This window comes from Balaenoptera physalus (assembly GCF_965194825.1).
Source record: "Balaenoptera physalus genome assembly, chromosome: 1".
NCBI classification, from domain to species: domain Eukaryota; kingdom Metazoa; phylum Chordata; class Mammalia; order Artiodactyla; family Balaenopteridae; genus Balaenoptera; species Balaenoptera physalus.
The window spans coordinates 32,068,411-32,129,358 of NC_138882.1; the positions used below are offsets into that span (position 1 = coordinate 32,068,411).

The window sequence follows — 60,948 nt, forward strand, 5'->3', positions numbered from 1 at the left end:
AACTTCTCTAAGTGGGAAACACAAGAGAAGAACAGGACCTACAAAAACAAACCCAAAACAATTAAGAAAATGGTCATAGGAACATACATATCCATAATTACCTTAAACGTGAATGGATTAAATGCTCCAACCAAAAGACAGAGGCTTGCTGAATGGATACAAAAACAAGACTCATATATATGCTGTCTACAAGAGACCCACTTTAGACCTAGGGACACATACAGACTGAAAGTGAGGGGATGGAAAAAGATAGTCCATGCAAATGGAAATCAAAAGAAAGCTGGAGTAGCTATACTCATATCAGATAAAATAGAGTTTAATATAAAGAATGTTACAAGAGACAAGGAAGGAAATTACATAATGATCAAGGGATCAATCCAAGAAGAAGATATAACAATTATAAATATATATGCACCCAACATAGGAGCACCTCAATACATATGGCAACTGCTAACAGCTATAAAAGAGGAAATCGACAGTAACACAATAATAGTGGGGGACTTTAACACCTCACTTACACCAATGGACAGATCATCCAAAACGAAAATAAATAAGGAAACAGAAGCTTTAAATGACACAACAGACCAGATAGATTTAATCGATATTTATAGGACATTCCATCCAAAAACAGCAGATTACACGTTCTTCTCAAGTGTGCACGGAACATCCTCCAGGATAGATCACATCTTGGGTCACAAATCAAGCCTCAGTAAATTTAAGAAAATTGAAATCATATCAAGCATCTTTTCTGACCACAACGCTATGAGATTAAAATGAATTACAGGGAAAAAAACGTGAAAAACACAAACACATGGAGGCTAAACAATACGTTACTAAATAACCAAGAGATCACTGAAGAAATCAAAGAGGAAATCAGAAAATACCTAGAGACAAATGACAATGAAAACACGACGACCCAAAACCTATGGGATGCAGCAAAAGCAGTTCTAAGAGGGAAGTTTATAGCTATACAAGCCTACCTCAAGAAACAAGAAAAATCTCAAGTAAACAATCTAACATTACACCTAAAGAAACTAGAGAAAGAGGAACAAACAAAACCCAAAGTTAGCCGAAGGAAAGAAATCATAAATATCAGAGCAGAAATAAGTGAAATAGAAACAAAGAAAACAATAGCAGAGATCAATAAAACTAAAAGCTGGTTCTTTGAGAAGATAAAGAAAATTGATAAGCCATTAGCCAGACTCATCAAGAAAAAGAGGGAGAGGACTCAAATCAATAAAATCAGAAATGAAAAAGGAGAAGTTACAACAGACACCTCAGAAATACAAAGCATCCTAAGAGACTACTACAAGCAACTTTTTGCCAATAAAATGGACAACCTGGAAGAAATGGACAAATTCTTAGAAAGGTATAACCTTCCAAGACTGAACCAGGAAGAAACAGAAAATATGAACAGACCAATCACAAGGAATGAAATTGAAACTGTGATTAAAAATCTTCCAGCAAACAAAAGTGCAGGACCAGATGGCTTCACAGGTGAATTCTATCAAACATTTAGAGAAGAGCTAACACCTATCCTTCTCGAACTCTCCCAAAAAATTGCAGAGGAAGGAACACTCCCAAACTCGTTCTTTGAGGCCACCATCCAGCCTAGCCTAAAAGCAAGTTGGTCCCCTTTCTTTTAAGATCTTATCCTTACTTTGGTCTTACAGCTTCCAAACTGAGTAGGGGAGAGACAAGCGTTCTGGCACAGGATGGGACCCAGCCAAGGAAACAATATTGAATTTGAAAATTTAAAAAATAATTTATTATGGGCAAATAGTGCAGGGAGAAAAAAAGAAGAAGGTGGGTCAAATTTTAGGAAAAGTAATGAAATCTTGGGAGAAGATAATAGTTGAAGTCAAAAGCAAACGAAAATATAGCATGAGTTTAAATAATTGATAGTAACGACAGAAGTAGGGGCGTCATACCTAGAGAGAAGAAAATACAGTCCTACCATACTCTTGTCCCCAGGACTGAGCAAAACTTAAATAGTTAATATAACTTCTTGGTTTTCAACCCTTGTTGTCAACCTGTAGATAAAACACAGGACCCTTTGTTGTGATTGCATAAGAAAATGTAAATGTGATCAGCACAGACAAATGAAACAAACATGGTATTGACAGAAGGTGAGCTGTACAAGGGGAGAGGAAAGACAGAGAGCTGTGGGGACACAAATAGTCTCAGGCAGAAAGAAAATGATGAGATTAGGGGGAAAGTTGATACCATAAGAAAGTTGAGAGTATAGCTATATACTAGAGCTAATATTTCTTGAGAGCTTCTGGGTGTTGGATACTAAAGGCTGCAAATGCCTTATTATTATTTGCATCGTCATGAGCAACTCCGTGCGATGGGTATCATCCATTTCCTCGGTTTACAGGTGAGGAAACAGAGGCCCAGGAAGGTTATATGAATTACTCAGGATTGCAGAGCTAATTAACTGAGGAAGAAAGCTTCCAAGCCATGTGGTCCATGTCCAGATCCAGTGCTTTTAGCTACTATGCTACCACTTCTCCCATCAATAAAGCTAGCAAAACTCCATGAAGTTACAAAAGAGAAGCAGCATGAGTAATGACATGAATATGATGTGTTGGAAAAGAAGAGTGATGAGTAGTAGTGGGGGTAGGGGTTTATCTTCCTCCTTCATGTTAGGGTGTTAAAATGGATCTAAAATAGATATAGCAGGATAAACATAATGTTTAGAATTATGGGGGTGACACTGAAGTAGCGAAAACCTGTCTCTGGAGAGGGGAACTGGGGTTAGACGGGTTGAATTTCAGTATTATTTGAGTTGCTATCATGTTCATGTATTATTTTCATTAAAAATACTTTAATTTATTTAGAAATAGCTTCAACTGTGTAAATGCATCAAAACATGAAATTCAAAATTATCTTTAAATCTCTCATACATTTGTTAAATGCTTGCCTTCTCAGGATCGTTCTTATCAGCTTTGAAGGCCATTTTTTAAAAATAACAAGCCAAGAAGTATGAGTTTTTAAAATTACAAATTGTCCCTGATAATATTGCCAGGCACCCCAGAGAGAAGGTGTGGAACTATTAGAAGCAACCTGGATATCAACCCTGCTTCTGGGAGGCAGTTCTGACTACAAGGGCAGGAGAGTCTCTGAAGCCAGGTAGCAGGAGTTTGTTTTTTATTTTAACATTTTATTGGAGTATAGTTGCTTTACAATGGTGTGTTAGTTTCTCCTTCATAACAAAGTGAATCAGCTACACATATACATATATCCCCATATCCCCTCCCTCTTGTGTCTCCCTCCCACCCTCCCTATCCCACCCCTCTAGGTGGTCAGAAAGCCCTAAGCTGATCTCCCTGTGCTATGCGGCTGCTTCCCACTAGCTATCTCTTTTACATTTGGGAGTGTATATATGTCCATGCCACTCTCTCACTTTGTCCCAGCTTCCCCTTCCCCCTCCCCGTGCCCTCAAGTCCATTCTCTACGTCTGCGTCTTTATTCCTGTCCTGCCTCAGCAATCTCACTACTGGGCATATACCCTGAGAAAACCATAATTCAAAAAGTGTCATGTACCACAGTGTTCATTGCAGCTCTATTTATAATAGCCAGGACATGGAAGCAATCTAAGTGTCCAGCGACAGATGAATGGATAAAGAAGATGTGGCACATATACACAATGGAATATTACTCAACCATAAAAAGAAATGAAATTGAGTTATTTGTAGTGAGGTGGATGGACCTAGAGTCTGTCATACAGAGTGAAGTAAGTGAGAAGGAGAAAAACAAATACCATATGCTAACACGTATATATGGAATCTAAAAAAGAACAGAACAGAAAAGGTTCGGGAGCAGGAGTTTTGATCCTCTGGAACCGTAACAAACAACTTAGAGTAAATGAATCAGGCGCCTGGGTGCCTGGAGGAATCTGGAAGCCTCTCTGTGATGGTGTTCTTTGTTTTTACAGGTCTAATCTCATAAATGTTGCACTAGGCTCAGTGCTGTGCATTTTTAGGCTGTTATATTTTTCCACCTGTGTACTTCATAAAAGTAAGCACTTTTATGCTCCCTTTAAAAAGGGGATCTCCCATTTGAATTGCCAAGTGAAAGCTTTAGAAGGAATTCATTAAGCATACATATATGTGCAGTATCTCCATCTGTCACTGAAGTGAGTATGAATGTATGTATATCTATCTATCTATCTATCTATCTATCTATCTATCTATCTATCTATCTATCATCTATCAATCATTATCTCCCTGTTTACCTATCTGTATCAGTCTGCTTAGGCTGCTATAACAAAATATCATAGACTGAGTGTCTTGAACAACAGACGTTTCACACAGTTCTGGAGTCTGGGAAGTCCAAGATCAAGGCAAATCCAGTTCCTGGTGAGTCCTCCTTTTTTGGCTTGTAGAGGGCCACCTTCTTGCTGTCTCTTCATATGGTGGAGAGGGAAAGCTCTGGTGTATCTTCCTCTTCTTATAAGAGCTAATCACATCATGGCAGCTTCACCCTCATGACCTCTTCTAAACCTAATTACCTCGTGAAGGCTCCACCTCCTAATTTCATCATACATAAGAGGATAGGGTTTCAACATATGAATTTGGTTGGGGGGGGCACAGAAATTCAGTCCTTAACTCTATTTATCTATCTATCTATCTATCTATCTATCTATCTATCTTTCTATCTATCTATGTATCTATCTATCTCTCTATCTCTGTATCTATCTGTCTGTCTATGTATCTATCTATATCTATCTCTCTATCTATGTCTCTGTCTATCTCTCTATCTGTCTGTCTATCTATCTATCTATCTATCTATCTATCTATCTATCTCTACCTATCTATCTCTACCTATCTATCTCTCTGTCTATATCTCTATCTATCTATCTATCTCTCTGTGTATCTATCTGTGTGTCTATCTATCTATCTATCTCTCCATCTCTCTATCTCTCTATCTATCTCTATCTCTCTCTCTATCTCTCTATCTGTCTATGTATCTATCTATCTATGTATCTGTCTATCTATATCTACCTGTCTATCCATCTATCCTTATGTATAGAACAGTAACAGTGGCTTATAAGTCACTTCCCTACATTATTTTATCCTTCCAAAACTCTTGAGAGGTCAATAGGCCATAGGAAAAGCACTGAGTTCACTGAAACACTTGAAGGTTGAATTAACTGTGATCACTCAGTCAATAAATGGTGATGCAGGGAATTCTACACACATCTCCTCTGTCCTCCTTTCCTCCTTCCCTCCCTCCTACTTGCTGACTCTATTCCAGCCACATTATTTACTAATTCTTCCCTGAGGACACTGGCATCCTTCCTCTGGGCCTTGCAGAGGTTATTCCCATGATCTGGAATGCTTTTCCCTCAGATGTCTGACTCATCTGCCTCCCTCTAGACTGTTCAAATTCCACCTTCCCAGTAAGACTTATCCTGTCTACCGTTTACGTTGAAAGCCTTGCTCCTCTCTGCCCACAATCTCACCTCACCATATACTGCTTAATCTCCATAGCATTTATTCCTGGCGAACCTACCAGATAATGTACATGGGTTTCTGTTCTCCCTTCCAACTGGAAGATAGGCTGCACAGACTCAGGAATTTTGCCATTATGAAACCTAGTTGAGGCCCAGTAGAACTCTAGGGCCAGCCAGAACTGGGCACAATTGTCACTCTTGTGATTTGATATTTTAGTGGGTTAGCTCAGAGCCAAGCCAGTTATTAAAGAGGATCTTTTCTGCTATTTTAAGCAACATGGTACATTTGAGGTCAACTTAAATTTTCAATAATTACAGAGCAGGTATGAACTCTTCCTTTGTTTCTCTAGACACATGGACCTGGATGCCAAATCTGTCCTCTCTGGGTGTAAAGGGAATATATGAAGTTGACTGGCCTAAGTCTCAATTGAATAAAAAGATGCCCCAAAAGACATTTCAACATTTTTGAAAAGTACAATCATTAAGTGTGGTTCCTTATCACACATCAGGGATTCTCTAGCCTCCAGTGTGGTTGGAGTGGTGAGGGGACAGAGAGACATATAGAGAAGCCAGGGTGAGTCACCCCATCTCTCCCTCCTCTGGACCTTAGTTCCTCCTGATTGTCACTCGTTACACTGAAAACAGATTTCAGGAGTCAGCACATGCAGCCATAATGTGTGCCTAATTCCACATCCCAGTCACTGGGACACAAAATTTTGGTGTCTTAAGTCTGGCTCACACATCACCACTCACATATGTCAGTTCTTCCTCTACAGCTGAGTCAGTGAGTAAAGACACATAAACAGAAGCAGATTAATATGAACAAGGTTTTATTGACATATATATATGTACATAAAGCTGGGAAAGAGAAGGGCCCATTGAGGCAAATGCATAGGGGGAAGGGAAGCATCTGAAAACAGCAGTGGGCATCCTGCCAGTTCCAAGTCTAGGGAAAACTGGCCAGGAGCTTGGGTCCGCCAAGTTAACAGTCAAGCCAGGGATGGCACAGTGGATGATACAGCCAGCTCTCTTCCATTCTCCTAACTGGAACTTCTCAAGTCTGGTGTAGTTCTGAAGTGAGCTCATATGCTCCTCACCCTCCAACACACACACACACACACACACACACACACACACACACACTCTTGCACACCCCTGAGGTGTGGTCCTCCGGCTTGCTGTAGGAAGAGAGGAGGTTAAGTTTCACTTAAAGGGGCTGAGCCACTTTCCAGTGAGGCAAAGTCCATTCATGGTTACACACAGTTTGCAGAATAAGATCTGCTCTTCATTTGTTGAGTTTCTTCATAGAAGAAAGGAATTAGCTGGTGGCTCCTATGAAGCCCTGGGCAGGTTATGAGGCTGCCAGACTCCTATGAGCTCAGGCACAGCTGCCCTGACCAGGAGCCTCCAAACACAATGCTGGCCCGTCTAAGTCAGAGGGGTGTCCTGACTCGGGGACCCCAGTGTTCTTCCTGAGAGTGGAGCTTCCTCTCTAAATATGGATGGTGCTATCCCCCATGGCACCACCTGGGTTTTGACCGGGGGGGGGGGCCAGGTGCTTTGTATGAATGTGGCACCAGAAGTGTATCCAGTCACAGCAGGTGTGGTGCTGTCCCCCATGCCCCCCCCCCTGGTTCTCAGCACAGATGGGTTCCAAGTCTGATGGCAGGTATTGACACAGGGCCTCCCAGCACCAGTGAGATGTTGTGCCGTCCATCCGCACCACCTGTGTGTTGGCCAGGTGGGTCCCAGTTGTAAGCGGGGATACCAGGTCCTCCAGTCATGGGCATGATGTTGTTCCCTCCTAGACGACCACCACCTAGATTGTGGGCAGGTGGGCCCCTTGTGCTTGGAAATAAGGTAGAACTAGAAGTGTGTTGAAACCCACGGGTGGTAAGCACACTTGCAACTCCAACAGATGTGGTGTGCTCTGATGGAAGGTGGAAACTGACATGTCCCTTGACACAGATTTCTTCTCCTTGGTGATGGAACTTTTAAAAGTAGATTTCCTACGTCCAGATGGGCCCTGTGTGCAGTGACGGCAAGTGGAAACACTAGGGCCTCCCATCGTGGGGATGGTGTTGTCCCCTGCCATCACCGTACCACCTGTATTCAGTCCAGGTGGGCCCCAGGTATTTGGATTTAAGGTGGAATCAGATATGTTCCCAAATGCTGAGATGGTGCCTGCCCCTCCTACTGCAGCAGCCTTGCCGTGGTCAGGTAGATGGCAGGTTGTCTGGCCCGAAGTAGGAACAGAAGCGGTGCTGAGTGCCCCACTTAGTCCTGCCCCAAAGTTAAGTGGTCTGGATGCCTCTGAATGAGTGAGGCCTGGGGCTGACACACCGACTCCAAGGCTCCCACCGGCCGTAGGGGCTGCAGGTCCCCTGAACAGTGGGCCCGGTGTGGTATCGGCAAAGAGCGAGCTACTGTCCCCAGTACTGGGCATCCTGGTGGCAACTCCAAAGCCAGTAGCAACGGACACAGCCCTGGGGAGAATGCCTGGGTTGTCGCCAAAGGCCGGCTGCGTGTTGCTGGTGGTGGCGAATAGGGAAGCTGGCAAAGCTGACTGCATGATGCTGACTCGCGGTGGCTAGGCTGCAGGAGCGACTAGGACTTTCTCTTGTGCTGAGGCTGCTGGGTTTCCCAATAGAAAATTATCGTTAGGCCTCTGCCCATCGTTGGCCCCCAATGTGGCCTGAGACGGGAGACCTGGGTCTAAGGAAGCTTGAAGTGTTGGTCTATCTGTTGGCCGGCGTTGCAGGTAAATGAGTCGAGGCATGGGCTGAGGCATTGCTGCCACTGGGTGGTGTGTTCCCAGAACTAGGAACAGCCCTGTGAAATGCCTATTGCTTCTGCCTGGAGACAGGGGCAGACTGGAAAATGACAGCCTGCGAAGGAGGTGTGGTGTCCATAGGTACGGTGTCAGAGCTGCTGCCTGCTGAAGCACTGGTGACGGCTGAAGCCATAAATGGGTGGCTGGGGAAAACAGGAGCCGAATGGTACATGACAGCCTGGGAAGGAGGTGTGGTGTCCATAGGTACAGTGTCAGAGCTGCTGCCTGCTGAAGCACTGGTGACGGCCGAAGCCGTAAATGGGGGGCTGGAGAAAACAGGAGCCGAATGGTAAATGACAGCCTGGGAAGGAGGTGTGGTGTCCATAGGTACGGTGTCGGAGCTGCTGCCTGCTGAAGCACTGGTGGCCGAAGCCGTAAATGGGGGGCTGGGGAAAACAGGAGCCGAATGGTAAATGACAGCCTGGGAAGGAGGTGTGGTGTCCATAGGTACGGTGTCAGAGCTGCTGCCTGCTGAAGCACTGGTGATGGCCGAAGTCTTAAATGGGGGACTGGGGAAAACAGGAGCCGAATGGTACATGACAGCCTGGGAAGGAGGTGTGGTGTCCATAGGTACGGTGTCAGAGCTGCTGCCTGCTGAAGCACTGGTGACAGCCGAAGTCGTAAATGGGGGGCTGGGGAAAACAGGAGCCGAATGGTACATGACAGCCTGGGAAGGAGGTGTGGTGTCCATAGGTACAGTGTCAGAGCTGCTGCCTGCTGAAGCACTGGTGACGGCCGAAGCCGTAAATGGGGGTCTGGGGAAAACAGGAGCCGAATGCAAAATGACAGCCTGGGAAGGAGGTGTGGTGTCCATAGGTTTGGTGTCAGAGGTGCTGCCTGCTGAAGCACCAATGACGGCCGAAGCCATAAATGGGGGTCTGGGGAAAACAGGAGCCGAAGCTGTAAATGGGGGGCTGGGGAAAACAGGACCTGAAGCCATAAATGGGGGGCTGGGGAAAACAGGAGCTGAAGCTGGAAATGGGCGTCTGGAGAAAACAGGAGCACCAGGGAGAGAGGCCCTCTGCTGCCCATCAGAGGTCCCAAATATGGGCTGAGGGTTGGTTTGGGGGCCAAAGGGATGGTTAAAAATTGGGGTGGCGCAGGGGACCATCGGCACAGGTGGGGTGATGGACACTGGTACCCCTGCAGGGTGCCTCTGCTCCACCCTGAAACCTGGGGGAGACCTAACAATGACAGCTTGGGAAGGGGCAGTAGTGTCCGTGTAGACACTAGGCTGCAAGGTCAAACTTCCAGATGCCGTGACCATGCTGGTGGAAGGGATTGCCACAGAAGTCATGGGCTGCCCAGTTAACATAGGGGGATTGATGGTAGGGACTGGAAGAGGGGGAGGTAAGTATAAAGGAGGGGTAGAATCTACACAGACGGGTGTTGGGGGTTCTTTTTCATGGGACGGTGGCTGGACCTTCCTTATATTCTTGGGGATCTTTTTCCAGCGACACTGAATGTTCTTCTCCAAGGTGCCTGGGTTTTTGGCAGCAGCTAAGCACAGAAGCTTAGGAGGAGGGGGCAGCTCACCTCGATCCCATGTCAGTGCCTCGTTCCCCGACGGGGGCGACCTCAGCCTTGGCAGCGGCAGAAAAAGCGGCAGGGGAATCTTCCGCTTCCAGGGCCTACTGCTGGTAGATAGCAGGGAAGAGGAGCTTCTTGTTGGGATGCGTGAAGACTCTTCACGCTGCAGCTCCTTCCCAGACATCGGTGAGCCTGGTGATTTGGGCCGGTGGTCTTCACCCAGCGCTTTTTTTGTTGGCTTCTCCAGCAGCAGGGAGCAGCATGCGGTTGGGGCAGAGGACACCATGGCATGGGATGGGACCTTCACCTCCCTCTTCTCACCTCCTTCCCAGGCTGTCATTTTGCATTCTGCTCCTGTTTTCCCCAGCCCACCTCTCCTCAGTGGGAGGTGACTGGATGGTACCAGCTTCCTGACGTTGACTCCCTGCTCAGGGCAGATGGCAGGCGCTGGAGCAGCAGGGTGGTCCCGGTCAGATGTGGCAGCCTCCCAGGAAGGCAAAACCAGCGGGTGACAGCCCACCGGGGCCCCACGGCGGGGCGGGCGGCGGGGCCGGAGCCAGGTACGAAATTTGCATAGTAAATTGCCCATGTAGGACCGGTTGTGCGCCAAGCGATCCGAGAACAGAGTGAAACTGGGAGAGCTTCTCCTTAGCTTCACCTCCTCTCAAGGTCTAGCACGCACTGGACACTGGATGGCTCAGCCTGGCGCTTGTGACATGTCCATTGTACCCGTCACAGAGAAAGGGTGGGCGGGGCAAGGGGTGGGGCGGGGGGCGCATGCAAGCCCAGCCCGTGGAGAAACCCCGGCCCAAGGGCAAAGGGCGGGGCCCCAGAGCCCGACCCCTTCTGGACTTTCTAGTGGCTGGGACTTCTCGCTGTGGGTGACAGGTGTTTGGCACTGGATGGGCCACCATGCGGAGACTGTTGGGGACTGTGGAAGCCTTCTCCTGCAGAGCTCACCCTGCCTGGGCACCGGCTCTGCAGGCCCCTCAGCCCTGTGTATGTATCGGCCAGCCCTTCCCCCACAAGGGGCCCAGGGGCCAGAGCCTGTTCAGAGCTGAGTGCAGGAGGCACCCAGAGCTTGCCAGGCTGTGGCCAGCCTCCTCCAGGGACCTCCCCCGCTTCTCTGCGAGGCCTGATGACGGGAGCACCTTCTCCAGGGCTGCTCAGCTGCCAGCATCACCATGAGCCAGGTGGCGAAGGTTTCTGAGCAGGGGATGCAGAGCCCTGACCCGACTGGATGCTGCACCCCACGATGTCCCTTCCTGGCAGATAGGTTCTTTCTTCACTTCTTTTTCAAAATTTGGTAAAACAACGTTTAAACCTTCGACTGTTCTTCAGGGTATACAGATGGTAGTGGCTTAGCCGGGATTCGAAGCAAGCCTGTGTGATTCCAGAGCTCGTGCTCTGGACTGTGGCGCCTCCTTATCATATATGCTTCATGTCTTACTTTTTTTTTTTTTTCTTGTGGCCCTTATGGTACTTAGCCCTAAGTGCCATACGTGTGATGAACACATACACTGCCCTGTAGGAGGTCTTCTTTTGTTCAACGCATGAATTGCTCATCCACCACACTGGGTTCTAGTCTCAGAAGATACAGGTCAGGGAGCACCAGTTGTCAGCATAGCAGCACCCCACATTTCTAATTGAGGCTTGCAGCCCAGATTTTCCCTTTGGTCTAGTTTGAAGGATCCAGATATGTAAAGCTTATATTCTAGATAAATCATGGGCTATCCGGAAAGAAATTCACCAGTAAGTTATTCCAGTTTCTCTGGCCTTCCTGGAGTATATCCAGTAAGGCATCTCATTCATGTCTGGAAAGCAAATATATCATTTATTGCAACTTCATCGTGGAGCGACGTACTGGTTTAAAGTACGATCAACACAATTTGGTCATTGTGAGTATGCCAGCTGGGTCCACTGTTTACTACACATATGTAACTCTAGCGATTCTTAGGCCCAAGAGAGGAGACATACTCTTGGGTGTCTAGGGCAAGGGAAACATGTGTTGTTATTCAGGAGCTGGAAGCTTCAGCATGACAGGAAAGAATTGAAAAATCCTGGTCTACACGTCACTTTACCTTGTTTGAAACTTGTTTCTTTGGCTTGCTTCATTGGAGTGTTTTCTCTCTCCTGGGGCTGACATTGTGTGTTCTGTATCACGCATGTGACATGTAGAAGTTTCGGAACCCAGAGTCATATAGATGAGTAAAAATTTATTTATATATTTTAGTTTAAAATCTATTGAAAATAACACTGGGCATAATTCATATATTCCAAAATTAGTTTGACCCTCTGCCCATGAGATTCTTTTTATGATATGTGACAGCTAATTTGGACTTGCATCCCCAATAAACTTTGAGGTTTGAGGACACAAAAGGTTTTGCTCAGACCTAAATTCTGTCTGAAAAAAAGGGGTAAATATTATAAGCCCTTTCTAACCTCTCCAGGAGCAGAAATGATTTACAGCTGTGGCATTGAACCATAATTCCTTGATCTCATTTGAGAAGAGTTCAGTAAGAAACAATGTCCTGATTTTTGTTTGTTTTGTTTGTTCCCTGTTTTCTTGTCTTGCTTACCAACAATCCATTGTAATCCATGAGTTTGTATGGCAGCAGGCTGAGTGTTCCCTGGAGCTCATTAAATGAACTTTTGTTCCTAAAATGATTTTTGTCTCCTTGTTTTCAGCCCCTCTTCTTTCCTCTGCCCTTGACTATAACCAGAGCTCAGCAAAAGCTGACTGGCTTTGTGCAGACCCTACTTAGGGTAGTCTTTTCTTTTTTTTTTTTCACACACACACACTGTATTTTATTTTTACAAGAGATAAATATACTGACACCAAGCATTGTACATGGATGACCACAACAAAAGCAACAATGATTGCCATTACCAAACATGAAACACACTCATACTATGTCATAATATTTACATTCAGTCCAGTAATCCTCCACTGTAACAGCTCCTTTACTTTGCAGTGAAAATTGATTTGTATATTCTTTGCCTCTGAGTCCTTGTGGGATTTTTTTTTTTTTTTTAATTCAGACAGAAAGTCACAAAAATTATACTCATCCTCATCAGTTCACTCAGTCCCATGTAATTAATTTTTTTTTCATCTTGATCTTTTGTTAGCACTTTTATGAGTTCATCAGTTTTTCATTAGAGTTCTGAAAATGCTTATTCATTCAGTTCAGCAGTACAGTCAGTTACCAGAAACCTGTACTTGTCAGAGTCTTTTCCATGAATTTCTTGAAGATGAAACCCTTTTATAGGAACATATTTGCAAAAGCATCAGAGTACACCCAGAACTGTCTGTAAATGACAAAAGACTTAAAAATGACCACGGTTAAAGATTTGATGAAAGTTCATAATAATGCAGTTGACAAGAAAATTAGTTATTTCTGAGATATACATTTTAAAGTAATAACTAGGATTATGACTTATAACATTATACCAGAACATACAAGATTTTTAGAAATTTCATGTAATGTCTGAAACATTTATATTAACATATTTCCATACAAATAACCCAATGAAAGTTTAGTATTAGTTGTTTTGTTTGTTTTTTTATACTGCAGGTTCTTATTGGTCATCAATTTTATACACCTCAGTGTATACATGTCAATCCCAATCGCCCAATTCAACACACCACCATCCCCACCCCACTGCAGTTTTCCCCCCTTGGTGTCCATATGTCCGTTCTCTACATCTGTGTCTCAACTTCTGCCCTGCAAACCGGCTCATCTGTACCATTTTTCTAGGTTCCACATACATGCATTACTATACAATATTTGTTTTTCTCTTTCTGACTTACTTCACTCTGTATGACAGTCTCTAGATCCATCCACGTCTCAACAAATGACCCAATTTCATTCCTTTTTATGGCTGAGTAATATTCCATTGTATATATGTACCACATCTTCTTTATCCATTCATCTGTTGATGGGCATCTAGGTTGCTTCCATGACCTGGCTATTGTAAATAGTGCTGCAATGAACATTCGGGTGCATGTGTCTTTTTGAATTACAGTTTTCTCTGGGTATATGCCCAGTAGTGGGATTGCTGGGTCATATGGTAATTCTATTTTTAGTTCTTGAAGGAACCTCCATATTGTTCTCCATAGTGGCTGTATCAATTTACATTCCCACCAAGAGTGCAAGAGGGTTCCCTTTTCTCCACACCCTCTCCAGCATTTGTTGTTTGTAGATTTTCTGATGATGCCCATTCTAACTGGTGTGAGGGGATACCTCATTGTAGTTTTGATTTGCATTTCTCTAATAATTAGTGATGTTGAGCATCTTTTCATGTGCTTCGTGGCCGTCTGTATGTCTTCTTTGGAGAAATGTCTATTTAGGTCTTCTGCCCATTTTTGGATTGGGGTGTTTGTTTCTTTAATATTGAGCTGAATGAGCTGTTTATCTATTTTGGAGATTAATCCTTTGTCCATTGATTCGTTTGCAAATATTTTCTCCCATTCTGAGGGTTGTCTTTTCGTCTTGTTTATGGTTTCCTTTGCTGTGCAAAAGCTTTGAAGTTTCATTAGGTGCCATTTGTTTATTTTTGTTTTTATTTCCATTACTCTAGGAGGTGGATCCAACAAGATCTTGCTGTGATTTATGTCAAAGAGTGTTCTTCCTATGTTTTCCTCTAAGAGTTTTATAGTGTCCAGTCTTACGTTTAGGTCTCGAATCCATTTTGAGTTTATTTTTGTGTATGGTGTTAGGGAGTGTTCTAATTTCATTCTTTTACATGTAGCTGTCTAGTTTTCCCAGCACCACTTATTGAAGAGACTGTCTTTTCTCCATTGTATATCTTTGCCTCCTTTGTCATAGATTAGTTGACCATAGGTGCATGGGTTTATCTCTGGGCTTTCTATCTTGTTCCATTGATCTATGTTTCTGTTTTTGTGCCAGTACCATATTGTCTTGATTACTGTAGCTTTGTAGTATTCCACTCACTTTTTTAGGTCTTTTCTCAAATATCACCGTCTCCATTATGAGGCCTTGCTTGGATTCCCTGTAATAACCTGCAGCCCCACTAATACACTCTACCTCCTTAGACGCCTCCCTTCTGCTGTAGAATCTGTTGAATGAATGAATGGAGTGGGCTATGTCTAATTTCCAAAAAAATAAACATCAGCTGTAAACACTTGTTGAGAGATGGGTTCAGGGTATAAAGAAGAAAAGAAGTGTAAATTCAGGCCTTACAGTTCACCATCTATTCCCTCAGGGTTCTGCTATGGTGTATCTTTGAATAAAAAGCGCAATTTGATAAGACTAATTAATAGCTTAAATTCGTTAGACTCCCAAACCTTTTATAGTAGAAATGTGATAAGAATTGTGTCAGAGATTCTCAACAAAATGTTAGCAAGTTGACGCCACAAAAGTATAAAAACAATTATATACCATGACCAAATGGGATTTGTGTCAGGTAAGTAAGGCTGGTTCAACATTGGAAAATTAATTAATATAATCCATCCAAGACAAAAAAAAGGAAAAAAAAACATATAAATACATGCGGAAGAAGCATTTGACAAAATCCAGTGTGTACTCATGAGAAAAACTCTCAGTAAACTAGGAATAGAGAGGGACTTTCTTAACTTGATAAATACGATCTACAAAAAAGCCAATAGCTAACATCATACTTACTGGAGAGAAACTCAATGCTTTCCCACTAAGATTAAGCACAAGGCAAGGATGTCCTCCTTTATTATAACTTTTCACTATTGTGCTGTAAGGCCTTGCTAATGCAATAAGGCAAGAAAAGGAAATAAATGGTGTACAGATTGAGCAGGAAGACATAAAGCTGTCTTTGTTCACAGGTGACATCATCATCTATGTAGAAAATCTTAACGAGTTGACACAAAACTCCTGTAACTAGTAAGTGATTATAGCAAGGTTGCAGGATCCAAGGTTAATATACAAAAGGCAATTGCTTTCCTATATACCAATAATGAGCAAGTGGAATAGGTTTTAAAAAACCCCACACTATTTACAATAGCACTGCCAAAAATGTAATACTTCAGTATAAATCTAATAAAATAAGTACAACCTCTATAGGAGGAAAACTACAAAACCGTGATGAATGAAGTCAAAGAATAACTAAATAAATGGAGAGATATTGCATGTTCATGAATAGGAAGACTCGGTATTATCAAAATGTCAGTTCTTTCTGACTTAATCTATAGAAATTCAGTGTGATCCCAATCCAAATCTCAGCGAGTTATTTTATGGATATTGGCAAACTGATTCTAAAGTCCATATGAAGAGGCAAGAGACCCAGAATAGCTATCACCTCATTGAAGAAGGACAAAGTTGAAGGGATGACACTACCCAGCTTGAGGACTTATTATGAAGGTGCAGTAATCAAGACAGGGTGGTATTGGTGAAAGAACAAATAGATCAATGGAACAGAATAAAGAGCCCCAAAATAGACCCACATAAATACAGTCAACTGATCTTTGGCAAAAGAACAAAGGCAATACAATGGAGCAAAGATTGGCTTTTCATCAAATAGTGCTGAAACAACTGGATGTCCATAGTAAAAAAAAAAAAAAAAAAAAAAATCTAGACACAGACTTTATATCCTTCATAAAACTTAAGTCAAAATGAACCACAGACCTAAATGTAAAACACAAAACTGTAAAACTCCCAGAAGATAACATAGGAGAAAACCTAGATGACCTTGGGTATGGCAGTGACTTTTAAAATATAACACCAAAGGCACAATCCATGAAAGAAAGAATTGATAAGCTAGACTTCATTAAAATAGAAAATTTCTGCTCTGTGAAAATCACTATCAAGATAATGAAAAGACAAGCCACAGAGTCGGAGTAAACATTCATAAAAGACGCATCTTGGGCTTCCCTGGTGGCGCAGTGGTTGAGAGTCTGCCTGCCGATGCAGGGGACACGGGTTCGAGCCCTGGTCTGGGAGGATCCCACATGCCGTGGAGCAATTGGGCCCGTGAACCACAACTACTGAGCCTGCGCGTCTGGAGCCTGTGCTCCGCAACAAGAGAGGCCGCGAGAGTGAGAGGCCCGCGCACCGCGATGAAGAGCGGCCCCCGCTCGCCGCAACTGGAGAAAGCCCTCGCACAGAAACGAACACCCAACACAGCCAAAAATAAATAAATAAATTTATTAAAAAAAAAAAATAAAAGACGCATCTTGTTAGGATAAAGTGGCAACTTGCAAGCTTGTAAGAAGCTTACATGTGCAACTGGTGTAATTTATTTTGGTATGTAGTGTGAGGTACAGACTTTAGTTTTCAATGGGTGTGTAGTTTTCTAGGCATCAATTTTAAAGATTATAACTTGACTTTATCACAATCAAACTTCCCAGACATACTTAGAACTATTTGTGGATATTCTTTTCTGTTTAATTTGTATATGTGTTCATTCAGGTAGTAATGCTACAATGTTTGAATTGTAGTGGCTTTATAGTTAAGTTATATAGCTGCCTGCTAATTAACAGATACTCAACTTCTAATAAAACTTATGACTTGTACCTGAATGCCTCCAGATTATGTTCTTCATTCAGACTCTTTACTATTCACTCAATAGAAATTCAGAGCTGATATACATTAAAAACTGAACTAAGGTGGCTAACATTTTTTAGTTTTCCTCTATATTCCTAGATTTAAAATCCGAGAAAGTAATAGAATGCAACATTTTTAAAAACCTCTAATGACTCACATTTTGTATCTCTAATTAAAACAGAATACCCTGTGGAATATCTTTGGATCATTTACCCGGTTTCATTAATTCTGGCTGCTGAAGTTAATTTAAATTCACTCGGGTAAAATGAGAGCTCAGTATAAGCTTTTAGCATACTCAGTGAGACTTACAAATAGTCATCTGCTAGGTGGTAAACAGTAAACAGTCTTGTTTATTGCAAATAATCTTAGCCAATAAATGTTATTTATGCTCCATTTAAGAATAAAGATGTTAATCTGAGATCACAAAACGATCTTTTTGTTAAAGCTAAAAGCAATTCTGCTTTGATTAGTTGCAAATGCAAATATTACCCAACTTCTTTCTCCTTCTTTGATAGTTGTATAGAAAGAAAACTAAACATAAGAATGTAAGCCAAACCCACTACAAATGAAACTGCACTACAGGCCCAGTATCTTCAGTGATTTCTAGATGATTTCTATGCTCAAACCTTCATTCTATCCTCTCTTCCTAAACAGAAGTGGTTTTTTTTCTTGTTTTGTTTTTTGGTTTTGAGTCACTTTTATTACACAAGGGATTCATATTCTTTATAGAGAAATCAAGTAGTCAAATAATCCAAAAATAGATTAAAAAACAGCCATAATTCCACCTCTCAGATATATTATCACTGTATCTATTTTCTAGTATAGCTTTCATATATATATTTTTAACATCTTCATTGGAGTATAATTGCTTTACCATGTTGTGTTAGTCTCTGCTGTATAACAGTGCATCAGCTCTACGTATATATATATCCCCATATCCCCTCCTTTTTGTGTCTCCCTCCCACCCTCCCTATCCCACCCCTCTAGGTGGTCACAAAGCCCCGAGCTGATCTCCCTGTGCTACTTGGCTGCTTCCCACTAGCTATCTATTTTACATTTGGTAGTGTATATATGTCCATGCCACTCTCTCACTTCGTCCCAGCTTCCCCTTCTCTCTCCCCATGTCCCTAAACAGAATTTTAAGAAGATAGCCAAGATAAAATGAGAAACTGATTTAGACTTAGGTCCCAAATTTACAGCTTCAGTGATTTAGGAAAATTTCTTGACAGCTATACTGAGCCTCAGTTTTCACATTTGTAAAAAAGGGTGAGGATTAAAAAAACTGATACTTCTGGAAATGCCTGTCATTCTGATTGGATATTTTAAAAATGTTAACTGAAATTTAAATGTATAAATTATAAAAAGAAGATGACAAAAAAGCCTATTATCATTTTATTACCCAGATAAACCCTGGTGGTCCACTGATAGGAGAAGGGGCTTCTCTAAGTAGTTTTCTTCATCCTGATTTCTGGACATTCCCTTCTTTAATCTGCTTTTGGAGGCAGCGGGGGACATTTTGGCAAGTTTTATTCAATTTCTTTATGCCTTGCTTTTAAGAAAGAAGAATAGTAGCTGTGCTGAGCTCTGCCAGGTCAGATAGAATTTTGGAGTATTCTTTATCTCTCTTGTAGACAGCCACTGTCATTTGGTAAGCCATAAGCCTTTCTTTGCTTTGACTGTGGTTAGTGTGTTTGCTGGATTTCTAAAATATATTTTTAGTGTTTACTTGTTTAGATTGAAAAGATTGGGCTATATTTTTAAAAGTTTATCCCTTCATTTTGGAAGGCCTTTTAAGTTGTGATATTGCATGCAAGAGAGCTAACGGAATTCTGGACTCCATATTTTCGTTTTTACCTTTTTTTTTTTTTTTTTCCTCAGACTTTGAACCAACAGTGGCTAAGAATGAAAGGAACTCAGACCCAAATATTTTTTTCCCTTGTAAAGCACAGAGAATATGGGAAAAAATGAAATTGGGAAATTGTTTTGCTCTCTTCCTCCTCCTTTTTGGTCAGTTACCTTAGTCATCCACCTCACTTTGTATTTCTAGCCTGGCTTCAGAAAGACCTGAATTTGATGAACTACACCACACTGTTGGAGTAGTAGATTGCTAGAAGGAACCAAGATCCAGACAACCTTCAATGGTGGCTTCATGGAATTATATTCAAGAAGGATGGTCCAGCCAATTTCCTCACTTCCACTGTGAAAGGAGTTCCCTATTCCTAAGAAAATGGACCTATGTCCGACTGACACAGAAGATGGAGATTTATCCCAGTGCATTTATATATGTATATATATTAAAATTATGTATATTTATATATATATATAATGCCTAATGGAAATATCTCAGATGGTCTATTTTGTGTTTTTTCTTTAATTTTACTTATAAAATTGTGACCATTTTTTAACTCAAAAGAGGAGAACCTTAAAAATTAATTAAAAAGACATTCTCACTAGTCTAAGGTTCAGAGTGACTTGGCAGAGAAAATTGCTGAATGGTTAGATAACAGTGCTGGTATGCTTGGCTATTGTAACACTTTACATTTGAGTTTCTCTTCCTTGGAATTACAAGAACTATATGACTCAAGAGAAAGATTGATAATTAGGAATATTCTGCTTGCTTTTTATATAGTCGAATGAAGAACATTTTGATTAATTATTTGGAGGTCATAGGAAGGAACCTTCATGATCTAACTTTTGAACAAGTAGTGTTGCAACACAAAGCTATGACTTCAAATTAAAAAGGAAATTTGAAATGACCTATTTCTTTTGGCATCTCAATCCAGATATCTGTCAGTAAAATGAGTCACTTTTCAGTCAAATGGGTGGTCAGCCATATAATTTTTTATTGGTAAGCTGAAAGACACCATTGCCAAACAGAGCATCTGCAGTGTTAACATCTATATTTGAGCATCTTTCGTTTTCCCAAGGGGTGCAGGTGAGAAGAAGGAAGGCAGAGAAATGCACTTGAATAAAGCTTTTCAAGATGGATAGAACCCAGAGCATTCCCAGAGGCAGGTCAAGTTCAACCCAAGAACAACTCTCTCAGTGCTTTCACAACTAGTTAACTCAGCTCTCAAATCAGTAACTCAGCTCTCAAATCAGTGCTGAAATCAAGCAGAAGGTTGTTAATATCGATACGGTTAACATACATCAAATAGGATTACTGAATTTTCTGAATCCAAAAGTTCTCCACAGTGTTGACATTTCCTCACTGAACTCCCAGGATTGTTTGGTTTCAAAGTCTGTTGGGCTCAAGACGCATTTTGATTTAAATAATCCTTCATAAAAAGTTCAGCTTTCAGTCTAATATGATTGAAACCCAGCTTGAGTGTGTTTTATAATGCACTGAGCTGGAAAGACTATGGGCATTGAATTATTCAAAACATGGTAGGCAAAGGACTGATATGTGGGGAGGAGGTGATCAAAGAAATCAGTGAGACTTGATATGTCATGTTATCTCATTTTATTTAGCTTTTAGAACTCTTCCAAATATTAGAGGAAAGAAATCAATATCAATTTTCACCTGTCACGTTCCACACTTCAATTATTAATGAATGTCAAATTTGACCACAGTTTTCTGTACCACCTGCTCTGCAATAATATTTCTGAGCCTTTGTTAAAAATGTAAAATTGTCATTGAATTTCCAAATATGATTCTGCAGTGGCTAATTCAGCTTGTTTTATTAATAAGCAAGTTCTGATGAGTAATACTAATTTAATACGCCTGCATGTAAGGTTAAAGTGTAAATTATTCCTGCCGAAGGTGATGAGATATGACTGCGATGCGGTGGTAGGGCACTCACCTTCCTGAACGAACCCTGCAAGCACACAGTTCTTGGGAGAAACCAGTACTTCATAGAGCAGCAAATCTGATATTATTTTGCATGTCTCCTGTAGCAGTGGAATGCACAAACACACACACACACAAACATGATCACGGGTGAAAAAACACACATGCACACCTTAGATGCTTGCATTAATTTCTGAATATAGTTCTCCGGAAAGAAAAAGCTTTACTGATGATTTGTATTTTTATAGTTTATTACTTTACCCGTACTAAAACACTTCATGAAATCACTTACTGTTTTGTTGTCCATGGAATCCTTTCAATTTTGAGATGCTAAATAGAAATCGAAATAATGACTTAAGTTACAGAGAGCCCGGTGACTGGAGGTCAGAGCTGCCATGGAATTATTCCCTGCTCCAGAGACCATTAGAATATCACTGTGTACCCACTTAAGGATAGAATGCTGCTATTGAGAAACTAGCTCTCTTTTATTTATGCTAAAAGGAGAGAACAGTAGGGGACCTTGGCTGTGTGAGTGTATGAAACTTTCTCTGTTTTGTACAATAAGCAAAAACTATACATGAATAGCCTCGGGCCTCTTGTCTTTTGTACCCAGCTCTTTCCTGTATTGCTCCTGATCAATTACACTTAAATCAACAAGAGTTGCTTGAACATTTTGACAGTTATGTTCCCCATACCCTGAAGCATTTTTAAAGGGTTACTGAGATAAAGCTATTTCAAAAAATACTCCCTCCAAATGTTTTCAGGGTGGCATCAATGAAAGTAACTTAGAGGAAGAAAACTCCACCTTGAGTTCCTGGCCTACCACTCTAAGGCCAGGCAAGCATAAACCTTCATAGCAAAACCTAAGTTTGCTCCCACTTGAGAATTTGGTTTCCATGGTCTTATATGAAAAGTATATGGAGACTTTAATTCCCTATAAGCCCTTTCCAAAGAGTAAATACAGTTCATCATTCGTAAGAGATGATGAAAATTACAATTTTGTGGAATAGGTGGAATATATATTATATATAATATATATATTTTTAATATATATATATATAAAATATATAAAGTTACTATTCAGAGTCCTAAAACATGGATTTTTCTTACTTACCAAGAAGGAACGGTAACTTGATCTCTAAACACAATAAAGCACCTGGTCATAGCAGAATCATAACAAATATTTGATATCAGAATGAATTCACTGTTCAGGTGTAAAGAGGGAATACCTTCAGCTTTCCTCTTTCTTGTACCCCATTATTGCATCCTGGACAGAGGGGATTTTTCTGGATTTTAATCTAAAGGAGAAATGTTAACTTTTGTTAAGACGGAAATTGACAACCTCAGTAGGCAGAGGCACTGTTTTTATTTGGCTGAATTCCTGTTTCTAGTGATAATTCAAGGTGTAATAGGGTTTTCTCTGCCACTCCAAAATCTGAAAATGATAAGCATCTCACCAGAGTTTCAGGACGGCCCGTTACCTATTCTGTGGAAAGGATATTCAAAGTACCATACTTCATCAGTGTCTTCTTTGACTTATTCATCAATGGACAACTACTGAGTTAAGACAGTGTCTTATCCTTGCTTCAAAAAAACAAAAACAAAAAAACCCCACAAACACAAAAAAACTGTTAACGATGAAAACTTATTATGCCAGGCCTTAGTATGGCCTGACTTGGAAATTTAGTTTCAGAGGCTTTTGTGAATATACCAAGGAAAGAGGATCTAGGTGTATCTTATTCCCACAGGCCGCCAATAAATATTTGCTTAATGGAGAAAAAATTAATATATAGTATAGGAGAGAACCTGACAGATGCTTAACATTATTGAGTGATAGCAATGCCCAAACTCATCTGTGATCAAACACTATGAAAGTATCCTCCTAAGGATAAACTGATTACAAATAAGAAGTGAAAATTCAATTATGGAGATACTTTCAGTTTCAGCTCTGATACGCAAAAAGCTTGGAAGTTGTCACTGTATCTTGTCCTTACAAGATAATGCTGTATAAAATGAAAATCAATGACTTTTCTCAGACATGATTAATAAAACATGTAACTATGAAAGAATTTTAAAACTGTAATTATGTATGTGTATATATGTGTCTCTGAAATATCTGTGTCAAAGAAAACTGAGGCTATCAGTATAAACTCATTTAACTTCTATCTCTTCTTACCTTTATTTCCTCCCAAACTTACCAGTATCCATCCAACTCGAAGGATACAAGTGATTTTTATATACTGTGCAAGGTTTTTTTCTTATTCCTATGTCCATGTTTCCCCAGTTCTCTAAATTATTATCTACATCTTCAGGATCTCCTTCATCGGTTCCTTCATTTCAACATATAAAATATAAGTCCTTCTCATTCTAAAAAGTTCTTTTTTGCTAATTATTTTCTCTTTTCATCCAAACTCCTTCAGAGTAGCCTATTCCCACTGTCTTCACTAGCCCCGCCTGGCCCCCACAGGCAGCCCTACACCCTCAATTTATCGCCATCTGGCTTTCTTGTCCACCACTTCACTGAACTGCTCTAAGGTCACTGGGGACCTAACTGCCCAAATCCAATGGACACTTACATTCTCTGAAGGATGACACTGTCATCTACTTCCTCCTTCTTGAAACTCTATCACCTCACTCCTTCCCAGAATTCTTTCTCTGCTTATTACTTAAACGTTGTCAGTACTCACAATTCTCTGAAATCTCATCCATTTTCATGATTTTAATGACTGCTAAGTGCTGATGACATTCAAATTTTTATCTTTCCATGTCTTCACGTGCAGGTCCGGTTATCTACCAGTTTGTCTCCCGAATTCTACAGGTGCTTTAAAATTCTACATGTCCAGAACTAAAGTCTTTTCCCCAATTCAGTTCTTTATCCCCTATTTCCAAACTCAATGATACCACCACCCAACCTTAGTCACACAGATGGGGGTTCAGCCTCCGCCTCCTACTTCTTCCTTACTTCCCAAGATCAAGTCTTGCTTGTAATTTCCTAAATACAATTAGAACTTATTTCCTCCCTTCATCTATACCTTATTTCAGACCCCTTTCTATTACCTGGTCTAGAAGTTACCAAATTGCTGTTTGCTGGAACCAGTTGTTAGACACTTCTATTAAAAAAGGACTCTAGAGTCAAATAGCTTTGAGGATGGCTGTGTACCATACGCCTGCTGTGACGACCCAGAATGAACATTAGCCTACAGCAGCCCCGAGAAGCTGTGCAGTAAGCAAACCTGATTAACTTTACTTAAGCCGGGTTCTCCCTTCTGCCGGCCTATAAACCTTTCAGTAGGGACAGGAGAGGAGGTGGCATCGTGAAAGTCCCACTCGAAAATAAAAAACACTGCTCCTCAGAAGAGTGGGGCATAATTGTCTCCAGTCTTCTTCAGATTCCTCATCCATACTGACGTCAGTGGTCTAAAATGCCACCTGAACTTGTCCTTTCCATTCTTAGCTGTTTTCTGAGGAAACCAGCTCCACGCACATGGATGGCTAAGACCCGCTCTCCTCCTCCTCGCTGCCTCCTTTAGGGGCGCTTGCCACTGCCTGGTGACACTGCACTGATGCTCCAGAGCCTGTGCCTGTGGCCCCGTAACACACCCCTCGCACACTCACGGCTCTGGACTTCCGCTGTCCTCTCTGCCTTGAGTGTCCTTGCCCTTCACCGGCTGACTCACCAGTTTTGCACGAGTCCTTTAAGACTTAGCTTAGGGACTGCCTCTTTCGATGACTTTTCTTTGCCTCACAGCTCCCCCTCTTCTTCCACAAACACTGATAAAACGCCCTGAATATGTCCGTCACAGCAGCATGTCACGTGCAGGAAGAGACATCTGCTGTGTGTCTTCCCCGCTCACTCCACTGCTAAAGGGCCAACGCGACATCTTGCTCATTGTTTCGCTCCTCTAACACTCATCCATGACAAATGAACTAACTAGTACTGTAGTAGCCCTCTTAGTAACAATCAGGCAGGAACTTCTAGAAGAAATATGACACTCCAGCTCTTCTCTGATCTCACCTTTCAGTCTGAATGAACTAAAGACTTATCTGTACATGTTTTACCAGAGAGACATAACTTAATCCAGAGATGTGTCATCACATACTCTTACATACTCTGCCGTTTAAAAATTCGGCTCACGATGGGGGAAGGAGACAGGTGTGCTTTCTGATAGCCCCACTCTTTTGCACCTCTAGCGCTCACTGGCTTGTCTCTCGGTGCCTTCCTTAAACCCTTCCTCTCTTAACAAGGAAACAGGATAACAAAGTAATTAAGAGCCTGGGTTCTGCCTATCTGTGAAACAGAAACATAACCAAGGACATAGAGAATAGACTGGTGGTTGCCAAGGGGGAGGGGGTGGGAGAGGGTTGGATTGGGAGTTTGGGATTAGCAGATGCAAACTGGTGTATATACAGGATGGATAAACAAAAAGTTCCTACATGGGACTTCCCTGGTGGCGCAGCGGTTAAGAATACGCCTGCCAATGCAGGGGACACGGGTTCGACCCCTGGTCCGGGAAGATCCCACATGCCAGAGAGCAACTAAGCCTGATGCCACAACTACTGAAGTCCATGCACCTAGAGCCCGTGCTCTGCAACACGAGAAGCCACCACATTGAGAAGCCTGCACACCGCAACTAGAGAAAGCCCGCGTGCAGCAACGAAGGCCCAACTCAGCCAAAAATAAAAAAATAAATAAATACATTTATTAAAAAAAAAAGTGGATGTATTTAAAAACAACCAAAAAGGTCGACTGTAGAGCACAGGGAACTATATTCTATATTCTGTGATAAACCGTAATGGAAAAGAATATGAAAAAGAATGTACATAAATGTATAACTGAATCACTTTCCTGTACAGCAGTAATTAACACACACTGTAATTCAACTATACGTCAATAAAAAATACAATTTAAAAAAATTGCCATAAAAATCATCACATAAGGGGGACTTCCCTGGTGGTCCAGTGGTTAAGACTTCGCCTTCCAATGGAGGGGGTGAGAGTTTGACCCCTGGTCGGGGAGCTAAGATCCCACATGCCTTGTGGCCATAAACCAAAATATAAACCAGAAGCAATACTGTAACAAATGCAATGAACACTTTAAAAATGGTCAACATCAAAAAACATCTTTAAAGAAAATAATCACATAAATCAGAAACAAATGAAACATAATAAAGTCCGTACATTTAAAAAAAAAAAGAGACTGGGTTCGGGTCAAATCGCAGCTTACCACTTACTTATAATTCTTGGCAATTCACATAATGTCTCCTCCAACTCCTCATCTATAAAATGGGGATGGTAATAGTTCCCAATCTCATAGCGTTGCTGTAATCCATAAACACGGTTAAGTGCCTTGGTAAATGTTTGAGGCTCTCTGGTTATTGTGAACTAAAATACGTCAATGGCTTCTGGCCATGTGATTTATAATAGTTTGACATTTAACCAAATGGTAAAACTATTCCATTTATTATTCCCATCTCTTTTTACCCCTTACCCTGTTTTGTTGTTTATGTTTTCTCCCACCACAGAGTGCTAGTTCCAGGAGAGTAAAGGCTTTATTTTGTTCACTGCTGAAAGCAATGGCACCCAGAAAAGTACCGTACATATGAAGCCCTCAGAAAACACTAGCTGAATGAATGGTGCAAAGTGTCACAAGGAAAAATACACCAGAACTTTCATTATAATAAAAAAGTATAGATAAATCTTTCTCTAATGGCTTCCAGTCAAGTAATTGAAAACACCATATGCTATAATAAAAACATAAGTAGTTTATTAAAATTTGAAGGCAAAAACATAATTTTAAAAGATTTAGTCCTATGTTAGGCGTGATAGAGTATGGATGCTTTCTTAAAATTCACAATCAGATCCTAGAGTATCACTTTCAGAATGTTCTAGTAGACTGAGTTTACTTTTAGTTGTCTTTGATGAAACAGTCTCTATTCTACTCTCTTTCTTAACAGAAATGTGTTTTTTCAAAGACTCACTTTTAATTGCTTTATTAACCAAAGAATTCTTTTGCCCAATTCCTTTGCTTTTCTGCTTTACAGGTGAGTCAGAGCAGGAATGCAGGTCCTCCCCAGGTTGTTTCTGAGCAGAGTATTTTTTGGTGTATTCATCTGCTTTGCTCATTTTCTCTGAAGAAGGCCTGCTATTTCTAGATAATTCCTCTTCTTTTCTTTGACTTCCAGTTCCAGAAATGATGTCTGCTGAAGGGAGAACATGTTCTAGCAATGAAATCTTCAAAAGACTCCTGCTACTGCTCTGTGACTGGGACCCCCAGGTTGTCTTTGGAAGTTTCTAAGGCCTCCTGAGTAGAGACTGGGACATGGAAGGAGTCGAGAGGCAAAGGAAGCCCAGCATCACCTGTAATTTTCTGAAACTGGAGGGAAAGACAAAAGACAAGACAAAAATTCAGTGATGAACAAAGCCAACCATTAAAAAGTAGAGTTCAAAACGTCAATGTTATTCTGTGATCTTATTATTAACACAGTAATTGATTATTCAGAAGATTTCAGAGCCAGTTTTTTTCTAATTATATCTTGCCAAGTGATTCTCAACTTAACCTAGCTATATCCAAGGCTATGTCCGCTACACTTTCAGACTTTGGTGATTGGGGTAGTTATTACCCATTTCCTTTCCCTCACTAAAAATGAAACCCTACTCTGTAAGAAAATTCATTTCTTTTCTATCCTCCAGGCACATGTAAACAGTATATAGTTTGTGACCAGACTGTGTTCTCAAGCTGTCAGTTCCCAAGACCAGTCTGAGATTGGCTGAGGTGGGTGAAGGGGGCTCCAAGTAACGCTAGAGGAAAAGCTGACATGTTTCCCCTCCCATTCCCATGACCAGGTGAGTCACTATAATATCTTACGTATTAGCTATGTCAAGATTACTTATTTTAAAAATTCTGTCAATACGTGTACCTTCATTAGTGTTCCTTCACTGTAAGCTGCCTGCATACAAATAGAAACCTAGATAAAATATGAATAGAATAGACATTTATACAATTTAAAATTTGGAATATTTTCTGTAATGTTTTCTTTCTTCATTCAGGAGAGTTTGCTTTAACTCATAAATTTTCTAAAGAACTTCCAGTTTTCTTATGTACAACAATACAGTATCATGAAATGGGCCCACATTTACTAATCTCAGATTTGGAGAGGACTCCACAGTCCTCTAGCTCCCAAGCATGTGAACTATTAGAGACTGACCATTATTATTTTCTCTCTGACTTGGTCATTTCCTTTTTGCTAATCACTCTTAGAATCATTAAGTGCTGTCCTGTCCACTTACTTGGAGATTCTGCATTTGTACTGGGGCACTCTGCTTTGATTCTGATTCTTCTTCTTCAAGTGCCTTCTTTTCTTCTTTAGGTGGACTACTAACAGTAGAATTCATCTGGGGACGACCTAGTAAATGAAAATCTGACTGATCTATACCAGCCATTGTGGCCAGCTGCCCAAGCCTGGACCAGAGGAGGAAAGGAGAAAAGACAAAGGTTATTATAATCACATAAGAGCAGTTTAGATTTCCCCAGACCCACAATCATGAAATACTTCTAAATTCTTAAAAGCCAACATCCTACCTCAGACTACAAGCCTCTCTCTCCCCCAAATTCTCAGCCCTTTCCAGATTCATCCTCTAGGAGACATCCCACTGTCTCACTAGCAGCTTCAACAAGTACCACGCACCTCATCCACTGCCTGTCACACCTCCATTCCCACACTTCTTCACCACCTTTCCTCCAGTTTCCAAGAATGTGTTTGTTCCTTCCTTCCCAACACCAATTCATTCACTGACAAAACACCACTCCATCAACTATCAATCTCTACTTCCCTCTTTCAGCAAAATTGCTCCCGGTTGAGAACCACTGACCTATATCTTCCCTGAAGATTAATAATAATTTTTATGTCTAAGACAAAAATAACTTTAATTCAAACTTATCAAACAAGCAAAATAAATGAAAGATAGGAAAATTCTTATCCATTCCCAAATATTTTCAATGGAAACTGCCTTCAATTTAGTCTTCACAAAAAACTATACCTACTAATTACTCTGTCTACAGGTTACTCTTTTATAATGGGCTCCCCACTCTACCAAAGCAGGCTGCCCTATTTGCATTTCTTAAAAAATTTAATTCCTCATTTTAAAACGTCAACTATATTACCTATAATTACACTAAATTTGGCTAAATATGGCCACGTAAGTGATGAAAATCGCTCCAGTTCCTCAGCAAACTACCGTTATAGTCGCAAAGAGAAGAACGCCATGAAGAGAAATGAACTAACCCAGCATCTTTAAGGAGATCCAAGAAAGCATGGAACTTCTGAAAAGAATTCTCAGTGCTGCCCAAAACACCTTCATCATCCAGGACCATGCTTGTCAATGAGTGGGCATGAAGGCCTTCAGACAAAGAGAAATTTATATTACTTAACTGGGCATTTTCATGTTCCAGCTATAAAAGAAGACTGAAAATGTCTGACATGCTTTTTTCTCATTGTCATCAAAAGTAGTCTTGTCTAGTTTCAAGGAACAAAACTAAAACACTCAAAATGTAATTAATCTGTAATTAACCTAACTCGCCACCAGTAAAGACAGAGACCATACCACATAATAACCAAAACCCCCAGGCACCCAACAAAGTTTCCTATATAACACTTAGCTGGCACATAAATAAACCAAAGTTATCGTTTTTTTTTTTTTTTTTTTTTTTAATTTATTTATTTATTTTTGGCTGTGTTGGGTCTTCGTTTCTGTGTGAGGGCTTTCTCTAGTTGTGGCAAGTGGGGGCCACTCTTCATCGCGGTTCGCGGGCCTCTCACTGTTGCGGCCTCTCTTGTTGCGGAGCACAGGCTCCAGATGTGCAGGCTCAGTAGTTGTGGCTCACGGGCCTAGTTACTCCGCGGTATGTGGGATCTTCCCAGACCAGGGCTCAAACCCGTATCCCCTGCATTGGCAGGCAGACTCTCAACCACTGCACCACCAGGGAAGCCCCAAACTTATCGTTTTATTAATGATCTTTCACAAAAGATCACATTTCTAACTGGTTAAATTCATAATGGAGCCTCATTCCACATTAGAAAATTACCTGCTTTAAGTTTCCCTTAAATTAGAAAGTGAATTATAGAATCTGATTTGAACAAAACATATTACAACTCTGCTGAATGTTAAGAATTAGCTATAGTGAGCAAATTGTCTAATGCTTACGTTTAAAAGTCCTAAATCATACCCAACCCAATTTATTAAATGTACGATCACCAATATTTTCTTTGGCTTCTTGAAAATATTCACTCCCATGCACTCTTCCCCCTCCGCTAATCACCTATGCACTTAAAACCCCTATAAGCTCAACTCTAGTATTTCTCAGAAAGGCCGTTATGTTCATGATGCCCCTTTTGCCTTATATAAGCAGGTGCTCAACACTTATTGAATGAGTGTCCGCCAATCCAATGGATGCACTTTGAAAAATTCCTCCCTACGTTCAACCTATGATAAAGTATATTTAGATGGAACTTTTTAGATTATGCCCTGCTTTCATGCACATTACCTAATGTAATTCTTATAGTATATATTTTTATCTTGCATTGCATTCGTACAAGTTTTCCAATATCTTAAATTTATTTAAATGATTCACTTTCCTAATTCATTGCCAGGAGAGTCTCATCATGTCTTTTATGCTACTATATATACAGTATATGCACAAAAAGTGCTTTCTTGAATCAAAGAATCATGAACAGAAAATAAGCCAGTGTCATATGAAAGCATACACACACACACACACACACACACAGACAAAATGAGATTTTCACATTTTTAAAAACATGCTTTCTGGAATATAGATCGTATGATCACTAAATACCAGTAAATGCAAAAGTCCATATGATACAACCAATTTGCAACATATTACAGTCTTAAAGTTTACAAACTATGTGTGTATGGCTTAAAATCAAATCAAAATAAAACGAAAACACTCTCAAAAGTATTAGAAATTGTTTGCCTCATTGACTCATTTATCAGCCTTAAGTCTTATTACTCTCTCCTCCTTTAACTGCTTTAGGCACTCCTCCAGTTTTTCCTAAACAAACAGAGTAAATATTATAACTAATTCGTAGTATAATATCCAAAAGCCTTTCCAGCTATAGGACTCATCAGGATTTAGGGGCAGAGCCAGAAGTGAACTCAGGTTTTAGTCTGCTACTGGTAATATCATACCATGCTAGTGAAATGAATTATCAAAATCTATCAAATTAGCATAGTAAAGATTTATTTAAATTCCACTTTTTCCAACATAAATTTGTGGCAGCCCACCATAAAAGGCATATGCGTATAACATAGCAAGTCAGAAATAAATAGTTAAGACCAAGAAAGAAAACTTCTATTTTTATTTGTGGGTCTCTTTATAGTAGGAAGTCCTATTAATGAACATGCTTAATATACGTGAATTGCATAATTGCAGATTCAAAAGCATTTTTTTAAAAAGTAATCACTTTTAAAGCAATTTACAGTCAAGCACTGTTCCTGGAGTTCCCTGGGCATTAAATAATCTAATCATCAAAACCCTAAGAGGGGGGCTTCCCTGGTGGCGCAGTGGTTAAGAATCCGCCTGCCAGTGCAAGGGACACGGGTTCGAGCCCTGGTCCGGGAAGATCCCACGTGCCGCGGAGCAACCAAGCCTGTGCGCCACGACCACTGAGCCTACGCTCTAGAGCCACCGTGTCACAACCACTGAAGCCTGCGTGCCTAGAGCCCGTGCTCCGCAACAAGAGAAACCACCGCAATGAGAAGCCCGCACACCACTAGGAAGAGTAGCCCCTGCTTGACGCAACTAGAGAAAGCCCGTGAGCAGTATCAAACACCCAGCGCAGCCAAAAATAAATAAATAAAATAATTTATTTTTAAAAAAACCCTACGAGGAAAGAACAATCACTAACTCCATGTTATTTTACAGATGAGGGAAACAGAGGCAGAGTAGAGTAAGTACAGCAGCACAGCCAAGGTGACACCACTAAGTAGCAGAGCCACACTGTGGACTCAGGAAGCTGGATGCCATTCCTGTTCACGGAGGTGGTAGTCTTCCCACTCACCAAGGTCAATCAAATAAAATGAACACTGATAAACTCTCTTAGGAGTTTTAGGAACTAAGACACTTCGGTCCTTGAAGTGGGGGCACTGCTTGCAATAGGCAGAATTCTAACAGAGCCCCTAAGACTCCTACTTACTGAAGTACACAAACCTTCCACTTAAACAATCAAACCCTAAATCTGGGTGCTGTAGTGAAGGGATTTTGCAGACGGAATTAAGATTCAAAATCAGTTGATTTTTTAAGATAGGGAGATTATTCCAGGTGGATGTGACCTACTCGGGCACCCCATGAAAAGGACTTGAACTCTTCCTGAATTGAAGTGCAAAAGGGACAAGAGGGAGACTCTCCATTGCTGGCTCTGAAGAAGTCCAATGCTGCGGCAGGGAAGGCAAGCGAGAGGCCTCTAGGAGCTGAGACCGTCCCCCGACTGACAGCCAGCAAGGAAATGGGGACCTCTGTCCTGCAACTGCAGAATCTGAATTATGCCAACAAGCCGAAGAAGCTTGGAGGCATTCTTTCCCAGAGCCTCTGGATGCTAACACAGCCAGACTGACATCTTGATTTCAGCTCTGTGACCCACACAAACTATGGTGAACATCCAACGTTTGGGGCTCAATGTTTACACTTAAATTTCACGTGCTTTAACACTCTCAGGAGGGAACCCACATGTTCCCGTGTGTATCTGAGCAGGAAACCCAGTCACGCTGTGCCTGGACTTCTGACCTGCAGAACTGTGAGCTAGTCAAATAGGTATTGTTTTCAGTCAGTGACAGTGTAGTAAAAGAATTAATATTCTACTCAACCTCCAGGTTCGTGGACAAAATAAATGACTGTCATTGTTTCGGGCCACTGTTTCGGGGTGGTTTCTTATGCAGCGATAAACAGTCAGAATACCTATACTTATGAAAACAGTAAGGTATATTTATACATTTGAACTGCTTTGAACAATCACTTAAAGAATGAGGAACTCTATTATATGCCATCATTGGGAGAGGAACTGGTATCACTTTCTGGAGAGTACCTTTTGGTACCTAACAACAATCCTACATCAGGAGTTTACCCTAAGAAAATCAAAGATGTGGGCAAAGATTTATCTACCAACATGATGTCATAAGAGTGTTTATAACCAAACCCTAGAAGAAAGCTAAGAGCCTCCAAATTGGGATTGGTTTCAATAAAAATAGCTCACCGTATGAAGGAATGCGCTGTGAAGCCACTAAGAAAAGAATGACAACACGTCTCAACCAGAGTTAATGAACGGGCTTCAGGAGTTCTACATTCAAAATATATCTGTGCGTTTCTCCTGGGAGATGATGCATAAGCTTAATCAAATTCTCTGATGTAGAAGAGTATTTAGTGACATGGCAAAATATTTTTGATACTTTTTTAAGACAAAAGAGCAGATTAGGTAGGTGTGTGTACATGCAGAGGTGGCTTTTATTTCCTTCAATAAGTTGTTCACTGTTTTCAAAGATTTGCTCAATGAACATATATTTTTATATTCAGAACATGTTTAAAATATTGAGAGCCTAAGAACTTCAAATTCTTTAATGTTTCATTACTAAAGCCAGTCAAGTTTTCAATGGGAAAAAAGGGAAAAAAATTGCAAAATTCCTCTACTTTTAACATAATGGTTTAATCAATCTTCTAAAACTGATTTCAAAGAAATTCTAAACAAATAAGCAAACAAACAAAAAACCCTCACCACAGTCAGAGGAAAGTAGACTAAAATTCCTGACTGGTTCTAAATAGCACATCAAAGTGCAATTACATGAAATAGTTTCTCCCTCTAATGGAGGGAATTAGAACACAGTGTGAAATTTTTGTGAAAAAGTGTACCCCTCTCCTACAAAGTATTAATAATTCATGTCCCTTACGTGGAAATATGGAACCAAAAAAGTTAGAAAGTAAAATTGCTTGATATTCTATTACTTAAGTAAGACTAATGATAAGGCTTGGGAATAATTTTCCTTCCTGTCATCTGCTCTCCTTCCTCCCTTCTGTACACTGGCTAGGGTGATTTTTCTGGGACAAAGCTCCCATCATATTGGATATCAAATTTTATGCTCAACTTTTCTCCACTTAACATTGAAATCAATCATTTCTCATATAATCAGGGGATTCATAACCTTGATTTTTTTTTTGTGGGCTACCAAATATTGCACCGAGTGGGTTTACTGGTTAACCATTTTACACATTTAAATTCTTGCCAACTTTTCAATATCATAAGACAAAATAACCGTTTTTATGCATGAAGGCTTTTTTTCCATATTGAGAATAACATTCTTACAATAAATCCATAAAAATGAGTTTGAGATCAAAGCAAATGAATATTTTTAAGGCTCTGAGGTACCTATCTCCAAACCGCTTTCCAAAAGATTTCTGAGATTTTATACTGCCATCAGCGATGTATCACTTGGTATATAACCTCTACTATAACTGTTGGCTTACTTCCTCACCTAGAGTGCAAGTTATTTGAAGATAGGGGGTGTATTTTATTAAGTGTTTATCCCCAGCACCTGTGCCTAGCACAACGTAGACGGTCAATAAATAATTGCTTGATAAGGAAAATCCCTGCCAATACAAGATGTACGTGTGTGAAAAACAGACTGTGTGTTTTTCTCTAACTGGATAGATGAAAACTTGTCATCTTCTTTAATGTGCAAGTTTTTGGCTTATAATTAGTAATTAAATTTCTCTTTTATATTATATTGTAAAAATTCAGATTCTCTGAGGCAAATGGGCCTGGCACTACCCATTAGCTATATAACCTTGGACAAGTTCTATAACTCTAGGCCTCAACTTCCTCATCTATAAAATGGAGATAAGCTCCCATATCACAGAGCTCTTGTGAGGATTACATGAGTTAAACCACATATAAAATTAGAAGAGTGCTTGGTACACAGCATATGTTCAATTAATGCTGAATGAATGAACATGTGAACGCAAGCAGTAGTGAAGGGCTTAAAATGAAATAGTCTCATCCCACTCCCACATCCAGCACTCAAGAAGCGACCGATTCTGTACACAGGTTTTTAATTGTAAAATACGATATGTGTACTGAGAAGTGCACAGGACAAAACTGTCAATGTGACAAATCAAAAGAGAATACTTACATAACCACTACTCGAATCTGAAAGTATTGATACTTGTCAGCATCTCAAAAACCCCCCATATCGTTTTCTCATCACAAGCTCCTTCCCTCTTCCCGGTTAAACACCATCCTCATTTCTGAAAATCATTTCCTTTAACCTGCATGCATCCCTAACAAAAGAGTTTAGTTTTGTCAACATCTAACTTTATGTAGAGGATCATAGTATATGAAGTCTTTTCTATCTTATTTCTTTCACTCAACATTGGTTTAACAGATTCATCCACATTGCAGCCTGTAGCTCTAGTTCATTCAGTTTTATTGCTTGATAGTTTTCCCACTGTATGAATACACATAATTTATTTAATTTTTGACTCTTAATGGACATTTGGGTTGTTTTCCGTTTGTGCTAATGCAAATCATGGACAGGAATGCTGCTGTACCGGTTATTCTGGTGCATTTACACAGGGCGGGGGTGAGGGCTGCTGGGTCACAGGCTATTTATATACCTTCAGTTGATGGAGAGTGCTAAATGCTTTCCAAAGTAGTTGTGTCGATTTATACTCCAGTATAAGCAGGGTAGAAGATTCCCATAGTACTCCAGGTTTACAATACCTGATACTACCAGACTTTATTTATGTATTTGTCAATCTGATTGGCATGTAGTTTCATTGGTTTTGACTCACTTTTCTCTTATTACTTAATGAAGTCGTATACTTTTCTGTGTTTACTGGCTGTTTGGATTTCCTTTTTTATGGGGTTGACGTCAACTATTGTTATTTTTTATTCTTATTTTTTTAATTATTATTTATTTATTTTTGGCTGTGTTGGGTCTTCGTTGCTGCGTGTAGGCTTTCTCTAGTTGTGGCGACGGGGGGCTACACTTCATTCCAGTGGCTTCTCTTGTCGTGGAGCACAGGATCTAGGCACGCGGGCTTCAGTAGCTGTGGCACGTGGGCTCAGTAGTTGTGGCTCGCAGGCTCTAGAGCGCAGGCTCCGTAGTTGTGGTGCACGGGCTTCATTGCTCCGCGGCATGTGGGATCTTCCTGGAGCAGGGCTCGAACCTGTGTCCCCTGCCTTGGCAGGCAGATTCTTAACCACTGCGCCACCAGGGAGGTCCAACTATTGTTATTTTGAATTCTTCTCCATTTCCAAGTAATACTCTTACATGACTATTTTCTGACTAAATTTGAGTCATTATCTGTTCACTTTCTGATTTACTAAGTAAGGGTTTAGTTCCTTTACACTCTTTCCTTTGTCCACACTGCTCAGTAAAGTTATGTCATCATTAGTTATTCCACTGCTCATGATCTCTTTGACTTGTAGTGATATACTTAAAAACCTACATTGTTGATCCACTATAAACTCTCTCAACGTCACGCTTTGTAAAATGAGGACATTCATACCATCTTCCCTTTTTTCTACCTCCTGTCTACCTTCCAAACCTAGCTTTTACGTTGTCAAAGTTGAAATTTATATTCTGTTCTATGTGCAGTTAAGTCTTCTGTCATTTGAGAGTCAGTAGGGAGTAAGGTTTAAGAGAACAGGCAGAGAGCCTAAACTCAAAGCCTCGATCCAACCCTAAATTTGGTACAGCCTGGGCAAGTTCCTTCCCTGTCTTAGCATCCTTTTCTCAAAAGTGGGAATGATATTAGCACCAACCTCATAAGGCTATTCAGAGGATTAAATGAGTTAATATATGCAAAACACTTAGAGCCTAACATATACTAAGTACATACTAGTACACAATACATTTCAGTACATACCAAGTTAATACTAATACATACTAAGTATAGTTTAGGTTAGTTATTTCTTATTACATGCAAGTTGACAATAAAAGCTGCAAACCAAGACAGTATTGCCATTATTACAATTAAATTAATATTGCCCACTGCAGATGTACTGTGTCTCTGTGTATAGACTACACCTCGTTCCATACTGTGTCAGTGTCACTGCCCTTGTGCAGGGTGACCACATACCCCAAGCCGCCTTGGGCTGTTCCAGTTTATACCTGTTGTCCTGATGTTACAGCATTAGAGCGCCTCCTTACACTATTGAAGTGTAAGGAGTTTGGACAAGTTCTGGTTTGGACAACAAATTAGATAGGTGGTCATTACCCCTGTGTGTCACTGAAAACGGGGGCATCTATAGTGTCAAGTTTAAGTGGATTCTTCTCTTCCTCACCAATAGTAGGTGAAAAATCAACCATAGTTTAGTTTGCTTCATGTTTATGTCAGTATAGCCTTTTCTCCTCTGGACTTCAAGTTCCTTCTCCTCTTCCTCTCCCTCCTCCCTTCCAACAGTGCCTAATACCTAGTAAGTACAATATGCCTCAAGGTGTTTCTAAGCTCTCAATCACACAATCAATAGAAGCCTCTCCAATCTAGACTAGCTGCTCTCTGCACTGAATTCCCTATTACCTTCTTTCTTGGTTTATTGCCTCATTTTGCTGGATTATTTCTATAAATAGCTTAAGGTGTAGCACAGGAGGTAAATTTTTCAAATTTCTTTGTGTACAAAATATCTCATTCAGCCTCCACTTATGACTGATAGTTTGGCTGGATACAAAACCCTAGGGTGAAAATTATGTGCTGGAAAAATTTGGAGGTATCTTTCTAATACCTTCCAGCATCCATGGTGCTGATGACTACTATGATAAAGTCAGATTTTAACTTTTTTTTTTTAGGTGACCAGTATTTTTCTCTCTGGAATGGATGTATCCTCTCAGTATTTTATTCTATTTTTCTTTTAATTAATTAATTTATTTATTTTTGGCTGCATTGGGTATTCATTGCTGCGCGGGCTTTCTCTAGTTGCAGTGAACGGGGGCTACTCTTCGTTGCGGTGCACGGGCTTCTCATTGCAGTGGCTTCTTCCGTTGCAGAGCACAGGCTCTAGGCGTGCAGGCTTCAGTAGTTGTGGCATGTGGGCACAGTAGTTGTGGCACATGGGCTTAGTTGTTCCACGGCATGTGGGATCTTCCCGGACCAGGAATGGAACCCATGTCCCCTGCGTTGGCAGGCAGATTCTTAACCACTGTGCCACCAGGGAATCCCAATCTATTTTAATTTATTTTTTCAGTATTTTAAAATTTCACAATGAAGGGTGCCTAGGTATGAGTCTATTCTTGTTCATCTTGCTCAAAACGTGAGTAACTATTTTCAATCTGAGGCCTGATGTCTACTTTCAGCTATGGGGAATTTTGTTGCCCTTTGACAGCTTCCCTCCATTTTTTGTCTGGGTCTGGAGTTTCTAATAGTAACATGTTGGATCTCCCAGATACAGCCTCTCTAACATATTGCTATCACATTTTCCATGTGTCGTTCTTTTTTATATAGTGAGAAATTTTTTAAATTCCTACTGAATTTATTTCAGCAACCATATTTTCATTTGCAAGACACCTCTCTTGCTTTCTGACCATTCTCTTTTTAATTAACACCCTAGTCTTATTTTATAGTTGCTAGCTCTTTTTAAACCTCTCTCAGGATACTAATTAGGGTTTTTTGCTTAAATTATTTTGTTCCCTAAATTGTCCCCGGTCCTACCAGGATATGTTTTCACTCTTTTTCCCCCTCTCTCATGTTGTAAGCTTTACTCAACTATCAGGCAAATGACAGTTATTTTCTATTTAAGAATGAGTGCAGAAAGCTCCCTGAAGTCAACGATTGATTGGCTTCTTATGCAGGAAGAAGTGGGGAGTGACTGTAATAGGATCCCCCCCAAACACTCTTTTCTAGGGTGTAAAAACTCACACTAGCTGCCCTAGTTCTCCACAGTTTCACTGTTTTCAAAATGAAATCATCTCATTTCAGGAGTGTGAGGGCGGGGCTGGGAGTCCACTCCTCCAAACACAACCCTTCAATGAGCTCCCCGATTTCAGTCACACTTTTAACTAACTCCACCCTCTCTCCTACATGCGCACCTGAGCATGAAGCTACTTCTGCAGGTGGGGTCAGAATCCTCCTCAGTTGCAGGTGGTCCCTGTGCATATTCTAGGTGATGCTTTTCCTCTGTTCTACTGCTTCAGTTTCACACTCTTCCACTTGTCTTCCGCCTTTCAAAACTATGTTGAAATCTCTTGACTGTTGTTGGCTTATGTACTTGAACACTTTGATACCATCCTTGTAGTGTCTTGTCAAAACGGAGAAGAGCTGCAAGGGTTCTCAGTGCATTCTGAATCTGCTATTCTGTGATCCCAGTGTTTAAAGGTCTTGGTCTTCCCCAGTCTATCACTGCTTTTAGAAATACAATCTCCTGTTCTACTCATGAAGGAAACGAATACAACACATCTAAAATGACAAGGAATGCGGGTTAGATGCTCTAGGGTCTTGTCGTACTCTGCAATTTACTAAGAAACCACTTACGTGCTACAAATTGTAGGTGCTCATTTATAAAACGAAAGGGGGTAACTCTACATGAACTATAGATTTCTCCTACTGTAACATTTCATAATTTTCTAAGTTTTCTTAAAATTTCTCTATATTATCATTAATTTTAATTAAAAACATAAAAATCTAACTTTCTCTTTTGAAAATCAAAGAGTAATTACCATAGTCCGACAATAAGGGGATAATTAGTTCTGAAACCTGTCAAGTTTCATGTTTCATACGAAAAGAGAATCATATTAAATAATTTAAAAAAATTAAACATGGACTTTGTAGCACAAAGACAACGTTCCCCCAAATGGTATTCCCTTATTTACTAGAAATGTTCAGCTCTGCATTAAAGTTGAAATAAAACAAATATATTATTTTTGAGGTGCAAAGGTTTCTTATGAAAATCAATTTTTCTTTTCTGTCCGTACAAACAAAAGTATGGAATCACATTAGATATCAGGTTTATGAGGGAATATAATGTAGCTTCTTGATGTTTTTTATTTTAGGAAAGGAGAATATTAACATCAAAACATTTTTCAACCTTACTTTTATTTAAAATGAGGCCATATTTTCCTCTTATAAAAAGAGAGTTCAAGTAGAACTGTCAATTTTCTCATTTGTAAAACAAGAGCACTGAATCAGCTGACTATATTCATTCAGAACTCAATTTCTTTATCTTATGATCACTAAGGTTCTCCCTAAATCGAATATCCTAAGGTTCTAAGGAAAGGAAACTATATTACTAGCGACATGATTTGATTTTTATTTCTTAGAGTTCAAATGTCCACCATTCACCTTGGTCTAAGCTTAAGGAACCATTCAAGGGGATACAATGCAGATGGGAGGAGAAAACAGAACCCTCACTCAAGCTGTGCAGTGTTGCAATCAGGCTTCCATTTGAAAAATAATCTTCTCTATAGCTTTAAAGTGATAACTTCGTACCTGCAATGCTTCTTGTTTCAAACTGATTTTCTCTGGCTCTTCCTGAACACTTTCTGAGGAATCTTCGACCTCTTCAATTTGTGAGGAGGAAGGACTCTCTACTGTCACAGTCACAGGAAATTCTGATGGACCTGAGTGTCACAAGAAGAAGATAGGAAACCACAGAGTTGTTAAACTGAAGTGCAAAGAAAGAAGACAAGATTGTATAAAAGATAACACAAGCCAGATACCAAATATACACATATTAGAGGACATTTAACAAAAGTGATCTGAGGTATCATTATTTATAAATGTCTCTCACTGCTCCTTAGTCTAAAACAGGCAATGACTAAGTAAAAGTACAGTAACTTATTTTTGCTATGTTACTGTACAGACCTCTGTTGTACATGGTTAGGATTAGTAATGGGAATTGCCCATGTTCTTAAGTTTCTTTCACAGAAGCCAAGTGAAGAGCCAAGGTAAACATTTTTTCTCAAATCAACTTTATACTGCAAATGAAAAATTTATTCTTTACCATCAGACGAAAACAGTCTGGAAGAAAATGTAGTTTTTCGGAGGAAAATACATCAGTAAAGGGACTGATGAATAATCAGAAAGTCAACGTATCTAAGCTGTGAATAACAGACGTTAGAATTTTAAAAAATAAATCACATACACATACACAACTAAAACTGACCCATCAAAAATTTCATCTTCTCATCACCCTTAAGCCAAAACTAGGGTAACAGTAATACAATTCTCCTGTCAAGCTTCACTGCCACTGCAATGTTGTTCCATAGGACATTTCCAAACATTTAAAAACTGACCTGGCCACAACCCCATAAAAGTCTACAGATCATACAGAAGTGTGCTGGGATTATATAACTACGCAGAAGACAAGTCACTAGGACATCATTTTCACAACAAGCAGCAAACCTGCAGCATAGGAAATTCCCAACAGGAGAACGAGGCGCACACCCCTCCCTCTGGGCATGCAAGGGCAGGACTGACACCCAAGGTGCTCTTCCCTCAATCTCAGCAGTGGTGCCTTTCACAGAGCAACTATGCAGTCTCCCAAGACCACTGGGAAGGAGAATCTGATACTGACAGTACTAGCTTGCCATGAGGCCATAAGCGAGGGAATGTGTGTGGCCTTGGTGAGAGAGCAGAGGTTTGGGAGATGTTGCTTTATATTGGCTTTCAGATCAGGAATTTGTACATATAGCCTGCAAACAACATTTCTTGAAAACATATGAACATTCTTGAGTATGACAGCTCCATGTGAGGGGTCAGAAATGGCACTCAAGTTCATTTCACTGGGTAACAGCTGATCTGCAGACTGCAGAACAGGCTTCCTTGTTTACAGACGTAACCACAAGGCTGCCAGTTGTGTGCGAAATCCACACAACTACACAGTTGCATTGGGAGAGCGACCAGACAAGTTTTACGTGGATTTATTTCAGAGAGGGAAATGCTTCTTGTAAGGCTCTGTCAGTTTAAAAAGCAAAAAGAATGACCACCCACCTTTCCCAATTCAACCCCTACATATCATAAATACGCACCTGACTACATACATCATGAGTCTGATGAATGGAAAGCCCCTAAAAAGATATCAACAAAATGAAGTTAGATCTTGATGTAAATACATCACCAGTTAAATCCAGTTAATACAACTATTTAGTATTATGTACAGTATCCATACAGAATTGTGTATAAAAATAAATAAGCTCAAAAGAAGGACCTGGAGGGCTCTGCTACACAGAAAACTGAACAGAATTCAGCCGACTGGCTTGGTGATAACTCTCTGAACTGCTGAGAGGCCCCTTCAGCTCCTATGTTCAGGATGGTTGAGATTTCAGTCTCACTTCTTTAAATGGTGATATTAATCGTTCTCTAATTTACCACTCTGTGTGATGAGGATGGACCTGAGATTAAGTGTCTCACCAAGAAGATAGGAAACCACAGAGTTATTAAACTCAAGTGCCAAGACTGGGGATTCAACACTACAGTTTATGCAACAGCAATTCACATTACCATTTGCAAAAAATTAGTTGGTTGTCCAACAGGGATTATAAACATCCATTTAACATGAGCTACTGAACAGATACTTTACACAGTAACTCCTTCAAGTACTATTTAAAATCAATTCTCTTTGTTTTCTTAAGCAATTGTTAACCCCCAATTTCATGAATACTACCAAGTAAGTCACTTGAAAATCATCTAGAGCAATCTATTTCACTTAGCAAGCCTAAAGCTATAATTCAACAATTTTATTTACTGTTCTATGACAAAAATTACTATGAACAGCTATCCCCTGGATAAGTAATCAGCTAAAGCTAGTTTGACTCACTAAATCTGATTTACTGAGTTAATAAGCCAGTTGATTTAGAATAGGTCTAATGCAGATTTCTCATCCATTCTGCATTAAACTACTTCCCATGCCTAAAATGTCTTTCTTCCCATTCGTACATATCCAAATTCCTACTTCTGTGCTGTAGGGCTTGGCTCAAGTACACCTGCCTTTAGTGAAACTTTTCTCACCTGCACAATTGGAGATAATTTTAGTCTCCTCATGACTCCCACGGGGTTACCTCTGTTGTGACACTTGAGAAACAACTTGAAACTCCCAATTACTTTTTGTTTTTCTTCCTTAGAGGGCTCATTAGGCAGAAGCCATGTGTGAGTTATCTTTTTTCCTCTATAGAAAGCACCAGAGACCGCCCACGTAATAGAAGTTCCAAAATAAAGAATTCTGAACGACTGAAAAAGACAGGGAATGCAAACACATTACCTGTTGCTCTTTGCACGTTCTGCAGGACGCCACGGCAGGAAACCAGACACACCAGGTGGTAGAGGTTCAGGACCATAACATTCTTTACCAGCAGAGTGTTTCCTTCCATTACTTACAGGTTTCTTTGTGGCCAATCCTATGTTTGACAAAGCACGAAAGAAGGAATCAAGATGCACCAAAGGTCTACAGAGCAACTCTCAAAAGTGTACAGTTTGAAAGGAATCAAACAGGCACTGGACAATGATGCCAAGGCCATTAAAAAAGGATCGTTTTGTAAAAAGGTTTTACATAAGCCAGCAATTTTTAAAACTATAAGTTCTCTACAGTAACAAGTTACTTTAACTAAAACAAAAGTACTGAGATGTGCAGAAATGGAAAAATAAATTTTTTAAATATCCCAAAGTATGATACATTTTATGTATCATGCAGAAACAGTCAAGTTTATTGAATCTTAGAACACCTTTGGCATTTCTGAATCTCAAGGATAGCGAAACACAGGTACACCCATGACTTCTGCCAAACAAAATCTTCAGAATTGGACCAAAATTTCAATTTAAGATGAATTTTTCTATGTAAAAACAGTAAAAGTTATAAGACTGCAAGTTGCTGGGTGGTAGGTGAGTCAATGTTACTCTCCTATAAGCCTGTCAGCCTTCACTGCTCCTTTGATTTCATATAGAAAACACACAAAAAAACAAATGAAACCCACTGGATAAAAGAGTGAAATGTGGAGACTTATCCTATATTTCAGTAGTAAAGAGGCAAGTATCTTTATATGAAATATTTGGTTGCAAAAACTAGACATACGTGTTAATATTTTATTTAGAACAAGCCATATATTAAAATTCACATTTAAATATTTAATTTGAATTTACTGAAAACAAACATCATAGGTTAAAATGGTTATTTTTATCCTTCAAGTCTACTATATTTCATGTTATTTTATTTATTTATTTTAATAGATCTTTATTGGAGTATAATTGCTTCACAATTCTGTGTTAGTTTCTGTTGCACAACAAAGCAAATCAGCCATATGCATACACATGTCCCCATGTCCCCTCCCTCTTGAGCCTCCCTCCCACCCTCCCTATCCCACCCCTCTAGGTCATCGCAAAGCACCGAGCTGATCTCCCTGTGCTATGCTGCTGCTTTCTACATTTTAGCGGCATTAGGATGGAGTGTAAAATAGAGTGTATGTGGTAATATAGGATAAATATTTCATAGAGTGTAGCTTATTGATAATCACCACATGATTCTGTGTGATTTAACATGCCTCTTAAAAATATATAGGAGCTCAGTTCTTTTTGTGCTATTTTATTTTGTTTTTTAACTTAACTACCCTCTAAAAAAAATGTCTGTATGCATGTGGTTTGTATGTGTATACCCTTCCTTTACTTTCAGAAACTAATGCAAATACATTTGTATTAAAAATTTTTTTAATTACACTTTTCGTGTTAGGAGATAAAAACAAAATTTCTAATAAAAGTTCCCATCTTTTTTAGGCATACATAATTACAATATAAATGTGACACAATTCACACCATTATCTAACCCCTATACTCACCTGGATCTAAGTATATACCCAGCTATTGATTTGGCTTACCTCTATGTCTCCAAATAACTGAGGCCAATACAAAAAATAGCCCAAGAAATAAAATTACTCTTAAAATAGCTCTATGAGCTTGTATACTTCAGTTACATTTCCACTTTGTTTAATCATGCTAAATTAAAAAAAAAATTTTTAATTGTATTCTCATTCCATGATGCCGTATTATATACCACCAGGTACTAATATTACAGAATTCCTAATATGTTTTACATATACATGTTTTATTTATATATATTTCCATTTCTAATGTTATAGCAAAAGGCAACTTGGCTATTTTAAGAATGCTTTACATATCATATAAATTTTTAATGATAATATGTAATTAGTGTGATACCACAAATCTTAACTTCCTTGTATGTACTCTTTGATTATTAAAATATCACTGTCTTGAAATAACAATTGGCAGACAAATCATAAGCTTTTTTTTTGACTTCATAAACACTCTTAACAACTTCTATTTAATACACTATTGTCCAAGCAAGTTGATTAATGGAGAATCAAAAACATACATCTTTAAGTAGAAAAAGAAAAGTTGTATTTATGAAGATGTTAACAATAGTTTATTTTAGGTTATTTCCAATTTTTCACCAATTTAAAAAATGGACCAACACAATGAAAACTGCTGAATCCAATGTTAAAAAGTATAACTATGATTCATAAAATTTAAATTTAGTATGAAAAGATAAGAATGGCAAATTATATTGAAGCTATGTGGAATTATGTTTATAGACAACAGGAAGAGAAAATAAAAATGTAAACAATGGGAGGAACCAAGATGGCAGACTAGAAGGACGTGCTCTCACTCCCTCTTGCGAGAACACCGGAATCACAACTAGCTGCCGGACGGTCATCGACAGGAAGACACTGGAACACACCAAAAAGGATACCCAGCATCCAAAGACAAAGGAGAAGCCACAATGAGACGGTAGGAGGGGCACAATCAGAGTAAAATCAAATCCCATAACTGGTGGGTGGGTGACTCACAGACTGGCGAACACTTATACCACAGAAGTCCACCCACTGGAGTGAAGGTTCTGAGCCCCACGTCGAGCTTCCCAACCTGGGGGTCCAGCAACGGGAGGAGGAATTCATAGAGAATCAGACTTTGAAGCCTAGTGGGAATTGATTGCGGGACTTCGAAGGGACTGGGGGAAACAGAGACCCCACTCTTGGAGGGGGCACACAAAATAGTGTGTGCATCGGGACCCAAGGGAAGGAGCAGTGACCCTGGGGGAGACTGGACCAGACCTACCTGCTAGTGTTGGAGGGTCTCCTGCAGAGGCAGGGGGTGGCTCTGTTTCACCGTGGGGACAGGGACGCTGGCAGTGGAAGTTCTGGGAAGTACTCCTTGGTGTGAGCCCTGCCAGAGTCTGTTATTAGCACCACTGAAGAGCCCAGGTAGGCTCCAGTGTTGGGTTGCCTCAGGCAAAATAGCCAACAGGGAGGGAACACACCCCGCCCATCAACAGTCAAGTGGATTAAAGTTTTACTGAGCTCTGACCACCACAGCAACAGTCAGCTCTACCCACCATCAGAGCCTCCCATCAAGCCTCATAGATAGCCTCAACCACCAGAGGGCAGACAGCAGAAGCAAGAAAAACTATAATCCTGCAGCCTGTGGAACAAAAACCACATTCACAGAAAGACAGACAAGATGAAAAGGCAGAGGGCTATATACCAGATGAAGGAACAAGATAAAACCCCAGAAAAACAACTCAATGAAGTGGAGATAGACAACCTTCCAGAAAAAGAATTCAGAATAATGATGGTGAAGATGATACAGGACCTCGGAATAAGAATGGAGGCAAAGATCGAGAAGATGCAAGAAATGTTTAACAAAGACCTAGAAGATTTCAAGAACAAACAGAGATGAACAATACAATAACTGAAATGAAAACTACACTAGAAGGAATCAATAGCAGAATAACTGAGGCAGAAGAACGGATAAGTGACCTGGAAGACACAATGGTGGAATTCACTGCTGTGGAACAGACTAAAGAAAAAAGAATGAAAAGAAATGAAGACAGCATAAGAGCCCTCTGGGACAACATTAAACGCAACAACATTTGCATTATAGGGGTCCCAGAAGGAGAAGAGAGAGAGAAAGAACCAGAGAAAATATTTGAATAGATTATAGTCAAAAACTTCCCTAACATGGGAAAGGAAATAGCCACCCAAGTCCAGGAAGGACAGCGAGTCCCATAGAGGATAAACCCAAGGAGAAGCACGCTGAGACACATAGTAATCAGATAGGCAAAAATTAAAGACAAAGAAAAATTGAAAGCAGCAAGGGAAAAATGACAAAAAACATACAAGGGAACTCCCATAATGTTAACAGCTGACTTCTCAGCAGAAACTCTACAAGACAGCAGGGAGTGGCATGATATACTTAAAGTGATGAAGGGGAAGAAACTATAACCAAGATTACTCTACCCAGCAAGGATCTCATTCAGATTTGATGGAGAAATCAAAAGCTTTACAGACAAGCAAAAGCTAAGAGAATTCAGCACCACCAAACCAGCTCTACAACAAATGCTCAAGGAACTTCTCTAAGTGGGAAACACAAGAGAAGAACAGGACCTACAAAAACAAACCCAAAACAATTAAGAAAACGGTCATATACATATTGATAATTACCTTAAACGTGAATGGATTAAATGCTCCAACCAAAAGACACAGGCTTGCTGAATGGATACAAAAACAAGACCCATATATATGCTGTCTACAAGAGACCCACTTCAGACCTAGGGACACATACAGACTGAAAGTGAGGGGATGGAAAAAGATAGTCCATGCAAATGGAAATCAAAAGAAAGCTGGAGTAGCTATACTCATATCAGATAAAATAGACTTTAATATAAAGAATGTTACAAGAGACAAGGAAGGACACTACATAATGACCAAGGGATCAATCCAAGAAGAAGATATAGCAATTATAAATATATATGCACCCAACATAGGAGCACCTCAATACATAAGGTAACTGCTAACAGCTATAAAAGAGGAAATCAACCGTAACACAGTAATAGTGGGGGACTTTAACACCTCATTTACACCAATGGACAGATCATCCAAAATGAAAATAAATAAGGAAACATAAGCTTTAAATGACACAATAGACCAGATGGATTTAACTGATATTTATAGGACATTCCATCCAAAAACAGCAGATTACACTTTCTTCTCAAGTGCTCATGGAACACTCTCCAGGATAGATCATATCTTGGGTCACAAATCAAGCCTAAGTAAAGTTAAGAAAATTGAAATCATATCAAGCATATTTTCTGACCACAACGCTATGAGATTAGAAATCAATTACAGGGGAAAAAACGTAAAAAACACAAACACATGGAGGCTAAACAATACGTTACTAAATAACCAAGAGATCACTGAAGAAATCAAAGAGGAAATCAAAAAATACCTAGAGACAAATGACAATGAAAACATGACGATCCAAAACCTATGGGATGCAGCAAAAGCATTTCTAAGAGGGAAGTTTATAGCTATACAAGCCTACCTAAAGAAACAAGAAAAATCTCAAGTAAACAATCTAAGCTTACACCTAAAGGAACTAAAGAAAGAAGAACAAACAAAACCCAAAGTCAGCAGAAGGAAAGAAATCATAAAGATCAGAGCAGAAATAAGTGAAATAGAAACAAAGAAAACAACAGCAGAGATCAATAAAAGTAAAAACTGGTTTTTTGAGAAGATAAACAAAATTGATAAACCATTAGCCAGACTCATCAAGAAAAAGAGGGAGAGGACTCAAATCAATAAAATTAGAAATGAAAAAGGAGAAGTTACAAAAGACACCGCAGAAATACAGAACATCCTAAGAGACTACTACAAGCAACTCTATGCCAATAAAATGGACAACCTGGAAGAAATGGACAAATTCTTAGAAAGGTATAACCTTCCAAGACTAAACCAGGAAGAAACAGAAAATATGAACAGACAAATCACAAGGAATGAAATTGAAACTGTGATTAAAAATCTTCCAACAAACAAAAGTGCAGGACCAGATGGCTTCACAGGTGAATTCTATCAAACATTTAGAGAAGGGCTAACACCTATCGTTCTCAAACTCTTCAAAAAAATTGCAGAGGAATGAACACTCCCAAACTCATTCTATGAGGCCACCATCACCCTGATACCAAAATCAGACAAAGATACTACAAAAAAAGAAAATTACAGACCAATATCACTGATGAATATAGATGCAAAAATCCTCAACAAAATACTAGCAAACAGAATGCAACAACACATTAAAAGGATCATACACCACGATCAAGTGGGATTTATCACACGGATGCAAGGATTCTTCCATATATGCAAATCAATCAATGGGATACACCATATTAATAAATTGAAGAATAAAATCCATATGATCATCTCGATAGATGCAGAAAAAGCTTTTGACAAAATTCAACACCCATTTATGATAAAAACTCTCCAGAAAGTGGGCATAGAGGGAAACTACCTCAACATAATAAAGGCCATAGTTGACAAACCCACAGCAAACATCATTCTCAATGGTGAAAAACTGAAAGCATTTCCTCTAAGATCAGGAATGAGACAAGGATGTCCACTCTCACCACTATTATTCAACATAGTTTTGGAAGTCCTAGCCACGGCAATCAGAGAAGAAAAAGAAATAAAAGGAATACAAATTGGAAAAGAAGAAGTAAAGCTGTCACTGTTTGCAGATGACATGATACTATACATAGAGAATCCTAAGGATGCCACCAGAAAACTACTAGAGCTAATCAATGAATTTGGTAAAGTTGCAGGATACAAAATTAATACACAGAAATCTCTTGCATTCCTATACACTAATGATGAAAAATCTGAAAGAGCAATTATGGAAACACTCCCATTTACCACTGCAACCAAAAGATTAAAATACCTAGGAATAAACCTACCTAAGGAGACAAAAGACCTGTATGCAGAAAACTATAAGACACTGATGAAACAAATTAAAGATGATACCACCAGATGGAGAGACATACCATGTTCTTGGATTGGAAGAATCAATATTGTGAAAATGACTATACTACCCAAAGCAATCTACAGATTCAATGCAATCCCTATCAAATTACCAATGGCATTTTTTACAGAACTAGAACAAATCATCTTAAAATTTGTATGGAGACACAAAAGACCCCGAATAGCCAAAGCAGTCTTGAGGGAAAAAAACGGAGCTGGAGGAATCAGACTCCCTGACTTCAGACTATACTACAAAGCTACAGTAATCAAGAAAATATGGTACTGGCACAAAAACAGAAACACAGATCAATGGAACAAAATACAAAGCCCAGAGATAAACCCACACACCTATGGTCAACTAATCTATGACAAAGGAGGCAAAGGTATACAATGGAGAAAAGACAGTCTCTTCAATAAGTGGTGCTGGGAAAACTGGACAGCTACATGTAAAAGAATGAAATTCGAACACTCCCTAACACCATGCACAAAAATAAACTCAAAATGGATTCGAGACCTAAATGTAAGACTGGACACTATAAAACTCTTAGAGGAAAACATAGGAAGAACACTCTTTGACATAAATCACAGCAAGATCTTTTTGGATCCACCTCCTAGAGTAATGGAAATAAAAACAAAAATAAACAAATGGCACCTAATGAAACTTCAAAGCTTTTGCACTGCAAAGGAAACCATAAACAAGACGAAAAGATGACCCTCAGCATGGGAGAAAGTATTCGCAAATGAATCAACGGACAAAGGATTAATCTCCAAAATACATAAACAGCTTATGCAGCTCAATATTAAAGAAACAAACAACCCAATCCAAAAATGGGCAGAAGACCTAAAAAGACATTTCTCCAAAGAAGACATACAGACGGCCACGAAGCACATGAAAAGATGCTCAACATCACTAATTATTAGAGAAATGCAAATCAAAACTACAATGAGGTATCCCCTCACACCAGTTAGAATGGGCATCATCAGAAAATCTACAAACAACAAATGCTGGAGAGGGTGTGGAGGAAAGGGAACCCTCTTGCACTGTTGGTGGGAATGTAAATTGATACAGCCACTATGGAGAACAGTATGGAGGTTCCTTCAAAAACTACAAATAGAATTACCAGGTGATACAGCAATCCCACTACTGGGCATATACCCAGAGAAAACCATAATTCAAAAAGACACATGAACCCCAATGTTCATTGCAACGCTATTTACAATAGCCAGGGCATGGAAGCAACCTAAATGCCCATCGAGAGATGAATGGATAAAGAAGTAGTGGTACATATATTCAATGGAATATTACTCAGCCATAAAAAGGAATGAAACTGAGTCATTTGTTGAGACACAGTTGGATCTAGAGACTGTCATACAGAGTGAAGTAAGTCAGAAAGAGAAAAACAAATATCGTATATTAACGCATATATGTGGAACCTAGAAAAATGGTACAGATGAACCGGTTTGCTGGGCTGAAGTTGAGACACAGATGTAGAGAACAAATGTATGGATACCAAGGGAGGAAAGCCGCGGGGGAGTGGGGATGGTGGTGTGCTGAATTGGGCGATTGGGATTGACATGTATACACTGATGTGTATAAAATTGATGACTAATAAGAACCTGCAGTATTAAAAAAAAAAAAGTCTTAAAAATATGTCACACTTAGTCATTCCACTTCTAGGACCTATTCTACAGAAGTAATCCCAATGGACACAGAGACGTATATACAACGTATTCACATTGTTTCTGACAGGGAAAAGCAAACTGTCTAAATCTAATTGCAAAGAATTGATTAAACTATGGGACATCAATATGATGGAATACTACATGATACATCATTAAGTGAAAGAAGCAGGAATATGAAATAGCAAGTTTACTACAATTCTATTTTTGTAATCCCTAAGCGTACAAATATATTTATAGAAAAATAAAAGACTGAAAGTGTATGCACCAAAATGAACAGTGATTATCTCTGGGTATTAAGATTATAGGTAATTGTTCTCTTGTTACTCTGTATTTTCTGTAAAGAATATATGCAACTCTTAGAGAAAGTTTAAAATTGAAATAAAAGCTATCAGTAAAATGAGGCTTTAAAAAAATCCTATCACAATAGTATCATGCCAAAAGCTAAGCATATATCATATTAAAAATTCAATATTTTCAATTTTAGAATTTACCTCTAAGCCATAAATCCTCACTAAGAGATCCTGCCAAAGCACTTGCACCCAGGTCACCAATGAGCGTGCTGCAGTTCAGAGTGATGCGCCTCAAACCAGCCATACAGTCAAGATCAGGTCTCCTGGGCTTCCCTGGTGGCGCAGTGGTTGAGAATCTGCCTGCCAATGCAGGGGACACGGGTTCGAGCCCTGGTCTGGGAAGATCCCACATGCCGTGGAGCAACTAGGCCCGTGAGCCACAATTATTGAGCCTGCGCGTCTGGAGCCTGTGCTCCGCAACAAGAGAGGCCGCGATAGTGAGAGGCCCGCACACCGCGATGAAGAGTGGCCCCCGCTTGCCACAACTAGAGAAAGCCCTCGTACAGAAACGAAGACCCAACACAGCCATAAATAAATAAATAAATAAATAAACCCCCCAAAAAAAAAAAAAGTTAAAAAAAAAAAAAAAGATCAGGTCTCCTGGAATGAAGACTCTCAGCCCAGGTTTCTTCATGCCTTCTGGTAGTCTGATACTTCAAAGATTTAATGGAATGAAATTACGGTGCTTGAATAAGGAAACAGGGTGTGCCTACTGAGTATGGCTTATTATGTCAGAGATTTACACACACACATATCAAGCATATATGCCAGGAGCATCAACCTGAGAAATTAAACAGTCACTTCTGGTTTACGAGTCCAGTGACCCAGATTCTAGTCGGTCAGTGATTAGATTCCAGCCACTGGATGGCCTGCTTTTGAACAGTTATGTAAAGTTGGACAACTCAATTACAGTCTATGAATTATTTTCCTTATCGTCTAAGTCAGGGAACTGGTTCTAAATTCTATCATTGCTGAGGCTCTAAATTTCATCATTCTGTCCTCCAATGGTCTCCAAACACCTGACTGGGCAACCCATAAGAAAACTTTTTAATATGCATCTTATTTTTTAACAAATTATATACACGAAGTTCTATACATATAATGTATGTACATTATAAACTACACAGATATTTTTTAAATGATACAAAGCTAAATAGGTTCTAATATTTTCTTTTCCTAAGGCATTATTTTATCTATTTTTAAAAAATATTTATTTATTTGTTTATTTGTTTGTTTGGTTGTGCCGGGTCTTTAGTTGCAGCATGCCGGATCTTTTAGTTGTGGCATGTGGTCTCTTAGTTACAGCAGGCATGTGGGATCTAGTTCCTTGAGCAGGGATCGAACCCAGGCCCCCTGCATTGGGAGCGCAGAGTCTTGACTGCTGGACCGCCAGGGAAGTCCCAGGCATTATTTTAAAAACTATATTTACAAAATGGATCTCACATGCTACCTAGGGTATGCACACAAACTTTAGAGGCCTGGACTATGCAGAGCCAGTTTGATGTGCCTTGGGAAAATAATGGTTTGACATTTAAGCACAAGTACTGTCTTAAAGACATTCAATTCTTTATATTCATAAAATAAATTTTGGTAACAGGGAACACTGACTGTAAATGAAAAAAGTCTTATTACATTCTTGAAAAAATAAAAGACTCAAAGTGCCTTTGATACTCTAAAAGGAAAATCATTCGTGTCATTTTTCTATTAACAATAACTTATAAAAGCTCCAAGCAGAAATAACACCAATCACTTACACAGTGCTTCGTATGTGCCAGGCACTATTTATACAAACGAGTTCATTTAAACCTCATAATGAGGCATAGACGTTAAGTGATTTGCCCACGGTGAAATGCTATGAAAAGGGAGAAAGGGAATTTGAACCTAGGCCATTTGGCTTCGGCACCCAAGTTCTTGACTGTTTTCTACCCCAGGGGTTAATGGACTTGCCCTGTAGAGGCTCAAAGAATTTTTCAATTTTTCAAATCTAAATTTAAACATTTCCAGCTTTCTGGGCTTTACAGTTTCTGGTGTAACTACTCTGCCCCACTGGTGTAGGGTGAAAGTAGCCACAACTACCATGTAAACAATGGGTGCGACTATGTTCCAAAAAAACTTTCTTTACAAAACCAGGCGACGGGCTGGATCTAGCCCACCAGCCATAGTTTACCTACCCCTGATCTGCACCATCAGACTATTCAAAAGGCTTCATGTCAAATTATTAAATAACTTTAGGCCTAAATACAGTCATTGTAACCAAAGTAAAGTTGTTAAGGCATTATTTTAAAAACTGTATTTACAAATTGCTACTGTATTTACAAATTGCTGATGTAGTGATTTTTATGACTTTATAAACTACAGCAGCTAATAAACACTAGATTCATTTAAGTCTTGAAGACTATAATGGCATACTTTCTTCACAGTATCACAATCAAAGTTTTCAGTAACTAAAAATACGTAAAAGTATTATTATGTATTATATATTAAATCGCTTATTTCTAAAATTAAGTGGACTATCTTTACTAAATGGTAGAATCCCAAACGGAAAACTGGTCATATTCTTTCAAAAAAAAGAAAGCTGCACTCACATGTATTAAAAGACAAAAATTAACCGCCATCTGTATCAATATGTTAATGTGCTTCAATCACATATGTTTTCATGGAAGTTTAAACATAAAATCACCTTTAAGATCTTGACCATGTGATCTGCTCCCTGCCATTTCAGATTATAGCCCGTGAAGTCTACTGTCTTAAGAGTGTTAGAGTTCCTTATACCTTGACAAATAACTGAAAGGAAAAAAGAAGTCACACACACAATAAGATGAAGAGCCTATACATTTGTCAGTCTTAACTTATTTGCTTTTCTTGGGTCAATTGGAGGTTTATAGCCACATTCTTAAAATCATTAACTACAATCTTCCCAAACAGGTAATTGACGAACAGATGCATTCTAAAACTTGTCAGTAACAAAGTGTTATTCCACTTTACAGCAAGAGTTTAATTCTATTTAGATACTAAAACTGAATACACTGAATACTGGAAACTTTATTCCAAACCACTCAGTAAAGTACTACGTACCTTTTGAGACATAGGAAAAAAAAGAAAAACCTAAAAAGCATAAGACTCTTCCTATTTTCATTTCCAATGATACATCCCAACCTTGATGATCAATCAGCAATTTAAATGTCAACTATAAACCCAGTATGTTATGAGGTGCTATGCAGTATAGTAGAGCAATATGAGAGAGAGGACCTCAAACCCTCTGTTCCCTCAAATTGAAAGGCAGGCTTCCTGACCCCTCCAGGCCACTACTGGACACAGGGAACACACACTAATGTTTCAGGACCACAACCAACAGTCACCTGCTTTGTGATTACTTCCATGACACACCCCCACTAACACCACTGACTTTGCTGCACCTACGGGACGTTACATGTATTTCCTATTTTAACACATACCACAGTGCATTATAATTATGATTGCAGATAGATGTTCTAACAATTTAAAGAGAATGATGACTTTTTTGCTCTTTACATCTTGCTATTTCCCTTCTCATAATATTTCTTGAAGAGAAACCATAAAAATATAAACAAACACAAAAAACAGAAAATATACAAAATGTGTGCTTTGCAGCTTAACACAAACTTAAGTAAAATTAGTTCTGAAATTATCCAGCATGACAAACTTCCATGGTACAAATGAGAATGGACCAAGGTTTGAGCAGGTACAGGAGACAATCCAGGCATGAACAACACCAAGAAAAGGTAGACAGGAAGTAACATGGTGTGTAGGAAATCACGAGACCAGCCTGATGGGAAGAGACTTAAACAAGACTGAAACTCACTTTCTAAACCTCCATCTCCAAGTGGACAATTCGCAAGACACAGGTGCACCAAAGTGGCCTATTTATTCAATCCCTTTAATGGGGAGAACAGTTTAAAATTTTACCCGTTTAGTTTGCCACAAAAGCAACTATCAAATGTTGGCAGGACACAATGAAGGCTTACCTTTGTTAATGTAGTTTAGTCTCTCTCTCTCAGAACTAGCCCATTTAGCTCCAGGTTCCTTAGCGCACCCGACGCACTTACACAGCATTTAAGAGCTTTACACAACTGGAAGGTCACATCTTTATTTCTTATTGCAGGAACACAACTTCTGGAGACTTTCATTCTGTCAGAACCTAAAGCAAAATTATTGTAAAATGAGTGATTTAAACCATACATTTTATCACCGTTAAAAAGCATCTAAAAAGAAAAAAAAGCATCTGCTCTGTGCTAAGGATTAGAAACGACTCCTGCCCTTAAAGCCTCATTAAGGAGGGTCATGTATAAACTCAAATTTTCAATCACATGAGATAAAGAACCATAGGCTTTATGCACAGAGGTTCCTATGGAGGCAAAAAGTTATATCTAAGTGACGGCTTCATGATAACCCTGAAGTACAATCGAGAAAGACGAGGCTATGCAGAGTTGGAGGAGGAGGTGCATTAACTGCAGAGGGAGCACCTGTGCAAAGACACTCAAGCCTGACACCTGCTGGGCACTGTAAATACTGCAGGTGGGGATAACTAAACGCCAGGGGTCCAAGTGTGAGAAGGGACAGAAAATAGAGATGTTGGTCGAATCAAGCCTGGGAGACAGCATGGCTTGTATCCCACAGGTGATGAGCCCTGGGGCTACCACTGGCTGAGTAAAGGTGCCTCCGCTGATTAGAAAAAGGTGCCCCGCTGCTGCAGGAACAATTAGATAAAGGGAGTGATCACAAAAAGCTCTCCTTCCTCAGGGCCAAAGAGCCCCAGGAGGCTTGGCCGAGCACAGTTCAGACTACACGCCTCTGGGCAGAGCACACGCTGGGCGGCTAGTATGCACTAACTCTGTGTGGGCAAGTCATTAGCAGCATTATTTTAGGCGTATCTTTTCATGTTAGAAGATCACTCAACCCGAGTAGGCAGATGAACTTAGAGGAACTGAGTCCAGGGGCCGTGAAACCACCCAGGAGCTTCTGCCATAGTCCAGGCAAAATGTACTGTGAATGAAGAAGCAAATTTAGGAGGAGGCCAATATCTACAAGTTAGACCCACTGGATGAAAGACATAAAGAAAGTTCAGTGAAGGAACTCTGAAGAGAATGGGCTCTGCAATAAATTTTTCTTACAATCAATATAAAATATTAGGCAAAATTAAGTACAGTGGCCTTTAAGGTCCCTTCCAGCTCTAATTTCTTTTGATTTCTAACTTATTACTCTGGTTAAGTAAAGTCCCTTCAGAGATACAGAACAGTTCCTACACCTGAATGGGATGCAAAGAATAATCTGGCTTCTCTTCACCAGGGGATGAGTTGAACTGTCCTTGCAGAAGAGGTAACACATGGCTAGAACCCCAGATCCTACAAAAGGGCCAGGCACACGATAAGTATTCAGCTTTTTGAAAACAAATGAACAATCATTTCCTCTCCTAGATCTTCACACCCTTTCCCTGCTGGCTACTTTCTTTCAGCTTATAAACATCCTCAATATACCCATTTAAAAAGCCCTCAGACCTGTGATTCTTTGGATCTTCTTGTGGGTAACCTAAGTCTCTCCCATGCCGTCAAACACCTGTCCTCCCAAAAAGCCCAGATCTGTACCTTGGGCCCAGACCTGTCTACCAGGCCCCTCTAAAGCACTGAAGATGAAGTAAGATCCTCTCCCCCCGGCCAATCCCTTCGTACTGTGCTCTGTATCTCACAAAAAGATGCAGCTGTAAACTGTCACCCACACTTGCTGCCCTCCCTTTTCTAACTGGTCACCAGGCCCCACCCATTCTCTCTCGGATCTGCAAAATCCAGTCCAACCTTTTATTAACTTAAGTGGGACCCTTAGATTACAATTCACCCTGCACCCAATCAAGTGCCTTCCACATGGAGGTCCGAGTGAGTCTCTAAACCAAAAGTCCATCTCACTGTTCTTTAGGGTTTCCCACAGCCTTCAGGATAAACATCTAAACTTCTGACAGGACAAACAAGGCCCTTTTCTGTTGGGCCCCACTAGGTTTCCACTATCAACTCTCTTTTCTTTCCCAAACCCGGAGTTCCACTCGTGTACCTTAGTTTTGCCATATTTTCTTATATTTCTCAAACTTTGACACACACTGCTCCCTCCTGCCACCCCAGGAGCTTCTACATATCCTTAGAAAGGATGGCACCTCCTCCAAGAAGCCTACCCTGAACTTTCCCTTCCAAGATTCTGTGCTCTGCAAAGGGGAAAGGTGGGGGGGAGGGATACATTAGGAGTTTGGGATTCACATATACACACGACTCTATATAAAATAGATAATCAACAAGGACCTACTGCATAGCACAAGGAACTCTACTCCATATCCTGTAACAACCTGTATGGGAAAAGAATCGGAAAAAGAATGGATATATGTATAACGCAATCACTTTGAATCACTTTGCTGTACACCTGAAACTAACACAATATTGTAAATCAACTATCCTCCAATATACAATGAAAATTAAATTAAAAAAACAGAAGATTCTGTGCTCTGTAGCACCAGATCTCACTTCTTCCAGAGCACTGACTACTGTGCTTGTGTTTACCTGCCGCCCAGTAGGAGGGGAGATTACCTAGGGCAGAAGCATCGTCTCCAGCAGCCCTTGGTTCTGACAACTCATTCAAGTGCCAGGATTCTTCACACACATAACCTGCTTAATTAATTCTAAGAACCCACAGAAAGAGTGGTTTTTCATGTCATTTTACAAGTGTGGGGATTGCAGTTCAAAAGTAACCTGCCCAGGCCACAGAGAGCATAAGCCCTGGGATTCAAACCCTAAGCTGCCTTCACACCGGTGCTCTTTCCACTATATGATACGACTATTGAGAAAAACGTTTTTTTTCCCTGAGCCCTGTTTTAATGGAAAGGAAATAAAGCTGGGATATATCCATTTCCTAAACGCTTTGGCGTGTACCAGGCAAAGTTGTTCAACAGACCAGGTAACATCTGTGGAACAAGTAACGATGCTCCAAACTGCGCTAAGTGTTCTACATTGTAGAGTCTACAAGCATTAACAGAATGCGACCTTGTAACCGCCACAGAGAGTGAGTCCTGTTCAGCCCATGCTACAGATGAGAACACTGAGACCTAGAAGCCTTAAGGCGCTCGGCCGGGGTCACCGAGCCGGCAGGAGTCCTAGGCCGCTCGCCCCATCTACTGCACGCACACCCGGGCACTGGGCACCGGTTCTAGTGCCCACCCTCCACCTTGCACCATCTAAAACCCCGCTTCGCAGCGCCCACACGAGAGCCCCTGGAAGTGGAAACTACAAACCCGTCTCGCCAAGCCGTGGCTGGAAGAAGCTCTGGATACAGATCGGGGGCAGAGGGTGCTCATGGGCGGCACCCAGTCCACCCCGCGGAGGCGGTCGGCGTTGAAGTCCAGCAGGCCCTCCCGCGGGGAGGCGCGCACGGCGGGCAGAGGCACCAAATCCTGCAATGCGCACAGGTCCTCACAGTGCCAGAAAAAGTCAGCCGCGCTGTTGCGGCGCAGCTTCACTGAGTGATTACGGGCCGAGCACGGCCTCGGGGACGCTGGCTGCAGACAAGATGCCCACACACGCCTGGAGGCCCTGGCTGGCGTCCCCGCCCCTTGGGCGGCCACCGCAGTCCAGGGAGTCATAATAAAGAGCAAAGTGGTAAAAGTCCTGCATTCTTCTTCTTCTTGCCTTATGTCAAAACCGGCATCGCTGGCGTCAGGCAGTCCGGTAACTGGGTCCGGCGGACCGGGAATTGGGTTCATTTGCCTCGGCGTTATCTGCCTGCCATCTGCTTCCTGAAATGCAAACAGCTACACGGGGTGATTTGCTACAAGAGAGGGCAGGGAGCTTAAGCACCAGATGCAGGATGTCATTTACATAGGCAGCTAGGGAGTGATAGGAACAGAATGTAATTTAGCTCTGTGAAAGATACATCTAGTTACTTACTCTACAGATTAGTAACAGTTTAAATAAAACTAGGATCGATTAACCCTTTCAGGCCAGTTTATGTGTCTTCTCTAGCCTGTTCACTGTCCCCTTTACTTTCCTTATTTTCAGGAGAGGAAAAACTTCATTTCTATTTTTGCTCCAATACTATTATGCTTAGTGAAATAAGTCAAACAGAGAAAGACAAATACGGTATGTTATCACTCGTATGTGGAATCTAAAAAATAAAGAATAAATGTAACAGAAAGGAAATGAACTCACAGATGTAGACATCAAAGCAGTGGTTACCAGTGGGTAGAGGAAAGGGGGGAGGGGCAAGATGGGGGAGGGGAGGGGATTAAGAGGCACAAACTACTATGCTTTAAATAAATAAGCTATAAGGATAGCCAATGTTTCCTAATAACTTTAAATGGAGTATAATCTATAAAAATATTGAATCACTGTGTTCTAATATATTGTTATTACAGTATAATACTGTAAATCCACTATACTTCAATTTAAAAAATGATCACCACAGTATGTCTAGTTAACATCCATTACCATACATGGTAGAAATCTTTTTTTCTTGTGATGAGGACTTTTAAGATCTACTCTCTTAGCAACTTTTAAATATGCAATAAGATATTATTAACTATAGTCACATCCCCAGGACTTATTTTATAACTGCCAGTTTGTACATATTGACCACCTTTACCCATTTCACCCCACCCTCCACCCCCTGCCTCTGGTAACCACCAGTCTATGTATCTATGAGCTTTTTCAAAAATTCCATATAAAGTGAGATCATACAGGATTTTTCTTTCTCGGTCTGACATATTTTACCTAGCATAACGCCCTCATGGTCCACTCATGTCACAAATGGCAGGATTTGTTTCTTTCTCATGGCTGAATTATATATATATATATATATATATATATATATATATATATATATATATATATAAATAATTTGGCATATAT

The 60,948-nt window shown here is 40.1% G+C and overlaps 1 protein-coding gene, 1 long non-coding RNA gene and 1 pseudogene across 3 annotated transcripts; all 3 read right to left on the minus strand.

Annotated features, from left to right (window-relative positions):
* Positions 1-26,419: 26,419 nt before the first annotated feature.
* On the minus strand, positions 26,420-40,708 carry LOC309648325 (centrosomal protein of 78 kDa-like; annotated as a pseudogene). The gene is made up of 4 exons (XR_014268440.1): positions 40,636-40,708; positions 29,432-29,546; positions 28,437-28,608; positions 26,420-27,522 (listed from the first exon to the last, which is right to left on the minus strand). The product of XR_014268440.1 is annotated as a centrosomal protein of 78 kDa-like (transcript).
* LOC309665099 (centrosomal protein of 78 kDa-like) lies at positions 35,589-52,278 on the minus strand. Its single transcript, XM_082471236.1, has 4 exons — positions 52,175-52,278; positions 43,406-43,541; positions 42,177-42,215; positions 35,589-40,766 (listed from the first exon to the last, which is right to left on the minus strand). Exons 1-4 carry the CDS (start codon positions 52,275-52,277, stop codon positions 40,709-40,711), a joined length of 336 nt encoding a protein of 111 aa, XP_082327362.1. The 5' UTR covers position 52,278; the 3' UTR covers positions 35,589-40,708.
* A 3,865-nt stretch (positions 52,279-56,143) lies between these two features.
* LOC309665154 lies at positions 56,144-60,303 on the minus strand. The gene is made up of 2 exons (XR_014266243.1): positions 59,337-60,303; positions 56,144-56,210 (listed from the first exon to the last, which is right to left on the minus strand). It is a non-coding gene; the product is annotated as an uncharacterized lncRNA (long non-coding RNA).
* Positions 60,304-60,948: the final 645 nt, after the last annotated feature.

Bases quoted from the DNA above. Each gene is read 5' to 3' on its own strand.
- LOC309665099 (XM_082471236.1), bottom strand. From the start codon at position 52,277: ATGGCTGGTTTGAGGCGCATCACTCTGAACTGCAGCACGCTCATTGGT. The intron at 42,216-43,405 runs GTAATGTGTTTG...ATATCTTTTTAG, and splicing joins GAACGTGCAAAGAGCAACAG to GGGCTTTCCATTCATCAGAC. The intron at 40,767-42,176 runs GTGCGTATTTAT...TGTGACACTCAG, and splicing joins CTCATGATGTATGTAGTCAG to GTCCATCAGAATTTCCTGTG.